The sequence below is a fragment of the Chenopodium album genome, chromosome 4 (genome assembly GCF_948465745.1).
Source record: "Chenopodium album chromosome 4, dcCheAlbu1.1, whole genome shotgun sequence".
Classification (NCBI taxonomy): domain Eukaryota; kingdom Viridiplantae; phylum Streptophyta; class Magnoliopsida; order Caryophyllales; family Amaranthaceae; genus Chenopodium; species Chenopodium album.
The window spans coordinates 69,410,661-69,482,749 of NC_137837.1; the positions used below are offsets into that span (position 1 = coordinate 69,410,661).

Consider the following 72,089-nt stretch of genomic DNA (forward strand, 5'->3'; position numbering starts at 1 on the left):
CCATGTGATTACATTCCCAAAATACCCCTCTCCCTCTTTGCTAAACCTTCCAAAATGTTTCTCATTTTTGGCTATGTAGTTTTCGTAGGTACTCGTATTGGCTGGTATAATCAAGGACGTTGACAATCTTGACATAAGGTTACACTAAGGGCCTGTTCTCTTCCGTTGAAATTCAGCTCAGTTCAGCTCAGTTCAGTTCAGTTCAGCTGAGTTCGGTCAATCGGAACAGGCCCTAATTGGTTATTTACGGTTTCTAATGTATTATTCTGACCATAATTTTATAAATATCATAATTATGCCTTGTTAAATAACTACTTCCTTCGTTATTCTTTTATTGTACCATAAGGATTTTTACACTATTTACTTAATCTTTTTTGACCATTTTTTGTGATTTATCTATTAAGAAAAATATAGTCATGTGAAATCTAGTTAGATTCGTCTTGAAATCTACTTTTCAAATACCAATTTTTCATAATTTTTACAAAAGTTTAATTAAAAATATTAATAGCCAAAGTAATGCATTGGCAAGCATAAAACCCCTTATGCTGCAATAAAAAAAAAAGAACAGAGAAAGTATAAAAATTTAAAACTAATTTTCATAATACATATCAAGATAATTTCAGGAATAATATTGTGATGTGTGAGAATTTATGGTCAAAATTTGAGAAATTGTGTAATTATTGAATAACAAATGAAGTATGTCTTTTGAAAAGTGTTAGATGTATTGATATTATTGTTGTTTCGACAATTTGTCACACATATTAGGTGACCCATGGATAGGGAATTTTGTACTTGCTACATGTGTATTGTTGTCTAATTATTTAATCAATTCTTATCTTCGCAATCTCTTATAATCTACACTACTTAATCGGAATTAATTCTGGCAAACATCAAAGAATGATTAACGTGATTATAGTTAATTTTATTATTGTTGGTTGAGTTACTAATAATATGACATCCAATAAATATAGCATTGACCTATAAAAAAATTACATTGAGAAAATATATATCCAATAAAAAAACATTATTGACCTGTAAAAAATTACATTTGAAAAAAAAAAATATATCCAATAACGCATCATTAACCTATAAAAATTACACATAATTTAGGATAGCAGACTAAAAAAGTTTGACAAGAATAATAGAATAGGAGAAAGACATTTACTTTATGACTTTTTTTTTTTTAAGGAAACTATGACATTATTTGTTAAGGTTGTTTTGTTTTGATTTTGATTTTGATTGTGAGTTGGCTATTATGAAGTTATACTCATAGGAGAATAATGTAATAATGCAAAAGAGTAAGATGGTGGAGTATACTATTCCTAACTTGAACCCTAATTCATTTTGGGTTAGTCCTTAGAGAAACCATTAGATTTAATGTGATTATTAATGAGAAGTTAGGCTATAATTAAATTAAGTACAACAGTAGAATTATTCACGAGTTTTTTTTTTTAAATAATTGTTCTTGGCTATATGTGAAGGTAACTAGATGATCTGGCCATGTTAATGCATGCATGCTTAGATAGGGCAGTGGGCAGTGGCCTAGCTAAAGACTGGATTAGCTCCTCAGTCAATGGTAACATTATTTGTGTTAATCATTTTTTAATTAAATTAGTCTAGTTTAAGGATTTTGATTTGTCCTGGTGCATATGATCGGCTACTTTGCTCACCTCATGCATTCCTGATAACAAGGGACCATTATATCAAATTGTGAGATATTGCTCAATGTTTATTGTATCAACTACAAATCATAGATTTAACATGGATCTTGATTTAAAAAATTGAGTAGACTAGATAGATAAACTTTACGATCTAATGGTTTTGTATTTATATTACTACCTACTCCATTATTTTTTTCAAGGAAAATAGAATGACCTTAACAAATTTCTCGATCATGTTGTGTGTTTATGAGAAAGACATTTGGAAAACAAGTAAGCAACTCATGCAATAAATAACCAGTTGGCTTAATAGGTAACCATATGGTAAACAAAGCAAATAAAAAATTGTAAAATTTGCTCAATGCTCATGTTTGATTTAATCTATTATTTGCAATTAGAAAGATAAAATTGGATTAAATAGATTTGAAAAATAGATAACAATGTAATAATTCTCCTTAATTTGACTTATATCTCTATTCTAAATTGCAACTTTACTACTATCACCTTTAGGGAGCTTTGTTTTAGAGATAAAAAATTGATAATTGACCACATTTGCAAATAAGTATTTTGTACTCATTTGCAAAATTGTACATGAAAAAAGTAAGGAAATAGGAAGAATAGGTTAAGAAATTTGGCTCATTTATAAATGATTAAAAATAATCCATATTACTTACAAAACATAGATAGATGAGCAAATTTTGTTTACTTAATTTATATTAATTTTCCTTAAAAGTATATTTAACGAATACAGAGTACAAGTTTTGTAGAATAATGTCTTTAAAAAAAGTTTTGTAGAATATTTGTACAAGCAAGTTTAGGTGATATTAATATGAGTTTATAATAGTTTTTCCTATATAATAGTGTGTTCTACTAATATAAACGATTTTATCTTATCTGAATTCATTTAGTTTTTTTTTTTTTTTTTTTTTTTTTTTTCTCGATTTGATTAGACTTAATTATGACTAATTTAATTGTTATTTTGAATTTGGATACCTTTCATTAGCCTTTATTAGAACCCCTTTTTTTTAATTTTTGAATATCAATTCAAGCTAGAAAAAAAAACCAAGAACAAGGGTAGGATGTCTAAATCATAGATAAGGAGAAATCACATCAAAACGGCAAAAACCAAACTTTAACCCCCATTGTGCGTTACACTAGAATGCTTTCTTTCTATGCAAAGACAAACTCCATTCTTTTCATCACCTCCCCCTCTTTTCTCTCTCCTCACAACCCCCTTCATCCTTTTGTACTCTTTCACTCTGTTAAACTTCTCCACTACTCCCCATTTTACACCTCCCACAACCCAACAACTCCCACCTCTCTCTTTCCCTTTCTCTCTGCCATTTCCCATCTTCTTCTTCTCCATTTTTCACCCTCTAATCTTTCCATGTAAAAATTAAATCTCCCAATTATTATCTCATTTTCACCTAATTACCAAACCCAAAAAACCCCTATAAAAAAACCCATAAATATCTTTTCAATCAATCAATATTAGAAATGGACATAGAAAGACCTCATAGAACAACTAGCACTCCAACTACAACAAGTGAGCTCTTCATTTGCTTCACTTCTCGCCTCTCTAAATCCTCTTCTATGCGCCTTTCTTCCAAATCTATCCTTAGTCCAGGCCGTGCTGCTACCTCCATTGATAAATCCTCGAATTCTCTTTCATTGCCATCCTCCCTCAGCCGCCGTCTCCGACACAACGGTAGTTTACGAGGTGGAGCTCAATCACCCGCCATGTTTCCTTCGACATCAAAGAAGAACAAGGGCTCTTCGGGTTTCGCCGATAACCCGGAACCCTCTTCGCCTAAAGTCACCTGTATTGGGCAGGTTAGAGTGAAGACGAAGAAGCAGGGGAAGAAGATGAAGATGAGGGCTTGCCGTAGCAAGCGATTAAGCGGTGGAGGAACAAATGGGAGCAGTGGCGAAGCTAGCTTTCGACGAATCGAACATTCGCATTCACATTCCATTGATGGTGTGCAGACACAACAGGGTCAGCAGGAATGTGGGTTGAATCATAGGAATCAGAGATGGGTTCATCTTCCGTTAACGATTTGTGAAGCTTTGAGAGCTTTTGGGTCGGAGTTTAGCTGCTTGTTTCCTTGCAAATCTTCTTGTTTTAGTAGTGGGGGTTTTTGTGGTGGGGGTGAGAAGGGTAAAACAGGGGAGGAGAGAGAAAATCCAAATCCGAATTCTTGCGCTGTTTTCCGGTGGTTGGTTTCGTTGCAAGACGGTGAAGGTGGGGAAAAGCGGAGAGATATTGAGTTAGTGGTGGGTGGGGAGGAGGAGGTGAGGGATAATAGTAGGGTGGTGATGATGGAAAGGGAATGTTCTAGAAGACGGTCGATTTTTGATGATATGGAATTTGATGATTTGTTTCCTAAGGATGATAATAATAATGTGGGGAATGATAATAATGAAAGTAATGAGATTAATGATAATGGTAGTAGTAATGGAGATGATGAAGAAGGTGGGAGAGTTAGTGTTTGTGTTCCTCCGAAGAATGCTTTGTTGTTGATGAGGTGTAGATCTGATCCTTTGAAAATGGCTTCGCTTTCGCGGAAGTTGTGGGAGGTTCCTCTTCCTCTTCAGGACGATGGCGATGATGATGTTGAGGCGAAACATAAAGGAGATGATATTGAAGCTGAAAGAGATGTTGGATTAGCGGAGAAAACAGAGGAAATTGGAGACGATAAAACAGAGGAAATTGGAAATGAGAAAATAGAGGAATTTAGAGAAGAAAATGCTGAGGTAATTGGGGATGAGACGGAAGTATTGGGAGAAGGTAGTGAGGAAATTGATAGGGTTTTGGAAAAATTGGATGAAATGTTGGGTTTTGCCGCCGAAGAATTGAAGGAAGCTGAGGAAAAAGAGCAAGAAACAGAGGAAAAACAGAGTGTGGAAAACAGAGGAATGGTAGATGAGGAGGAATTTGAGGATTCGGAAGATACCCAGTTGATTGAAGATGAAATTACTGCAAATGGGTGTGTAATTGAGACGAGTTTAGTTGAAGAGTTTGAAGATGTTGAAAATGAGCAAGATTTGGTAATAAGCTCAGTGGATAATGAGCAGGATTTGGTTGTTAATTCAGAGGAAAATGAGCGAAGTTTACTTGTTAATACTCTGAGTAATGAGCAAGAATTAAATAATTCTGAGAATGATGAGCAAGAATTGAAGGTGGAGAAAGAAGAAATAGCAGAATTAGAATTAGATAGCGACGATCTCTCTACAATTCATGATGAAGAAGAGAGACAAAAATGTGAAAGCAGTGAGATTTCAACATCATTTTCTTGTTCTTTGAATTCATCAGAAGAGTCAACAGCAGAGTCAAAAGACAGAGAAGATGAACAAGAACAAGAACAAGAAAAATACCCAGTTGAAATTGATGTTGAAGAACAAGAACAAGAATTAGTAGCAAGGAAGTCAATAGAAGGAGAAAATAAGAAGACTTTGCCAGATTGTTTGCTGTTAATGATGTGTGAACCTAAAGTATCAATGGAAGTCTCTAAAGAAACATGGGTATGTAGCACTGACTTCCTTCGGTGGCTACCAGAGCGCCACCATAAGAAGGTGGTCAATAAACCCGACAACTTGTCTGATTCGTCGATTCCGAAGAAAAACAAACCCGCGGCGGTGGCAGCAATGCCTCCGCCGCATGTCCAACAACGCTACGAACAAGCGGCTCAGCCGCCTATTCAGCCAGGAAGATCATCTATTTCTTTCCCAGCCGGGGGCGGCTCGGTGGCTAACTTGATCGAGCAGAAGCTTAACAAAGGCGGTAGTGGGTACGAGCCGTTTGTGTTAACAAGGTGCAAATCGGCTCCGTTGAGATCAGCGGCTAAGACGCTGCCACCGGAGATGGCTTGCAGTTTGTGGGGAAGAGAGAACGGGCGTAAGCTTGAGCCGCATCGTCCGGCTACGTTCGGCGTCGGCGCGGCTGGAGTCGGCTTCTGATGAAATCAACGGCTGAGATTGTGAGTCGCTGCCACGTGGCAATTGGTCTTTGTCCGTTGTGGGCCCTTTGGCAGAAAATTGTTGGCATGGCAGGTTTTTGTTTGTAAATTCATTAAATAATTTTTGGGATTTTCTAGGCTAGAATTTTCTATTAGTGGTTTTAATGGGTAATTAGGTTTTACTAGTACTAGTTGATTAATTATAGAATTGGAGTATTATTATAATGCAGTAAAAATATTTGGGAATGTTTAATTACCTTTATTTTATGTGCCATTTTGATATTTGGACCGTTGTATGTGGTAAAGAGTTGTAAAAGCTGAGTGTGTAGGGTATAATCACACGTGGTATTGGTTGGAATTTACTGACAATTTGGTAGATTTTTATGGGTTTTTTACATTAATTTAACTAGTACAGTTTTATAATGCATGGTTGAACGTTACCTTCAATTTCCAAGTCTATCTTCACAAGCACATTAACATTCACTTGGTATATATTGTCCTTGAAGTAATGTAGTTTTTGAGGAGTACAAAATGTGATTGTTTTAAGAGCTTAAGTTTGCTCAATCTAACGTTATCGCCTTGGGCGACCTCGCCCGTGATTAACTAGTAGTATAATACTTATACCTTAAACGGCTTAAATTTTAGTTGTTGGATAGAGGCATACGAATTAGAGTGCATATGGGATTGATGTACGGTCCGGATTATATGATTTGGTACAACGAACCAGGAAGAGGTATATGGATTTAGAATAATCAATCATATGAAATCATAATTAATAAAAACATGTGAGAATTTTCTCCTCTGTAAACGGGAAAGTTGAACTATAAGGCTAAGGGAAATTAATTTGATCCCCAAAGTAATACAACAAATAAGTATAGTAGTATATCCTGTTAACTCATGTGCCAACACTCCTGTAAGAGTACTGCAACTAGTAATACATGTTGAGTGGAAATACATCATTAGTTTTTAATCCAAATTTTAATAGTTGTCTCATTGTCTTTACATGTGACAATGTTCAAAAATGTGCTTTGACTCCTTATTTCATGCATAATACCTGGATCATTTTCATTAAAGTAACACATATATTCTTCTTAATGAAACAAGAGTTATCAATGACATTTATATGAATGTCTTATGTTATGTTATGGGCTTAGGCCCATACTTTGACAATTTTCACAAGTTTTACCAAAATAAATCTACCTAAGGGCCTGTTCTCATAGACGGAACTCTATTGAACTAGATTGAACTCAGCTGAACCAAACTGAATTGAACTGAAATGAATATTTTATAAGAGAAGAAAATTAGGAGCTGAACTGAAAATAAACGTATGAGAACAGACCCTAAATCCCACTCAATAATAATTTATTTTCCACTTGAATGATGAAAGTAAAAAAGTTTCTAACGGAGATACTCTAAAGTAACATGGCTAGCAACTGTTCGTCTACTCCATAATTGGATGCTACAACAATCGCTAATTTTACTGAATAAATTTACGCATATATATTCGTTCAATGATTTTAAAAAAATGCTTAATGTGCATGTACGGAATGAAAAATTTATTATAGCCTTTTTCTAACAACAAAATTACTCATTCTTCATGTGAACTAATAATAAAATGAAAAGATACTAAATAACCTATTTTCGGTGTAAATAATACATCATTGAGTAGTCACAAAAATTGCACCAAAATGTTGATGTCTTAGCTTCCTGAAAAGCAGGGGGTTGTTTCATGGGAAAAGAGGTGTCCTTTGCTCCCGAAAATAAATGCAATTTCAAGTGGACAAAATATATATATTTTCCATATTTTCCTACAAATATAAGTGAAAATTATAAGCTTTTTCTTTAACATTGCAAGACAGCCTTTTCTTTTCCAAATCTTTTCCCAGTTGCTTTTGCTTACATTACAAAAGATATTATTGCTTTCTTGTTATGTGGAGATACTACTTTATTTTGCACGGATAGAATAACACACTCCACGGTTTTTGTTTGTCTCGGTTTTCTTTAATTTTTATCTTTTCTCTTTGAGTTTGCACCTTATAACCATATAATGGTAACATGGTATTAAGAATATCTAAGAAATATCACTAGATTTACTACTAAGCCATTTGGGAGATACATTCGGGTGCACCTTGTATTTAAGGGTATTTGTTTGATCATTGAATGATGAACAATAATCATCGAAATGAGTAAACAATGCCCTTGAGTGCACCGTGCACCCGAGTGTATATAATAATTTCTAGGGTGGCTTAAGTGAGCTATATTAGATTCCGATTTAAAAAAAAAAGAACTATCACTAATAACTTGTAATCTGATGAAAATTTTCTGTTACTAACCCCACTAGATCAAAAGATTACAAGTTAGACCTATATCAACAATTAAATAGAAAACAATGAAGGAAGTAATATAATGTTGATTAAAAAGGCCTATTAAAGAAAAAAAGATGTGTTGTTTGTGAAAGAATGATTTCCATAAAATCATAAAATCATGTATGTCAACTTTGTGATTCAAGGAGTGGAGGGATGGTGAGTCTCTCCATCTCCTTTTGATGTAATTAGGTTCGATCCTCACACCACCTCTTTTGTAATAAGTAGAGGTGGCTTGTATATAACCGGTTAAAAAAAAAACAAAACAGAAGTATGTCAACTTCATGGTAGTGTCCTTCATCCGTTTAGAAACTTTGGCACATGGATGATGGATATGGTCTTGTCTTATATTTTCCTTAGATAGGTCATAGGTAGAACTACCATTACCTACTTTCTTAAACGTTTTAATTTGAATGTGATGTTTAACTGATTATTAATCGTTCTTTTTCCTATTTACTCTTACTTTATTTGAATGCTTTAGATTGATTTGTACGATAATCCATCTTTGATATCTTGTTCGTTATAGGTTGCGATTACAATAAAATTAGTCCTAAACATGGGCAACGGGCCGTGCCTGAAATTGGCACACCCCAGCCCACGGCACGGCACGGCCCACGTGCCTTGCGGGCCGTGCCGTGCCGGGCTGCGGGCCAAATCGTGCCACCCTTTTTAATTTTTTTTTAATAAATGAAAAAAAAAACGAATTAAACGATATATATTTTTTTAGTACTACTTAATATATGTGATTAATTGATGTTTATGTTAATGTTAATATAATTTGTTTACATTTTTTGAACAACTTTATTTTAATTTAGGTTATATACATTATTTATCTAATTAATAATTATGTTTAAGCTTATATAAACAAATAAAAACAATTTTATTAATTTAGCAAAAAACAACAATGCATATAATAAAAAAAAAAATACGAGTGCGATAATTCGAAAACACAAAAAATTGAAGAATAACTTATTTTATTATATGACGGTAGCAGGTACGAATGTACGATAATTTAATAATACAAAATAATTAATCGCTTCAATGCTTTCCCAAATTTATAATTTCCCGAACTTATAATTTCCCGAATTTATAATTTCCCGAATGTAAATATAACAATATTTTTTTTTTGGTAGTAGACTAATAAAAGTAATAATAGTAAAAATGTAAAATTTATAAGAGAGTAGGAATTTTTTTTTTCTTTTCACAAAAGAGAGCAAGATTGTAGGATTTGTAGGAATTCGAGAGTAAGAAAATTAGAGAATAAGAGAGAAAAGATGAGTTGATGAATTGTGAAAATTTTGGAAGAAAAAATGAGGTATTTATAGGGAATTTGGGTGGGAAACTAGCCGTTTATAGCTGTTGGAAAACGGCCAAAAACGGCTAGTTTCCAACGGTAATATTGGCACGGGCCGTGCCCGGCCGTGCCTCGTGCCGCGCCGACGCGGGTTGTGCTAGCGTGCCGGCCCACGTGCCGGCCACCGTGCTACGTGCCTTGCTGATTTCCAAAAAAGTGTTCACGACCGCCGTGCCGTGCCGGGCCCGTGCCGGCCCGTGCCCATGTTTAGTTAGTCCCTTTCTCAATGTCAATAGAGCCAAATCATGAAATCAACTACGATTTGGTTCGGCTAAATCTTGTAAGTTTTGGACTTTTGGGTATAGGTAGAATATTCTAGTTTCATAGTCCAACAATTTTTGGGCTTTTAGATTTTTTAAGGTCGACTTTTGAGTGAAGTCCAACATGACGATCCATGATCACTTTTGCATACAAATCTACTTGCATTTGCCTAATATTTGACATGCTCTCCTTGTATGTTTGGAATCAATAAGTATAGTGTATAAGACATATCATACTTGTTTATAATCTAGCACTCAATTTTAAGGTGCGTGCATTGTTTGCTATTCAAATAAATTTGGTACTCTATATATACATAATTCAAATACTAATTAATTTTATAATAGTCATATCATTAGTTTAGCACTCAATTTTAAGGTGCGTGTACTAGTTACTTTTCAAATAAATATGGTACTCTCTATATAAGTCAAACTATGTTATTAATTTTATGATAGTCATGTTATTAATTTGTCACTTAATTTTAAGATGCGTGCACTAATATCTTCTCAAATAAATTTGGTACCTTGTATGTTATTCAAATACTACACAACTTATAATACTCCGTTATTGTTACTATTAGTTAGTACTCCTTCAATACTCCATGTTTATACTCGTGCAATGCTCTAGGTTTATTTGTTCTTTTTATTTATACTTAGTATAAGTATTATGATTGTTGATCATAACCTGATATTAATAATAATTACTATACTAATAACATGAATTCATCTGAGACCATCATCATTCATGATATAAAAATTTATACCACCCTTCTCTCTCTACCACTTTCTCACTCCTCCACATCATCTATACCACAATACAATACACTTTCTCCAAAAATCAGCCCACCCATGGTATAAAAAAAGTTTACCAACACACTTTCTCTCTCCTATATGCATAAATTATACACTTAATTAAATTATAATTATATTTTGTTTTATGTTGAAAATAACTAATTACTATTTATAAAGTTAATTAAATAAAAATAAGCAATTTAGGTAGAAAAAAGTGAATTTCAAAAATATATAAAACTATATCAATATGGGTGTCTATGTGTATGTCTTGAAAAATTATGAACAATGGTAATTTTTTCATAATTTTTGACTTTATAATTTTTTCTTAAAATGCAATTGAAAAAATAAAATAAAAGATGTATGACGACTAGGCCACATGGCGTGACCTGGTTGGTTCATGTTTCACGTGGAACGAAGCAAAAGTTTACAATGGGATGGTATATACCATATGATGGTATAGTTTTATGCCACCAAGGTAGTAAAAATTTGCAACTTTTGGATGAATATTTACACGTGGTATAAAATTATACCACGAGTGTTGATGCTCTAGAGCGAACTTGAGACTAAGGGCCTGTTCTCATTGACTGAAATCAGCTGAACTGAACTGAATTCAACTGAACTGAACTGAACTGAACTAAACTGAACTGAATTGAACTGAACTGAACTGAAATGAAATGAATATTTTATAAGAGAAGGAAATTAGGAGCTGAGCTGAACTGAACTGAGCTGAACTTAATTGAACTGAACTGAACTGAGTTGAACTGAACTGAATTTCAACGTAAGAGAACAGGCCCTAACTTAATTCGAAGTTGAGTAAAAATTGAGGCTTGTTTAATATAAATTTAACCTAAATGCGAGGTTTGTCAAATTTACATTTTACTGAATTTGCAATCGTTTTAAAGTTATTACTCCGTAAAATTCATATAGTAGTTTTCTTATAAATCATACGGAGTAATATAAAATATTCACATAGTTACATGATCCAAATAGTATAAACCAAATATAAACAGTACATCTCCATTCCAAATCCAAACCCGCATGACCCGAGCTATTAGTACCGAGTCAAGCACATTTAAGCGAAACGAGGAATTCAGGTTCACCTAATATTGATTGACTTGAATGAACTATAAAAGACTTCATAATTGACCGGTCCATAGCTGGAACTTGAACCCTACGCCGGGCCGCCGACACACACACAAATATGCATATGCTAGAGATGCAGAGGCGGGGCTACAATGCTAACCCTGAAAGTGACCCGGTGTAATATTACTAATTGGGACCTAAAATCAATTTTTTGAGGAAAAGTATGTTACTAATTTAAATAACAAGGGCCCCTTCAGGGGCGGATCTATTAAGGTGCATAGTGAGTCACGTGACTCACCAGCACACACACAAAAAAAAAAAAAAAAAAAAAAAAAAATCTAAGAGACTGCTTATTACAGATAGGTGGTCTCTTTGTTGCTGCTATTGCCACCACGTCATTAGAGACCTGTTATCTAGATAACAGGTCTCTTTTTGTCAGAAGTAGAATAATTTTGTGCGATGCTTTCATATTTCATTAAAGAGACCTGTTATATTTAATAACCGGTCTCTTAAGTTATGTAACTTTTTTTTTTAAAATAATTCTAGTTTTTAAGTAAAAAATCATAAAGTTAGTTTAATATAATAGTTTTATAGTATGTATTTTTATATCCTATTTTTGAATTGAAATCATTTTGGTGAAATATAAAATTTTTTTATATAATTTTTGAATTGAAACAAGTGATCAATTATTGATGGTGACTCATAAGTTCGAAAATCCTGGATCCGCCACTGGGCCCCTTTGATAGTAGTTTCACTTAAGGGCCCTGTGCGGTCGATCATCCAGCACATGCTTAGAACTAACCTTGTAGAGATGTTGATTAGCACAATTTTTGGGTTAGTCAAGGGGCCTATGATGTCATAGGAGTTGGGCTACCAACTGACCAAATTGTTAAGCATACTTCGCAAACTCGATATTCATAAGTTCATTTGGAGTTTAAGGAATGAGTTTTTCCCCCTACTATAAAAAAGTTCATTTTTTTTATAAAACAAAAAGTTGAAAACTATTTTTTATTTTACCTTTTATAAAAAATTGGAGTAAAAGATTTCTCATATTGGAAGGAAATGTTTAGCAAGGACCAAATATAGCATGATCTAGAGAGACCTAGAACAACGAGTATACGGAATATTAGGTGGCTGAAAATTTTTATGGCTAGCTTATGGGCAGTTATTATGAATTAATATACACAAGACTTTATTAAGTTCCTAAAAACCGAAAGGTTGAGTATTTAAATTTGAACATATACCTACTTTACATGAATACAAAGAGAATTTTTTTTTTGCTTGTGGTACCTTTCTTAGGGTTGTTTAGAGTGCAGTCCAAACTACACCAAACCACAAACAAAACCATTTCTTATTTGTTTGAGGTCTGAAAATTATGGCTTGGTTTGGAGTTTTGACCAAAGCTCAGTTTACGTGCAAATTCTACAAATATGAAATCAAATTTCACCGCAAACCCAAGTTACATTTAGTTAATTTTTTCCATCATATTCCAGCTAACATGATTACATGAAGTATTAAGAAGGTTTTCATGTAGCTTGCATGAAACATGAAACACCCTATTAACTCAAATATTAGACAGAATGTCATCTTGGTTTAACACTCATTCATACTCATAGTTCGTTTTGAGTGCTAATGATCTTGCATCACTAGGATCAGGGATAGGAAATTAAAAAGACCCATAGCAATAATTTGGTAAAAAAGACCCCTAACGACAATTTGGTATTAAAATTTTATAATATAATTTGGTAAATTGGCATTTGGCGCTAATGCTCTTTTTTCTTTATTAATCTGGTCAATTGGGCTTAGAATAAGGGCCTGTTCTCTTACGTTGAAATTCAGTTCAGTTCAGCTCCTAATTTCCTTCTCTTATAAAATATTCATTTCAATTCAGTTCAGTTCAGTTCAGTTCAGCTCAGCTCAGTTCAGTTCAGTTCAGTCAATGAGAACAGACCCTCAATCATTAATTAACAATGCTTAGTGTTACATCATTTTATATAGCTACTCCACCAATTTAATTAGACAATTATTAATTTTTGTAGTAAAAGCAAAAGCAACCAAAGCCTTACTATAACACATTCCCAGCACATCCCCAGCATTTTAAACCTGGAATATCACAATTTCCAATTTCGGACTACTATCTCTTTTAATTTTTTTATAGGATCAAATTAAGCCTTCATTGGTACTTCTCTGCTGCTTATACTCTATTCAAATATATAAAAAGAGAGTTAAGAGGGATTTTTTTAAAGAAAGAACTCGAAATCAGAGCAAATGAAGTGGCAAAAGGAGAAACTAGATGTGATCTTGGTACCAGCAGGGCTATTCATGATGTTCGGTTACCATATCTTCTTGCTGTATAAATACCTCAGGAATTCGAGGTGTACCGTACTCGGCTTTCATAACCATTGCCAAAAAGCATGGGTCAAGAAGCTTATGCAGGTTACATAACAAAACTCTTCTTACATACTTTTCTTCAAGCATCTAATTTAGAATACAAAATCTTAAGCTTGTATAGGTACTAGGTAGTCTCAACTTTCGACGTATAAGAAGGATAAGATTGCGTATACCTGATGTGACCTTGCCTTTGGCATGATGCTCCTCCACTCGAGCACTAGAGTCAAGGGATGATTCTAAGCTACGAACTAAATTACTTAGCCATTTCATTTGATTCATTTTTAAGTACTTTAATTTGGTCCAATTCAACAAGCATGTAAGGCCACCACTCTTTTCACCCACCTCAACAATCATAATATTGTACCATTAACATCATATTAGAACATTATTGTTATATTTCTGTTTGTTAATTTTATTAAGTTTAACTTAATTATGCTATAATATGTACAATAATGAGGGTGATGACATTAATCTTTTCAGATTGATGCAATGAGTAGAGGTCCGGCGTTTACAGTAATGAACAGCACAATAGTAGCAGCAAATTTCATGGCATCCACTTCTTTAACCTTAAGCTCTTTGATTGGCGCATGGATTGGAAGCTCCTCAAGAAATGAAGCAGTCGGAAGACTAATTTATGGAGATACAAGACAGTCAATCACTTCAATAAAATACATCAGCATCCTCTTGTTTTTCTTACTTGCTTTTGCGTCTTTCATCCAATCTTCTAGGTGTTATGTGCACGCCAATCTCCTCTTGAGTATGCCTAAGGCCGTTGTCCCTGAAGACTTTGTTGTCGAGGACTTAATTCACGGTGCAAATTTCTGGCAGGTTGGCTTAAGGGCGATATACTTTGCTATAACAATGTTGATGTGGATATTCGGTCCAATTCCTATGTTTCTTTCATCAGCTGCAATGGTGGCAGTTTTGTATGTTCTTGATGTGAATACTAAACACTTACATGATTTTAACGAGTCGAGTGAGAAAGAAGAGGGAAAGGAAGCTGTAGTAGGGCGTTTCGAGAATCACGAAATGGCTAATGGTTGTTCTGAACTCCATGCTACTGCAATTAACACAGCAGTTCTGCCTTCTGTTGTTGCTTGCTTATAAATAAAATAAACTTTGTCCCATGTTACATTTCAATAATAGGCTATTTTAGAATAAAATAGCACATTCCAATTACTACTCAACCAATTTAATTAGCTCATTTTTTTTATTTGTATTGAAATCCAAAAAAGTCAAATCCTTGCATTACAAAAACAATTCCACCACATCCCCTGCATTTCTAATTTAAGAATATGATTCCATGAGTTCTTTCTATATGTTAAATTAAGATTCTTTGTATAAGTTTTTAAGCTGTCATATAGCTTATGATACTCTACAAGAATATTCTAAAAGAAAGACACAGGATTTCCCTAGAGAAACAGATCGAGGTCGTGGTCGAAAAGAAACAGAATGAAGTGGCATAAGGAAGAGCTAGATATAATCCTGGTACCAGGAGGAGTGTTGGTGATGTTTGTGTTGAAATATGCCTTGAATTTGGGTTTAGGAGCAGCGAGCTATAGCTCGAGAGGTAGCTCGGTAGTTTCGAAAGCATATGGAGTTGCGACGAAATTGGAGCTATAGCTCCTATGCGAGTGAGCTATAGCTCACGAAGACATATTGGTTCGACTAGGCCGAGCGATAGCTCGCTCGGTAGCTCGCGAAGGTCGAAGGTGAGATAGGGGCCGAGCGATAGCTCGCTCGACCATGAGCGATAGCTCGACTGGGGTCCGAGCGATAGCTCGCTCGATGGTGAGCGAGAGCTCTCCGTTTGTGCACGGTGGAACCCACACGATTTATTAGGGTTTTATGGGCCGTTTTTATGCACTTATCTATCTTATTTGGGGAAGCTATATATATTCCTAGTTAGGGTTTATTCATAGCTTAGTCTATTATTGATAATTGACATTATCAATCTGTAATCAGGAATTTCCTCAAGATCAATAAAGCTTTTCTCTCGCCTGCCCGTGGACGTAGCCAACACATTGTTGGTGAACCACGTAAATCTGTGTGTGCTATTTATTTGTTTTGCATTCATTAATTTGTTCTTTCTCACATCCGTTACAACAATTGGTATCAAGAGCTTAGGTTCGATTTGAGTGAGAGAGATGTCTGGTATGAATGTGAAAATTGATAAATTCACGGGGAGGAATAGTTTTAGTTTATGGCAGATCAAGATGCGGGCGTTGTTGAAATAACAAGGGTTATGGGCACCATTGGAAAAGAAGTCATCGGATGGCGCTAAGACACCATCGACAAAGAAGTCACCGGGTCCGGATACCGCTGAGATGGCCATTCTGGAGGAGAAGGCACATTCAACATTCATGTTGTGTCTTGCAGACGATATCATTACCGAGGTTGCGGAGGAGGAAACTGCATCAGGTCTGTGGTTGAAATTGGAGAGTTTGTACATGACAAAGTCTCTAACAAACAAGTTGCTATTGAAGCAACGTCTGTTCAGTCTGCGAATGAATGAAGGTACACCTCTTAGAGATCACCTAGATCAATTAAATACAATTTTGCTAGATTTGCGTAATATCACTAGTAGAAAAATACAAAAAGGCAACCCCCAAATGGCACCAGTTCAGGCCAAACCGGTGCCAAAAATCGGCCTAAAAATGGGCGGGTTTTTAGACAAAGAGAAATGGCACCGGTTCAGATCAAACCGTTGCCAAAAATACAAATGGCACCGGTTTGAACCGGTTCCATAAGATGTTAAAAAAAAAAACGGTTCAATTCACATAATAAACCCTAAAAAAAGTTCTCACTCCGCCTCTTTTTATTTCATTCCCTCTGATCTCCTTCTCTCTCCTCTCTCCCTTCTCCTCCTCTCCCTTCTCTCTCCTCTCATTTCCCTTATTGATCTTCATCTCCCATGCATATTCGATCTAGCTCATCTCTCTAAACCGATCTTCTTTCATCTCCTCTCCCTAACTTCTTCGATCTCCTCTCTTTCTTTGATCTACACCACCACAAATTCGACCACCGCCACAAAGCCCACCACCACAACATCACCATTGCCGCAAAGCCGCCGCCACCACCACAAAGGTCGACGACCGCCGCAAATCCCACCGACAATTTCTGGGTATAATTTATACGAGGTTAGGATTTAATTTGATTTTAATCGATTTTGTTGGATTTAATTTAGGGTTTAAAGTAATCAATTTTGGATTTAAATCAATTTTTCTGGGTTTATTTAATCGATTTTTGGATTTTAATTCGATTTTTGTGGGTATAATTATTCGAATTTAATGGGTTTTGTATTTTAATTCGATTTGTTCTCGTTTTTTCTGGGTTTAATTTTGGGTTGATTAATCAATTTTAATTACATGCATGTGTTTTTTTTTGGGTTTTTTTTAATTACATGCATGTGTTTTTTTTTTGGTATAATTTATACAAGGTTATGGTTTAATTTATAAGTTTAATTCGATTTCAATCGATTATGTTGGATTGAATTTAGGGTTTAGTAATCGTTTTGGATTCTAATCGATTTTTCTGGGTTTATTTAATCAATTTTTGGATTTTAATTCGATTTTTGTGGGTATAATTATCCGAATTTAATGGGTTTTGTATTTTAATTCTATTTGTTCTCGTTTTTCTGGGTTTAATTTTGGGTTGATTAATCAATTTTAATTACATGCATGTGTTTTTTGGGTATTTTTTTTTAATTACATGTATGTGTATTTTTTATTTTATTTTGAGTTTCTGGGTTGTTTTTTTTTTCGAGGATTTTGTATTTTTTTTCAATTTTATTTTTTATAATTTTGTGTTTTCTGGGTATAATTATCTGAATATAATCGTTTTTTTTTTTCAATTTTCAGTTCGTGAGTTATCTTCGTCGAAAATTGATAGCCGATACTTTGCTTCTGCAATTCAGCTACTGAGCTCGTTCGTCGAATCCATTTGGTTTTTTTTTTTTTTTTGGGCAAGTGTAAAACTACTAATTATAAATTTCAATTATATTATGTATTAATGTATTATGTAACATTTTGGTGATTATGAATTTCAATTATATTTGGTGTGTTATTACTGATTATGAATTAATGTTATAATTGGTGTTGTATTAGTTTTCTGCCAATTTTCAAGTGAACAAAGAACAAGAACAAAAACAAAACAAAAAAAAAAAAAAAAAAAAAAAATTTTGGGCAGTTTTGGCACCGGTTAACCGGTGCCAAAACCAATGAAATAAATATTTTGGTTCATTTTTGGCACCGGTTAACCGGTGCCTAATTGAATATATGGCACCGGTTTTGAACCGGTGCTAAAAAGGGGTATTTGGCACCCCCCACATAGGCAGCGGTTCAAACCGGTGCCTTAGACCGGGTTTGAACCGCTGCCAAAGCACTTTTTTCACCTAGTGTATTGATGTTAAGGTTGATGATGAGGATGCTGCTTTAATTCTGTTAGTTTCTTTACCTTTGTCGTATGAGAATTTTGTGCAATCTTCTATTGTTGGTAAAGATACTGTCTCCCTAGAAGAGGTTAGATCATCTCTTCATACTAGGGAATTACGCCATAAGGCATCTGGTAGTACAGGTACAGACAATCAAGCCTCTGGATTAATGGCCAGTGGTGGAAAAGGACATGGAAATTCCGGGAAGAAGAAGGCTAAGAAACCCGGAAATTCCAAAGGGGGTCCTAAGCAAACTGATGTCTGTAATTACTGTAAAGAGAAGGGGCATTGGAAGAGAGAATGTCCCAAGAAGAAACAGCAGGATAAATCTGTATCTGCTGCTTTAGCAGGATAGGATTCGAATTCTGAGTATGACATTGCTTTAGTTGCGGGTGAACATACATATCACAATGATGTGTGGGTTCTTGATTCTGGGGCATCGTATCATATATGTCCACGTAGGAAGTGGTTTACTACCTATGAGCAGGTAGATGGAGGAAATATTTCAATGGCTAATAGTGCAGTGTGCAAGGCAATTGGGATTGGCTCTATCAAGATCCGGACACATGATGGTACGCTTCACATATTGAACGATGTCAGATATGTTCCACAAATGACTAAGAATCTGATTTCACTGAGTGCACTAGACAATAAGGGTTTCAGTTTTAGGGGTAAAGGTGGAGTTCTGAATGTCTGCAAGGGTTCGGATGTGATTCTAAAGGGTTTCAAGCGTGGTACTTTGTATTTCCTACAGGGCTCCACTTTATCAGTTTCAGTTGCTGTTGTTTCATCTGAGGTTCAGAAGGATGATATGACCAAGTTATGGCACATAAGGCTTGGGCATATGAGTGAGAAAGGAATGCAAATCCTCTCCAAGGCTGATCTTCTAGGTGGCCATAAGGTCACAAACCTTGATTTCTGTGAGCATTGTGTCTTTGGGAAACTACATCGCAGTAAGTTCCCCAAAGGCATTCATAGAACTAAAGGTATTCTTGATTATATCCACTCCGATTGTTAGGGTCCTTCACGTGTTGAGTCATTGGGAGGTCACAGGTGTTTTGTATCATTCATTGATGATTTTTCAAGGATGACTTGGGTGATCATAATGAGGTTTAAAAGTGAAGCTTTCAAGAATTTCAAGCAGTGGAAGGCGTTAGTGGAGAATTAAACTGGGAAGAAGATCAAGAAGCTACGAACTAATAATGGTCTAGAATTTTGTTGGTCTGAGTTCGATGAGTTCTGCAAGAATGAGGGGATCGCTAGGCATCGTACCGTCAGAGATACACCACAGCAAAATGGTGTAGCAGAACGAATGAATCAGACACTTTTGGAGAGAGTTCGGTGCATGCTCTCTAATGCTGGATTGACCAGAAAGTTTTGGGCAGAAGCCGTTAGTACGACATGTTATTTGATCAACCGTGGACCGCACTCTGGAATTAACCTCAAAACACCCTATGAGGTGTGGTCTGGTAAGCCTGCAGATTACTAAAAAATGAGAGCTTTTGGTTGCAATGTTTAATACCATGTTAATGAGGGTAAATTAGAGCCAAGGGCCAAAAAGGGAGTATTTGTAGGGTATGGCGATGGGGTTAAAGGTTATAGGATTTGGTCTCCATCGGAAAGTAGAGTTATACTTAGTAGAAATGTAGTCTTTGATGAAAATTCTATGTTTAACTCTAATGTTCAGCCCATAGTTGTATCAGATAGTGGTAGTGTTGACAAACAGGTGGAGCAGCAAGTCACTCATGATGAGAGAGATCAGGTACAAGAAAAAGATGTTCAACACGAAAATACTGAAGCACCAGTATCATTAACGCCAAAATTGAACAAGCCTAGTCTAGCGCTGGAACGTTCTAAAAGGGCGAATTTTGGAAAACCTCCTGACAGATTTGGTTTTGAAGATATGGTGGTTTATGCACTACAGGTTGCCGAAGAGGTGGATGTATATGGGCCATCTACCTATAAGGAAGCAGTTACATGTACAGAATCTACCCATTGGCTTGCTGCAATGGGAGATGAGATGGAGTCACTTCATAAGAATAAGACTTGGGATCTTGTTCCTAGGCCTCCAGGGAGAAAAATTGTCACTTGTAAATGGATTTTCAAGAAAAAGGAGGGGATGACACCTGCGGAGGGGATCAAGTATAAGGCTCGAGTAGTTGCAAGAGGGTTCACACAAAGAGAGGGGATAGACTACAATGAGATCTTCTCACCTGTGGTCAGACACACTTCCATCAGGGTGCTACTAGCAATAGTTGCACATCAGGATTTAGAGCTTGAGCAACTAGATGTGAAAACAGCTTTTCTACATGGAGAGTTGGAAGAGGATATATACATGACCCAACCGGATGGTTTCCAAGTTCTAGAAAAAGAAGACCATGTTTGCAAGTTGAAGAAGTCCTTGTATGGGGCTAAAACAGTCTCTTAGGCAATGGTACAAGAGGTTTGATAGCTACATGATGGAGCTAGGCTACAACAGGAATCCGTATGATTGTTGTGTATACTTAGTTCTATATGTAGATGATATGTTGATAGCAGCGCAGAACAAGTCTGATATTCAGAAATTGAAGGGTTTTCTCAGTGCCGAGTTTGAAATGAAGGATTTGGGTGCGGCTCGAAAGATATTGGGCATGGAGATTTATAGGGATAGGGCTCAAAAGAAACTTTTCTTATCGCAGAAAGGCTACATTGAGAAGATATTGTCGAAGTTTGGCATGTCAACAGCGAAGCCTATAGATACTCCAAGCGCGGCTAATTGTCACTTGTCGGTTGCTTTTGCACCAAAGTCTGCTGAGGAGAAGGAGTACATGTCTCGTGTTCCCTATGCTAGTTCAATAGGGAGTTTGATGTATGCTATGGTTTGCACTAGGCCGGATCTTGCACAAGCAGTCAGTGTTGTTAGTAGGTTCATGATTGACCCTGGTAAGGAGCATTGGCAAGCAGTCAAGAGGATTTTTCGTTACCTAAGGGGTACATCTGATGTTGGTCTCATTTATGGTAATGATGTGGCATGTTTAGTTACAGGCTATTCGGATTCTGATTATGCTGGGGATGTTGATGGTAGAAGGTCTATGATTGGTTATGTGTTCACTCTTGGTGGTTCGGTTGTTAGTTGGAAAGCTACTTTGCAGCCTTCAGTGACTTTGTCTACTACTGAAGCAGAGTACATGGCCTTAACAGAAGCATCCAAAGAGGGAATCTGGTTAAAGGGACTAGTTAGTGATCTGGGTCTACATCATGATCAAGCTATAGTATATTGTGACAGTTTGAGTGCAATATGTTTGGCTAAGGATCAAGTGCATCATGAGAGAACTAAACACATTGATGTCAGGTATCATTTTCTACGAACTGAGACAAGAATTAAGGTGAAGAAGGTAGGTACTGCCGATAATCCTGCTGATATGTTCACCAAGCCGGTTTCGCGGAGTAAGTTTGAACACTGTTTGAACTTGCTCAATATTCGAGATTGTTAGGAGCCCTTAGGGGCTAATCTGGAGCTCTATGGGGCTAATCTGGAGCTCTACGGGGCTAATCTGGAGTCCTACGGGGCTAATCTGGTCTGGTTGTCTTTCGGGACAAGTCTGGTTACAGGGAGAGTCTGGGCATTGTGATCAATGCGTCTGGTTATCTGGTTTTGTGAGAGGATTCAAGTCAAGGTGGAGTTTGTTGAAATATGCCTTGAATTTGGGTTTAGGAGCAGCGAGCTATAGCTCGGTAGTTTCGAAAGCATATGGAGTTGCGACGAAATTGGAGCTATAGCTCCTATGCGAGTGAGCTATAGCTCACGAAGACATATTGGTTCGACTAGGCCGAGCGATAGCTCGCTCGGTAGCTCGCGAAGGTCGAAGGTGAGATAGGGGCCGAGCGATAGCTCGCTCGACCATGAGCGATAGCTCGACTGGGGTCCGAGCGATAGCTCGCTCGATGGTGAGCGAGAGCTCTCCGTTTGTGCACGGTGGAACCCACACGATTTATTAGGGTTTTATGGGCCGTTTTTATGCACTTATCTATCTTATTTGGGGAAGCTATATATATTCCTAGTTAGGGTTTATTCATAGCTTAGTCTATTATTGATAATTGACATTATCAATCTGTAATCAGGAATTTCCTCAAGATCAATAAAGCTTTTCTCTCGCCTGCCCGTGGACGTAGCCAACACATTGTTGGTGAACCACGTAAATCTGTGTGTGCTATTTATTTGTTTTGCATTCATTAATTTGTTCTTTCTCACATCCGTTACAACAGTTTGGGTACCATATATACTTATTATACAGGTATCTCAGAAGATCAGAGGATACTACTATTGGATTTGATAACCATTTTCAAAAAATATGGGCCAAGAAACTTATGCAGGTTGGTCAATCCACTCTTTTTGTACATTCATTTTAAGCTTCAACAAAATCAAAACTTTAGCTTCCATATGTTGAGTACTAGAGTTGTCTCAACTAAAATCTATGTCAACCCGACAAATTAGCTTTTGGGATAAGATTACGTAAATCTGATCCCTCCTCACCCCGTCTTTGGTGGGATTCTTCGCTTTATAGGCATAAATAGTGAATCTATCATACATTGCGGGGTTGATTGACCCTACTAACTTTTTCGAATTTTTGGAAATTCTATAAATGTGGAATTGTTAGTCAATTATGATTTTATCTCACTTAGCTTGAATCTTGTATGGGTTAGATTGATGCAATGAGTAGAGGTCCAGCATTCACAGCAATGAGCAACACGATAATATCAGTAAATTTTATGGCAACCACTTCTTTAACCTTAAGCTCATTGATTGGTGCATGGATCGGAAGCTCCTCAAGCAATGAATTAATCGGAAGAATAATCTACGGAGATACAGGATTATCAATCAATTCCATCAAATACATCAGCATCTTCATGTTTTTCTTGCTTGCTTTCGCGTCTTTCATACAATCTTCTAGGTGTTACGTGCAGGCTAACCTCCTCATGAGTATGCCAAAGGCTGAAATCCCTTTAGAATTCGTCGTTGAGGCCTTAGTTCATGGTGGCAATTTCTGGTAAGTGGGTTTAAGGTCGATTTACTTTGCTATAACAATGTTGATGTGGATGTTTGGTCCGATTCCTATGTTTCTTTCCTCAGTGGCAACGGTGGCAATTTTGTATGTTCTTGATGTTAATAAGAAACATTTGCATGATTTTAATGAATCATGTAACAAAGAAGGGGAGAGAAAGATAGCTGTTGATAGGCCTTTTGAGCAACAGGAAATGGCAAATAATAATTATGGACTTCAAGCAACTGCAATTACTACTGCAGTGTTGTCTGCTGCTGTTGCTTCTTGATCAAAGAAATTAAAAGAAAATACAGTATGATGTATTTTGTATATGCTGAACTATATACTCCTTATTTAGGACTATTTTACATATTTACATGGATTTAGGAACCCATAATATACACGAGTACTGTATGAGTGTATGCGTATAGATTTTTGAAAAAGCTAATACCAATAAGCTTTATAACTGCAGTACTCTATCCGTCTCTTAAAGATTGCCTCATCTCCTAACATTCTTTTTCTTTTTTCTTTCTCCACTATTATCCCAGCTGGTTGTTTTATATTTCTAAGAATCAATAAATTTTTAAAGATTGCCTATTACAAAGTAACTTAATACAATACCCCTAAAAAAGATTAATTTATTACACGTAGTATTATAGATCAATGTATCTTGTATTAGCTTGCTAATTTTAGTCTCTCTTCTACTATCCTATTGGCTAGCTGCAACAGCAAATCACCTACTGTTTAAGTGCATACTGAGTGCTAAAAATGTTTTATCTATATGATTAGTACGTATTACATTAATTAATCAACTTAACTACTCCACTTTAATTAGATTAATATTTTTTTATGTATTAAAAGCTAAAGCATGCAATCATAACCTAAGCTTTCATAATACTTTTCCCGCTATTTTTTCCTACCTATGTCGAAATGGACCGTATTCACTTTTTAAAAGCAAATTTTTAAAAAAAGACTTACTAAATTAAACCTTCATACAATCATACTGCTGTTAGTTAGGTACTGCTGCTGCTGCTGTTTGTACTAGAAATAAAGAGCACAAATTAGAGGGAATTCCCTGAGAAGATTGACATAGATCGAGACGAACAAGAGAGAAGAAATGAAGTGGCGAAAGGAGATGCTAGATGTGATATTGGTACCAGCAGGGCTGTTGTTGATGTTTGGATACCATATATTCCTTGTATACAGATACCTCAGAAATTCGAAGTGTACTGTTGTTGGCTTTCATAATCACTGTCAAAAAATATGGGTTAAGAAACTCATGCAGGTTAGTCTATAGATAAACTCTTCAAAATTGTTTTACTCTAAAAAAAAATTAGTAAAAATCTCAACAATGATTTTATGCCTAATCTCAGGTTGATGCAATGAGTAGAGGTCCAGCTTTTACAGTTATGAACAGCACGATAGTAGCATCGAATTTCATGGCATCCACCTCTTTAACTCTGAGTTCTTTGATTGGCGCATGGATCGGAAGCTCCTCAAGCAGTGAAATAATCAAGAGAATAATCTATGGAGATGCAGGAGTACCAATCACTTCCATCAAATACATCAGCATCCTCTTGTTTTTCTTGCTTGCTTTCGCGTCTTTTGTCCAATCTTCGAGGTGTTACGTGCAGGCTAATCTCTTCTTAAGTATGCCAAAGGCAGGGGTCCCTGAAGAATTCATCGTCGAGTCTTTGTATCATGGTGCGAATTTCTGGCAGGTGGGTTTAAGGGCGATTTATTTTGCTATAACAATGTTGATGTGGATATTTGGTCCGATTCCTATGTTTCTTTCCTCAGTTGCAATGGTGGCGGTTTTGTATGTTCTCGATGTTAATAAGAAGATCCTGGATGAGTTTAACGAGTCAAGCGAAAAAGAAGAGGAGAGAAACAAAACTGTGCCCAAGTGTTTTGAGCAGGAGGGAATAATGGTTGATTGTAGTTCTGAACTTCAAGCTACTGCTCTTACCACAGCGCTGATGTCTACTACTGTTGCATTCTAAATGAAATAATTGTTTCTTCCTTAGCTATGCTACACCATTTGTGATAGTTTGTAACTCCTTTTTATTAAGTCAATAATTATGATTATATTATGTGAGATTTTGTTATATTCTGAATTTTTTGCAAGGTCAAAAATTGTAAACTGAACCAGTTTTTTATACATACAAAATCTGCACCTGATAAAGCTGCTATTCTGTATATATATAGCGTGATCGACATAAAAGTATGTTATACTCTTGTAAACTAAAATTGTACTAATCTATGACAGGATGTATTAAGAAGTTTGATCAGAATCATTATTTTCCTGATTACTAGCACTTTCAGATGACAGATTGGGGGAACTGGAATCTTTTACGTCAGTAATATTCTCATTGCTACCTGCAGTGTCTCCAAAAAGAGAATCGAGAGTGAGCTTTCCTGAGTAAAGGAATAAGCCGAGAGCGTTGAAGCCAAAAACAAATGTTGCTAGGTAGCACAATCCATTGATAATAGTCCTACAAATAGCAGTAGAAAAGAGTCAAATTGATGCCTATTAAGAGTTCTGTAATAAATTTAATAAAAGTCAGGAATTGTACCTTATTGTAACAGTAATTTGACGAACCTGAAAAGCAGGGGAAAGAAAAGAGATTATGACAAACAAAACATAAAAATTTTAGCTGAGCAAGCACGAGTAAGAACTAAGTTTTAACTTACAAGAGTTTTGGAGAACATACATGTCGATATTCCAGCACTCAGATACTTCATTAGGAATGCAAATAGGCAGAACTATATGCCTTGTACACTAATCATGAGTTACATGAATGCATATTGATTTCTGAGCGTATATGCATCAAGTCAGCGACATGTGCTAACATAAAGACTGGAAAGTATGACACTAATAGATTTTTTTGACTTTGAAACTAATTTCCAGAAGAGCAAATACCAGTTTCATAAATAAGGGTGTTGAATATTATGATTAAGAAACCTCATGGGACTGTCTTCAAAGGATATGCCTGTTTCACTAACTATATGTCTATTTAGCTCCTTAAACATGAATTTCAATTATAACTTAAAACAACAGCCACAAAACATATCAGGCAGATTTTAAGTTCATTTTCGAAACACAAAAGGGACATAGATAATCATGTATCAATAAAGATTGATATAAAGGGACATGGTCACATGCAACAAGGTTGTACACAAAGGGGTTATATGATATTATGGTGGTTGCAATTAATGTCCGTACCAAGTTACAAACACACATAGAATCATTGTTTTTAAGGCATTTTCATTGCTAAAGGCAGATTACTTTAACCATTAATCACACAACTCAAAAAAAAAAAAAAAAAAAAAAAAAAACATGGATAGGTTACTTGTAGCCTTTCTATGTAGGTTGAGAACATAATTTTTTAGAACATGATCACAAATCTGTCTCTGAGTAAATCAAACTCCAATAAGGCAATAATTATTGCAGCAGCCATGTAATACAGCCATCTATGTGTGGCACTTATATCACTATTAGAGCTACAACAACGACAACGACAACAACAACAACAAAGCCTTAGTCGCAAAATGATTTGGGGTTGGCTAACATGAATCAACTACTGAGCTACGAGAAAGAAGAAACATGGAACTTTTTTCAAGCTTATATCTACTGTGTGTCATGCAGAAGGCAAGGTTAAACTAAAATTACGTTGCTCTAAGAGGGAGAAGCTAGTCCAATAGTGAAGCATGTACGGCTAAACAGGAAGGTATCACAAAGGAAGTTACTGGTAAAAAAAGCCAATTACTGGTTGATGATTGACCAAGTAGAGACAACCACCATAATATTAGAATCAGACCAACAACTCTTCTGGGAAGAAAATAGCAGTTCTTTTCAAACAGGAAGGGAAACCTGATGTTTGAAACATCAATAAGCTTTGTCAAGCAGTCAACTTCTGTTGAATCATGCAGTTTCAGGTAAAACGTCATGTGGAAGATTTGGCTCAGATGAGAGCGGAGCAAAAGTCAAGTTTATAACCTTTACTACCAGGGTTAAACACAAGCTCTTCCTCCTATGAAATCATTACAATATACTATGCAGCCTAATATCTAAAAATAAGATGAAATGACAAGTTGATGCATCTAAACAAAGTCTTTCTGTCTATGATGTTGACAATGTCACTAGCTGGTAGCTACTGCAAGTCACACTTGCAGTATGTGTTTACATACAGAGAGCTGCTTATCAGCATTCAATGACGGCAGGTTTATGCAAAATACTAATCTTTCTTTGGATTAGTTTCAAGCCTTATGCTTAAGATATCATAAAATCTAGGGCCATCCATCCCTTCTCTCTCAACAAAAGAGAAGAAAACAAAACGGAAACTACAGTAAAAGACATGAACAGCCACATACCAAAATTATCATCATCACTCCACTGAAAGAGTGGTCAGTATTATATTTCTCTTGAAATTGAATATGTTAGGGCTTGTTTGGCATCAGTTTTGGTTTTCAGTTTCCTGTTTTTTTGAAAACCATAAACCAAAAACAGGAAACAAGAAAAAGGTGTTTTCACTTTTCTGTTGTCAGTTTTCAAAATTATCATGATTTTAATAAGTTCAATACTTTAAAAAACAAAAAACCAAAAAACAGAAAACCACAGTAATGCCAAACGAACCCTTAGCTGTCAGCTTTTAGAAAGATATGATTTTGGAATTTTGGGTAAAAGACGTTCAAGGACCATTTACCAATACAAGGGAAAGAAAAAACTCTATATACATATATAACTTTCATGCATTATTTGGGTCATGAATACCATGGATGGAGGCTGAAGCAAACAAGCACCATCTGTTTTTAGAAGAAGGCTATGTTTAGTTCACATGATCTGATCTTTTCTAATATGATCATAGCCGATGTAAGATGATATCATCTTCACTAAGTTGAACTGAACATAGCCGAAGTACAGCTAGTCAGCCATGGAGGAAAGAGTAATACAAGTACCAACAAAGATGATTTTATTGAGAATGAATTCACAATGAGGCTCCATGGGCAAGAGGGAAATAATATGAAAACTGCTACCAATAGCAAGCAGTAGTGAGCATTACATGATTAGCCATTTCTCTATAAAAAAACCTCACAGTCACATATCATACATTGATATTATGAAATTACTTTTTATTTAACACTCTCCTAGAGCAGCATTAAATCTTATCTAAGCCTCAAACCACAGAACAAAGTGAGAAAGCATGGAATTTAATAATAATAATAAAAAAATCAGGACATGTACGTTCAGGAAAAAAAAAAAAAAAAAAAAAAGGAAAGGAGTGAAAGGACAAACCGAGTAATTATCAGGAATTGTTTGTCGATTAAGAGATGCCTCGATAGTAGTTGTAAATTTATACAGAATGGCTGCAATAACAGCTGCAGTGATCGCTCCTAAGAACGCCTGAACAGGGGATGGTGAAGATTTAGGTTCAATCGAGACCGATCCAATTGCTTTTAAGCTATCCAATGCTTCCTCTTTCAAACTCTTTGCACCAGAGGCTCTCATTCTCTAAGACCACAAAACATCTACAATACATTAATATCTCAAGAAGACAATAACTTTGCTCGAGTATTGAAATCACATGCCTCAATTGGTAAAATGATATAACCAAGAACATTGAAAATCTAAAAGATGCAAGGGCCAAGAGATCATTTTGCTAGGAACCTAAGTGACCAAGTATGAAATGTAATAAGCCCAACCAAAAGACCGTCTTTATCAACAGTTAACAGGAAGGCAGAATCCCAAAAACCAACTCCAAAAACTACCATCTCAAAATCACAATTCTGAACATTTATGCTTGCTAGCAATTCAACAACTATACCAACCTAAAGCAAAGATCTCTTACAGGCCTGAAAATGAAAATGCAATATATCTAGTGGTCAAAACATATTTTACTCCCTTGGTCGCACATTAATAAGCTACAATTCTATTTCTATATAACAGGTCACTCCATATTTACCTATTAAACAAATTTGCCTCATTTCTCAACAAATCTACAAACTATAAAGGCGAATTCTGGTACTTCAAACCGAGTCCTTAAGATGATCTCGTACCAATGGTGTCCTATTAAAGAGGTAAGGAGGAGCGAAAATAACTACTCATTATATGTATAATTAGCATAGTATTTTTGTGATTAAATCACCATATATTCATGAAAATGGGATCATTATTCTCAATTATCATGACATATTCATGATAAACAAACCAAAAGATATTCATTCAATAGCCATGAAAATACATTAAACAACTATGAATGTGCATTAAAAAAACATTGAAGATATGACCAACAACAATATAAATACAATAAACCATCAGCATTTGGCAAAAATTAATACTTATGCTACTTGATTTATCAAAGGAAGCTTTACATTGTTTATATATACGTGCACCAGGCAGGTAAGCCGTATCATTATCCACACAATAGGCAATATTGAAATAATGAAGTTCAATGAATTCCAAATTAAATCTACTAATAAACAAGTATAAAGCCAGTATCACAAATTTGAAAGAACCCCACAAAACCAAGAACAGCAATTTAATCAAACAACACACAATCAAACACAATTCTTCATAAAAACCATGAAATGGATAAGAAACAATATACCAATTCCTTAGCTCGTTTAGCTCTGCGACGAATAGAGCGAAAGAGAAAGACAGTAATAGCCCCAGTAAGAAGAACACTGGTGGAGACTTGAAGAGGGGTAGGGTCGTCATTTGTGGCAAATATCGACGGAGTATCCGGCGAAAGTTCGATGGGTCCTTCTTCCACGGCGGCGAAGAGCGGCCATGGTTGAGAATTGGGGCGGAGATTGGAGGAGAGAGAGTGGGTTAAAGTGGGTTTGTGGAGAAAAGTGAGTGGAGGAGATAGAAAGGGTTTAAGGAGAAGATGATGAGAAGGAGTGAGAGAATTTGGAGGAAGAAGAAGTATGGATTGCAACATTTGTGCAACTTCAATGGTGTTTTTGGGAGCTTACTATCACTGAGTTTAAAGGAAGAAGATGTATGATTTTGGGCATTTCTGTTTTTTTCCCGGCTAAATTCCTACATTGTGATCCGCTAAAATTGGTTTTGGATAGATATTCTTAAAGATGGCTGTGGCCGGGTGCGTCCTTTACTCTTGAACAGGGAAAAAGTAATTATACGTCTATATGAGATGAATATGACACGACATGACATAATATGTTACTAGTTACTTTATGTGTTGAGTAAATTTCACACAACTTGAGACACGTAAATTCAAGTTGGGCCTAGGCCAATCATTTGTATACGATATGACATAATACGTTATCAGTCATGTGTTGAGTAAGTTTAGCACGACTTAAAACCCGTAAATTCAAGTCATGCCTAGGGTAACCATTTGATAAACGACATGACATAATATGTTACTAGTCATGTGTTGAGTAAGTTTGACACAACTTGACACTCGTAAATTCAAATCGTGCCTAGGCCAACCGTTTGATTAACAACATGACATAATACATTACTAGTCATGTGTTGAGTAAGTTTGACACAACTTGACACCCATAAATTCACTTCGTGCCTAGGCCAACCATTTGATTAACGACATGGCATAATACGTTACTAGTCATGTGTTGAGTAAGTTTGACACAACTTGACACTTGTAAATTCAAGTCGTGTCTAGGCCAACCATTTGATTATCATGGTATAACTGTAGCTACGAGGTTGGATCATGGCCATGTGAGCTTGGTATAAGGTAAAATCAAAATGCATTTATAGGTATTTTAACATGATCATGATTCAAGATTTATAATGGCTACCCAACTATTGTAGTTTCTAATGTGTGCAAATTCTATTATAATACTGTAACATTCTTTCCGTTAAAAAAAATGTTACATTCTTTCACAAAAGATATACTCCGTATTAAAAAAAAAAAAAAAACCTAATCAAATACACTATTAGACACACCTTCAACTTTCTTTGAAATAATGATTTACTTTCTTTGAAATAATGATTTACAAACCGTTCCAATATAGTTTTTTTTTTTTTTTTTTTTTTTTTTTGACAAAGAGAACACAGAAAAAAATTAAAAAGAAGAAGATCTCTACGACGAGCCGCTCCAGCCAAGGAATGAGCTTCCGTAATAGCTGACTTAGGAACCTTTCTATTGAGACAAGTAGTAAAACCCGACAAGATGTTACGGATGTCCTGAACAGTCCAGCACACTGACATATCCACCGATTCTTTGCACAAAAGCAAAGTAGAAATAATAGAACAGTCAGTAAGGAGAAGAAGCTTAGTAAGACCCCGTGAACGAGCTTGTTGAAGACCAAACAAACAGGCTAGAAGTTCAGAATGGAGAGCCGACCCAGCCACACAAGCTTTAGCTCCACCACCCAATGGATGTTGTGACTCAGTGTTACAAAACAACCAACCAGTACCCGCCTCATGAGACTCCCTGTCCCAAGCTCCATCAAAGACCATAAGAGTATCACAGATATCCTCCAGCTTGCCACAAAGAGCAAATGTTGTAGGCTGAGAAGGAAACCCCGGAGGCTTGTCAATTTGTGTAAAGGTAAGGGTACGAGCATTCTGACTCCTGAGACACCAATCTGACGCCAATTCTAAAATGGAATTGGGAGAATAAACTGCCGAACGAAATCTAACACTATTTCTGGTTAACCAAATAGCCCAACACACCCCAAAGAAATAATCCAAAATGGACCAGTATTTCCCTGAACTAAGACCTGAAATAATACCCGTAAACTAATCTAGAAAAGGCAAATGATGACCAGGTGTAGGAAAAGGTCCCCAGTTAACAAAGAACCATAAACAACCAATAAAGAGCAGTCACGAAACAAATGATTCCTGTCTTCCACATGACTATGGCAGAAAATACAAGTCAAATTCACAGGAATACCTTTGCGAGAGAGAACCGCCATAGAAGGGAGAGCATCAAGAACAATCTTCCAAGCTAACATCTTCCATTTTGGAAGAATAGGTAAACCCCAAAGACGTTTCCACCAGGAAGGAGGAATAAAAGAGACAGGAGGGTTAACATGTTGAGATAAAATATGTAAATAAGCTGACTTTGTAGAGAACTTGCCATCCTGTGTGTATTTCCAATAAACAAAATCATCAACTGCCTTTAAAGGACGCTCCAGACTCAGAATAGACATAGCCACAAACTGAGGAAAAAGAGATCTAACCTTAGATGGATCCCAAGAAGTTGAGTTGGCAGATAAAAGCTCCGAAACATACATGGGTCTCGCCTGATAAGGAATCGAATCCTTAAAACTCACCTTAACGTTGGGCAACCAATTATCATCTAAGATGTTGACATTCTTTCCTGACCCAATCTTCCAAGTAACATCCTCTGAAAGAGCAAAGTTCCCTTGAAGAAGTCCACGGCTTCCCCACGAAGGACGGGAACTAGAAATATGTGACCTATGTTGAAGAAGCGCAGGGTATTTAGCTGTAAGAACACGAGAAGCTAAGAGTTGAGGATTATGTCTCAATCTCCAAGCTTGCTTAGCTAGCAGAGCAACATTAAAGGACTGAATGTGGCGGATTCCAAGACCCCCCAATCCTTTTGGGAGATAAACAACAGCAGCAGGAGCCAAGGCCAGCCCCTTAGACGTTTCCCCAGACTTCCACCAAAACCGTAATAAAAGAGAGTTGATTTTATCACAAATCGTAGAAGGTAATTTGAAAACCGAGAGAATATGGTTAAAAGAAGCAATAAAGATAGAGTTGATAACAACCAACTTAGCAGCAGCCGAAAGCCTGAGAGAAGAAAACACGGAAAGCCGCTGAACCAGCCTATCAATCACAAACTGAAACTCTTTGCATTTACTCCGTCCCATATCCACAGGTAGCCCTAAATAATTCCCAATGGAAGGGCGAGCCTTCATTTTAAGGCTATTCGAAAGGTAATCTCGATAATCATCCGGAGTGTTAAAACTAAATCTAACAAAAGATTTCTGAATATTAATCATTTGACCGGAGATCGAACAAAATTCATTGACCACCGAAATCACATTATCACAGACCTCAAGAGATACATGAAAGAAAAGCAGCGCATCATCAGCAAAGAAGAGATGCGAAATAGAAGGAGCCCGACGAGCAATACGAATACCCCTGAACAAGCCCCGTTGTTCATCACGGCGTAACATCAAAGACAGAACTTCCATACACAACACAAAAAGGTAAGGGGGTAGAGGATCCCCTTGCCTCAGCCCGCATTTAGGAATAAAAGGTGGCGAGGGAGAACCATTGACCAAGAGCTGATAGGAAATCGTGGTAACACATTGTTGCAAAATATGAACCCAGTAAGGAGGGAAACCAAATCTTCGAAGAACATCCCAGAGAAATTCCCAATCAACCCTATCATAAGACTTATTCATATCTAACTTTAAAGCAGCAGAATACTTTTTAGAACACGAATTAGACATGTAAGAAAGTAATTCATGGGCCAGCAAACCATTATCTGCCGTTAATCGACCCGGAACAAAAGCATTCTGAGTATCAGATATGAGAGAGGGTAATACCTTTCGAAGCCGATGAGTAAGGCATTTGGCAATGCATTTATATACCGCATTACATAAGCCTATCGGGCGAAATTGGGAAGCTAACTCAGGATGGTCCACCTTTGGGAGAAGCACCAGGAAGGTACGATTCCACTCTCGAAGTAGGTAACCATGAACAAAGAAAAACTGAACTGCTTCCGTGATCTAAGGACCAACTATTGCCCAGTGCTGCTTGAAGAAAGCTGAAGTAAAACCATCTGGACCCGGGGATTTATCACTCCCAATATGAAACATAGCCTCTTTAATTTCATTGGCAGAAAAATCCGTCATGAGAAATTGGAAATCAAGCTCTGAAAGAGTGGGAAGATCCAAATCATCCCAGTTATAGGAAGAAGCAGGAGAATTAAGCCCCCGACAATTATACAGTTCAGTAAAATGGTTTTCCAAGATAGAAGAAATCCCAGCTTGATCAGAAATCCATTCATCATGCTCATTTTTTCAAACACAAAATTTTGTTCCGTCGACGACAAGCCTGGACTGAACGAAATAAAAGACTAGAGTGAGACTCACCAAAAGCATCCCAGCGAACTTTGCACCGTTGCTTCTAGAAAAGAAAAGTTGTTTGGGCCCTGGAAATTTTCTCTTCCCGCAAAACAAGAAGGTCAGATCTTTCTTGAGCATTTTGAAGACGAAAAGAACCCAAAGCTACAGATTTCTCCAAATCTTGCCAGTCTATACCCCATTTGCGCTTATTTGAGCACACCACCGAAGCATATGACCTTTCACCTCTTCTAATTTTCTGGAGATAGAAAACATGAAAGAACCAGAATGATTCTTAAGCCAATCAAAACCTATAATATCCGTAATTTCCTTTATACCCAGACACCAGTTTTCAATTTTATAAGGCCGTCGACGAGTACAAGTAATCCCTGATTCTTTCAAAATAATAGCATCATGATCAGAGAATAAAATAGGCTGGTGGATAAGAGACGCATCGAAGTATGAGTCTAACCATGACTCAGTAGCATAAGCTTTGTCTAGCCTTTCATAAGTGGGATTCTGGAGTTGTCCATTGGTCCAAGTAAACTGGGGTCCCGAGAATGGAATATCTATAAGTGCATTCTGTAATTTCCATTCTATAAACTGGTGACGGCCAGGAATTTCTAAAGAACCCCCAATTTTGTCATCCATATATTCAACCTGATTAAAATCACCTATAAGAACTACATTCGAAATTGAATTTAAAATATTGGTGATTTTTTCCCAAACCAAGTAACTAACAGAAGTATGAGGCGAATCGTACACAAACAAGATGTATTTTATTGCTTGTCCATGACCTTCAACTTTACAAAATATTACATTAGGAGATATAGATACGGGAGTAACTACTAGCGGAGCAAACCAAAAAACCACTAACCCTCCACTAAGGCCTACCGCATCACAACCACAAAAGCCATCAAAACTAACCGAAGCTAATTTTTTTACAGCTACATCAACTGAAACTAAAGTTTCCATAAGAAACATCATATCTATACCAAAAGAGCGGACTAGAGAAACCACATACGGAATCTTCGGGGAGTCCGCCGTACCAAGACCCCTACAGTTCCAAGCACCAACATTCATGGCCCTGGAGGTGGCCCTCGAAGGTGAGCCACCGAACCTTGATCAGAGGAAGACGAGGCTGAGTCAGAAACCGATTCGCCTCTAGAACCCTTGCGACGCTTAATTTGCTTGAGACATGTGAAGCAACTCGGAGAAGTAATTGTTGGTGGAGTATCAGGCTCGGAAGGTGAAGCTGAACGTTTGGATGGGCACGAATTTTTAACCCACTTCCAAATTTTCTCCTTTCCTCTTGACATCTTAAGACGAAGAGGAATCTCCATTTTATCTGCTGCAATGGCAGAGTGGGGCGGAGATTCCACTGGAGCAACCAGGCTGGCAGGGGCAAATTGCGGCGACCAATCCATCGGAGTTGGTTCATCAGCCTCGGCAGATGAGGCAATAGAAATAACCGCCGGGGAATTGTTCACTGACGGAGTAGACTGAGAAAACTCGAAGCCCCCAGAAGAGGAATCCGGCTGGTAACCTGAATCTTCAGCCACATTCGTCGGAAAAGAAGAACCAAGCGACGGTGATGGTGAAGCCGAAAGTTGCTGCGACGAGGAAATAGGAATTGGGGAATTTTCAGCCAACCAGTTGCTGGGACCTGGCCCAAAAGGATCTGGGTATATCAGCCCAGTTGGGCCCAGAGGCGGAGGAGAGAAAACAGGAACCGGGTCCCGAGTTGAAGTACCCAAATCTTGAAATAAAACCCCTCTATAAGTGGGCTCAGATTGGGGACCAAGATTAGTCATGCCATGAACTGAAGCAGCTGCCCTATACGGGTCCATATCATTTAAAAGGTTGGACGGCCCAGTCTGGGTTGGATTATTACCTTGACCCGTATCCAAAACCTGGTGAAATAGATGACCATGAAAAATCTGGTGAGGAAGTAGAACAGGAACACGTGGAGGTAGGGACCCCTGTTGAGTGTCATTCCCATGATTATCAGCTGAAGCACGTGTAGGATATGATGTTCCCAGTTAACTATCTGTTGCCAGCCTCGCCGAAAATTAGATGCATGAGTTCCATGTGTAAATTCAGGAGGTGACGGTGGCGGTGCATCATCAACCTCAAGATCTTCTCGGATACACCGATTAGCACCCAAATCACGGCGCCAAACCTCATCCCTGCTATTTCGAAACCCAGTATACGGAGGACCGGGAAATAAACCCGGAATAGATGCGGATGGCAGCGGAGGAGGCCGAGAATTAACAGAACATGTTGAGAAGTTATCAATGACGTCACTTAGTGAATCCCAATCCGATGGGTGAGAGTCCGCCGGATACTCAAATGGATCATCTTCTTCATTATTACCAAACCAAAGCTCCGTAGTCCAATTATCCGAATTTGGAACAATTCCTCGAATTGAATTTGTGTATAGCAAAACATCCGTAGGACCAAATAGAACACGTGCGCCGTCTTCGTGTAAATTACAAAAACGACGCTCCAACTGATACTTACTGAATTCATATGATTTGGGACAGGTCTCACGACCATGTCCGACAAATCCATACTTTTTGCAAAAGCGGAATATTCCCTCGTATTTAAATCTAACCCATGTCACATGATTACCATAGGTTGGAAAGAAACAACCCGCAATTAAAGGTAATGACAAATCAACTAATATTTTAACTTTAGGCCTCGGAATAGGAAACTGACATGTATGATCTTCTTCCATGAGTAAGTCACCAACGTGACGAAGGACATATGATGCAACCTGGGGCACCGAATAACGAATTGGTAGACCCTGGACTTGAACCCACATCGGAGCTAAATTAAGATTCATATTTTCCGGAACTTCATGACCTTGGAGACGTTGCAACACCATAAGGCTACCTTTGAAATGAACCCAACCTCGTTGATCCAAGTCATCAGCGTCATATTCATTAGAACAACAAAAAATAAACTCCGTGCCGTAAGAGAAGACCCGTACCGGACCTCTAAGATGCCAAAACCTTGAAACCAGTCGTTGAACAAGAGCTACTGTGAATTTTCTAGCATCCCAAAATTTTCCTATCACAGTACACTTCCAGTCAACATCTCCATCACGAAAAGATAAAGGAGGAAGTTCATAGGTACCAATAACATGAGGATAGACAAACGTCCTTGGGAAAATTCTATCAGACATGATTTTTGCTAAATATTTTTAGATTTTTTTGTTTTTTTGTTTTTTTTTTTATTAGGAAACTAAGAAGGAAGAACAGGGGATAAGAGTAAACGCAGAGGAAAATAAGAGAGGATTTCTCTCACTAGGACTTTCTCTCACTAGAGAGTTTCGCAAGTATTTGATTAGTTAAATCTATTATTTGTTAATTGATTTTTTTTGTTCATATTTTATTACTTATGTTCGTAGATGCAGACAATTGAACAATAAAAAATGTTGATACAACTGGTGCTATTGCATAACATACATCATTGACATTTAGCTTCTCAAAAGTTTATTTCATTTTCAGAAATTTTGCTCGTCTTAAGAAGTTTATGTCATTTTTCAAAAGTTAACTCAATCAGTAAAGAAAAAACCTCAAATAAAGTTAGGTAGATACATTTAATGTACACGATGGGAAGACAAACCTCGAAAGATAAGTATTAATTAATAGACTTGATGTATATTGTAGTACTTGTAAATGGGAAGAGGCTCAAGCAATGGTAGCACTAGTAGAAAAAGTGCTATTTGTAACTGTAGGCGTCGCTTGAAGTGCGCCTACGTAAAAAGCATGTTGTGAATATGCTTGGAACTCATAGAAAGTGGGAATTGACATAATACGATTAGGGACAAATAAAGTAGGGAGCCGCCAACAAGTTTTTAAGGAACTTGTAAACCGTTAACGGATCATAAAAAGGCAACCACGATAAAGGGACAACGAAGGCAACAACGATTGACCCGTGAAGGTTACACCCCATTCATAATCCATGAGATTACTAACTCCATATGGTTCGGAACCACAAAAGGAGGATCGGGGATGATGGTACGAAGTGAGTCATGGAGTCACATTCGCCCGTATTGGCCTCTACTCGATTCTTATAGTGAAAAGTGATTCCTGCGATCTCAAAGGCATACAAACAAAATATTCAATTTGCTCCAAACTATTATTAAGCTAATTAAATTGGTTGAATATTAATGCAACACATAATTCTAAAATATTGTGATCACTTGATTAAACAACAAGATTAAAAAGGATCCTAAACCGGTTGTCCAAATTATCTTATTAGGCGTTATTTTCAATTACATATTCCCTTTAAACATGCAATATGGTGATCAAAATAAATATAATAAAATAAACATTAACATTGGAAGTAATTTAACAATAATAGCGTTATAAAATAACCTAATCATGATACTAGCAATATAAAATAAAATAAGAGTAATTAATTTAATTAATTACTTACATTCAGCACGTTCCTTTAAATTGCTACATCAAGAATAAACTGTTAGTAACTTCAATAAAAAAATTTAAAGTAAATGAAAATTAAATTAAATAAAAAGTAGAGTTAATTTGGTCCAAACCCTCAGTTATTTATACCTTTCACGCCTTGGTTTAAGGACGGAACCACGGGTTTAGTATAGACTCCTTGGAGTGCTTAGGGGAATTATTATGGAAGAATAAGGAGGATAGAAATTAGGTTAAAGAGGGAGAAGAGAATGATTTTTGGTGTAAGGTGAGAGAGAATGATTATCGGTGCCCCATACATCAGAAATGAGGGGGTATTTATAGAGAAAATGTGCTGAGGGAGCACACGGAACCCTAAAATGATAAAAACCCTAAAAAAGTATCCCGCGATACGGCAAAGTGTACCGTGACACGGGAAGTCCCACCGTCAGACGGCAAACTTTCCCGCGACACGGTACATTTTTAGTGTGACGCGGGAAATTTTCAGAAAACGGGAAAGAAAACGCGTTAAGGGTTTACGCGGAAAAGACACGGAATGTCCCGTGACACGACACAGGTACCATGACACGGTAGTATCCACCGTGACACGGTACAGTACACCATGTCACGGTATGGGAGACGCGGAAATTACACGGAAACAGCTCCGTGTCACGGGGAATCCCACCGTCAGACGGTGTAAATTCCCGTGACACGGTGGAAAATGCCGTGACGCGGGAGTTGTTTAGGTACGAAGAACGCAAATAGGACACGGAATAGCCCCGCGTCATAGCAAGGGCACCGTGTCACGGGGATTCCCACCGTCAGACGGTGCAATTTCCCGTGACACGGTGGAATTGCATTGTGCGCGGTGATTCCAGGTTTTTACCCGTTTTTAAAACCATCATAACTTTTGATCCGTCACTCGGAATGAGGCATATAATATATTATTGGAAAGCTTCTCAAGTCTACTTTCCAAACCAATTATAATCAAGTCAAAATAATATGTAGATTTTAAGTATATGTCTGTTTTAGTGGAAGGGTGTCGGTTTTAGGCCGAGTTTGGTGTTTTGCTCATATCTTTTTCGTTATAGCTCATAATTGGGCTTATGATATATGGTTGGAAAGCTTATTTAAAGGCCTATCCAAAAAAATAATAATTGGATCAAAATTTTATATCCATAAAATCAGTTTCTCTCAGTGGACACAAAAAGTGGAAAATAGGTTATGGTTTAGGGAAATGAGCTAGAAATTGGATTGGTTCATGAAATATATTGGATAGAACATGGATTTAAGCACTCCAAAGATTAAATACTTAACTCGACCAATAATGGCGGTGAAAGGTGTTCATCAACGGGTTTTGTTTTGGGGAGACATTTTTAGGTGTCTATAGTAACTCGCGAAATTGACTTTTTGTAACTGGCATTGTTGGTTGCGAATGCTACCGTTACAACTAGTGAAAATTATTCGTAACCGGCTAATGTTAGTTACAAATAATGTATTATTCGTAACTGGCATAACTCAAAGCCAGTTACAAAAAGTCTATTTTCCAAGTAAGAAATCACACTATTTGTAACTGGCATTAAGTTATGTCGGTTACAATAAGGGTATTATTCGTAACTGGCATAACCCAACGCCAGTTACAAAAAGTCTATTTTCCAAATAAGGAATCACACTATTTGTTACTACATTAAGTTACGTCGGTTACAATAAGGGTATTATTAGTAACTGGCAAATCATAACGCCGATTACGAATATATTTTTTATTTTTTTTAAAAAAAATACTATTAGTAACTAGCACTAGATTACGCCAGTTACTAAATAAATAATTTTTTTTTTAAATTTTTGATTCGAATACAAAAATGGTAGTATATCCTACCAAAGACCCATCGTACAAAGGGTTATAACCTGTTACAATTCAACCAACAAAACACGTACTACAAATACTTCCATATAACTTAAATTCACCTACAACATACAATACAAACACTCTAAATAGTTCCACACAACTCGAATTATTCATCCACAACCATACAATACAAAAAAATTAATTATACTTTAATTTCCAAAAAACAATTAAAACTTGAATAAAAAAAGCATTGATTTATAATTTAGAAATGTAATAACAATAACCAATAGGCTAAATAAAATTAAAGTAGATAAATAAAAATGTGTTATATTATTTTATTAAGCTAAATGCGATTAATCATAACATCGATTAACAAGATAACTAGTCTTTCAACAAAAAATTAAGCCGAAAAAACTTAGCCCCTTATTCTCGAATCTCATCCAATTCTACATCGTAGTAGGCTGCAAGTCTTGCCAAATACTCCTGAAAAAAAAATGCGTGTATATATATTATACTTTATAAAAATAAAACATCAACCAAAACTTGTAATATATCTCATCAGTAACCTCTTTCCAATTACCCTTGCAATCGCTATGGAAAGATACTATCTCATACATATATCTCATCACATATTAAGCACATTCGGTACCACCACAGTGTTGAGCATACTAATTCAAATGAACACAGTACAATTATTTAATATGTTAAATAATACATTCATTACTAATACAACGAAATAACAAAAATTATACGCTTACCTCCATTCTTATGTGTAGTAATTGTGGCTTACTCATTTTGAAAGCATTTCTTTTGAGGTGTGACCTATATACATTGTAAGGTCTAAAAAAAAATCATAAAAAGCATTAGATTAAACGAAAGAGAAATAACTTTTAATCACATGCATATGAGTACGCAGTACTAGGTATGTTGTGTACTAACATCTTCATTATTTTGGACAACTCTGAGTTTCGAGCGTTTGAAGGTGATTGAATAACATAATCAAATTCATACACAAGACTCATACGCAAATCAATCACATATAATACCCAATGATTCCTACATTTCAATAAACTTGTTTGTATTATTCACATGATTAAAATAATAAAATTATGAAAAAGTAAGGATTTCAAGGATCAGTAGTACATACGCTTCCATATATGGAGCCAAAATGAATTTGCATTGTGCATCCTTTTTCCTTAATTCAGCAAGAAAAGCATTTTTCAACTACATTTGGACTTCAAGGAAATCTTTCTTGATTTCAGTTGCAGAAATTTTTTGGGGCACAAGAATTTGATTTTAGTCTTCTGAAATAATGAGATATGCTCTTCAATTAAGTACCTGCATTTTACAGAAAAAATAAATAATTAATATAATAATAAATGGATCTAATAAAATTTATTTCATAGTGAAACAAATTCAAATAACTTAAATGTATGTTAGTATTTACAATATGTAGACATGGATTAATGAAATATTAGCCCATGCTCCTCGTAGTAATTAAGAGACATCATCACTAGTAACATAAATGTGTGTGTCATCCTCTTGATAAAACAATGGAGCCTTCATTGTAATTGTCGTAGTATCATAATCTCCACTTCCTTAAGTCACGCAATAATACAACATAGAACACTGTTCACCAAGACTCTCAACAATATTATTTTCCGGAATAGTTATGTCTTTGCCTTTAATAGTTGAATTCTCTGAGTTAATAGGTCCGCAACTATCAACTTTCTCTTTGGTTTGCACCAATTCATTATCCATATTTTTTGCCAAAGTCATAACCTTCAAGAAAAGATAAATATTAATATAATTCAGTTACAAATATCTTAGATCACTATGTAGCATATCAATGAATTACCTCATCAGTAAAGAAGACTAAATCTGCCGGCCACCCCAAAAAATAACCTTTCGCCTAACCCAACTTAGTGATACCGTCATCAGTCTCTTCTGGGAGATTTAGGTGAGAATAATCACTGTAAACATGGTCAACACTAACTCTATAGATGTCACGGTTCATTTTCTTTTTATGAATCACTCCACTAGGACAAGGTTCTACCGTTCCATCGGCCACAATCACTGAGTTCCCACAGAACTCATCAACTAAAGCAAGACGACATTTAGTTGGGACCTACATAATTGATCATGTTGTAAGAAACATGAAAGCCGGGAAATCACTTACAGTGCAAAAAATTATGGCACGCAAAGTAAAATTTGTACTTGTATGGGCATCGAACGTTGGAACACCTTTATCCCATAAAAGTCTCAAATCCTCCAAGAGAGGCTCCAAGTAGACATCTATGTCATTACCGGGTTGTTTGGGACCCGATATTAGAAGCGACAACATGATGCACTTACGTTTCATACATAGCCAAGGAGGTAAGTTATAAATCGAAAAGGCACCATCCATGTGCTGTGTTGAGAGCTAAGGGTACCGTAAGGATTCATCCCGTCGATACTTAATGCAAGTCTTAGGTAACTAGCCTCTTTACCAAACTCAGGAAATGTATCATCAATATGTTTTCATTGCTTCGAATCAGCGGGGTGCCTAATGTACCCATCTATCTTCCCCTCTTGTGCATGCCACACCAAGTTTTTTGCATCCTTCTTGATAGAAAAAAGTTGTTTAAACCTCGGTATTATAGGCAGATACCATAACACCTTAGCTGGTGGTCACTTCTTGTGATTGAGGTTTGAACCCTCGCGCTTGTAGCGATCAACACCTCACTTTGGACAAGCATCAAGGTTTTCATACTCATTTCGAAAAAGTACACAATCATTAGGACATGCATCGATCTTCGTGTACTCTAGACCTAAGGGACACAATAACTTCTTTGCATAGTAGGTATACTTAGGAATGTCATTCCCTTCAGGAAGCATGTTTGATAAAGCTTCTAACAACGAATTGAAACTTGTATCGGTCCAACCGTTCTTCGCTTTCAAGTTAAATAACGTTAAAACCCCTGAAAGCTTAGAGTACTTTGCACATCCAGGATATAAAGGTGTCTCGGCGGCCTTTGACACATTTTCAAACATACGAGATTCTTTGTTCACATGATCACCCAAATCATCCATCATCTCAGGAATGCGATCCTCCTCGAAATTTTCATCGGTATCCCTTTCATTATTATCACATTGTTCTCTATTCTCCATATCAGCGTCATTGATTGATGACCTACTAGTTGTAGGAATTATTTTCTCACCATGCCAATACCAAATGGTATAATTTTCCATGAACCCACGGCGAAATAAATGGTTTTCTACCACACTAATTTCCTTCCACTTCTTCACATTGTTGCAATCACGACAAGGGTAAAAGATTGTTTCCCCTTTAGTAGTCCTCTGGTGTTCTATAGCAGTTCTACAAGATTCCTCAATCCCGTTTAAGAACTCGGGTTGAGTTCGATTTTCAACATACATCCAATCACGATTCATTTCTAACTACAAATTATAGAAAAAGCAACTACAAACTATTAGAACAAGTACATTAGAAACAAACAAAGACAATTACAATAGAACAACAACCAGAGATTATCAATCAACTCCCACAAGATAAAATACCTCAAAAAACAGTCAAACTCACAAGTATGATAAAAATGCAAGCACATACACTTCATATATGCCTACCACGCTACCACTAATTCATTTTCTCTCTAGAATGATAGTTCGGTAAAATTAATACAACCAATTGGAATAACTGAATAAAATTGGTGTCTTTACTCATTTTCAGCTTTGAATTTCAACTCTGATTTCAGTTATAATTTTCAGTCCTGAATTTCAGCTTTGATTTCAGTTCTGATTTTTAGTTCTGAACTTCAGATATGAAATTCAGCTTTGAAATCAGTTTTGAATTTCAGCACTAAAATCAGTTCTGAATTTCAGCTCTGAATTTCACCTCTGAAATCAGTTCTGAATTTCAGCTTTGATTTTCAGTTCTAAATTTCATCTCTCATTCCCTCTCCCCTTTATTAACCTTTTTGGGCTTTACTTAATCAAATACTATGGTATTGATGTTAAAGTTTGATAGTCTGAAACAGTGGCGGCGAAAGCAATATATCCTACTTTGCTGATAAATGTCAACACTTCTAGCTCTCGAAATCAGTTCTGATAAATGTCTGAGTTATGTCTCACTAAACTCTACCATATGCTCATTATCTTATTGGATATTTTATGTCCCACTATACTATACAAAGTAGTGTTTCAGATTTTGATTGCAGGCTTGGCCTTTATATTCTGTCAAGAACGAACAACAAAGCAAAAGGATGTAATTCAACCACTTGATACACACATTAGCATGACTATTAGACTGAGATAAGTAACAAGCAACTACAATTACAACATAACAACAATTACAACAGCCTGATGTACTCAGCTAGATATGGGAGCCACTCATGATTTTGTCACTGAGGATGACATGAATAAACATGGAATAAAAGTAGTGCATGGTGGTGGTCACATGAAAAAAGTTAATTCCGATGCTAGAATAATTCACGATGTCGCAAAAATTGTGTAAGCCAAGATTGGCGACTAGAGTGGAAGCATCAACTTCACAGAGGCAACCATGGATGACTTCGAGATGGTGCCAGGGATGGATTTCCTTCATGCAAGTATATCAGTTTGCCAATTTCATTTCCTCACTTGGGATCTTAGCTCGTGGTAAGTTCTCAGCCATAAATCTTAAGGACGTGCCCAAGCCATGTGGTAAAGAAAGAAAAGAACAGAAGGGACCTCTTCTCTCTACTATGCAACTTCAAGGGAATGAAGAGAAGTAAGCCAACATTCCTTGTTACGTTTTCAATGAAAGAAGATAATATTGCGCCGAGGGGGGGGGGGGTTATATCTCTCTACCTTTAGAAGAGTGGCTCAAAAAGTTCACAGATTTTCTCTCGGAAGAACTTTCAAAAGCACTCCCACCTATAAGAGGCATAAATCATATATAGTATAGTAATCGAGCGTTACCTCATGTTGGCATGGGAGTTAGACCTCTTACACGGAGCCCCTTCGAATAGTCCCTCTAGAACTTACAAAAATGCATAGATGGTTGGATGAATGGTTAGAATCTGAGTTTATTCGACCTTCTAGAGCTCTTTACAATTCATCAGTTCTTTTCGAGACGAAGTGAGATGAGAGTTTAAGACTATGCATTGAGTTCGATCATTAAATAAGTTTCATCAACACTTCATATATATCACATAAAGAAAAACGTAAAAATTTCCCTTATACATAATATATATAAGGCCATTGTCAACACTAAGATTAGAAATTATACAAAACTCTCTGCCTTCTCTCTAAACTCTCTGTTGCGACCCCCAACCCCATAAAACCCTAGGAACTCGCCGAATTGATGTTCAGTTTTCCTTGCTTTCACTCCATACTCACACCACCTAGCTTCTTCTCCAAGGATTTTAATCAGGATTGCTTTTTGTTCATGAAGAATTGCTTTAAATTCAACAGAATTAGTTCAATCGAGTTTTAAAGATGCGTATCTTCGGATTAGGGTTCTTGTAATTTTTCCTTTTCCTTTTCTAATTTAATTGGAGTTCCGGCGTGGCTGCGGCGCAGCCGAACTCCGGCAAGTCTCCTCCTATTCTTCTCTTACTTCCCTTCTCTTCTTTTTCTTTCCCTTTCTCTTCTTTTAGGCGTCTTCATCCTCACAAATTAAAATCTGAGCCGACGCCATCGCCTCTTCTCTTAAAAATCAATTAATCTCAGTTTAGAAGGTGTTTTATGAGTTTTTTCCCGGCTAAGGAGATTTTGAGAGGCCCTGTATTGCCCACCTCGGAGTGGAAAGTTTACGTTCAAAGGATTTCGCTGGCAAAACAAGAGGTTTAAGGACTAGTCCTAACACCGCCGTCAAAGGTCATTGGTAATTTTGACTGTGACAGAAATGGTAAAGTTAGGGTTAGGGTTTCATGGGTCCTTGCGTTGGTATTGAAAGTTATGTAATTTTGTTTTTAGTATTGAAAGTTGTAAAGGCTTAAATGTTAAAAGCCATGTAGTGGTAAGTTTTAGTTTTTATTTCGTAGTTTGTAAACTATGATTTTATAAATATAATTTTCTATTGTCAAAAAAAGAAAAAAAAAGGCCATTGTCGAAGCTATGTATTTGCAAATATGATATTTGCAAATGTGATATGAGCAACTTCAATGGTTGTAGCTAGAGACTTGCTTGCAATATTAAATAATCCCTAGCTACTAGCTTAACCTTTGGAGCTAGAAAATGCAATTAGCTTGGCCAAAATGCAACTAGCTTGGCCAGTCAAGCTAATTTGATTTGAAAAAAACTTGCTAAAAAACAAATTAGAATAAATAAAATGAAATTTATCAACCTAAATTAAGGAGTTGTGGTCCATTTAAATAGTAAGCTATTAGCTAGCCATTGGAGCTAAAATGATAATTAGCTTAAAAGCTTATGTGGCATACTGGCATGACAAGCTAATTTGACAATTAGCTTGCCATTATAGTTGCTCTAAATTAATTTGATACCAACGTACCATTAGAGGTGTCAATTCAGATAACCGGATGGAGTTTGGGTCGGGTTTATTTGGGTCAGGTCTGTTCGGGTCGGATACGTTCGGGTCAAAATCATTCTTTTAATTTAGATTGGGTCGGGTCAAATTTAGGTCAGATCAAATTTGGGCCCTGGTCTATCGAGTCCGGGTCGGATATGGGTTGGGTCAACTCTAGATCGGTTCATGTTAGGTTCGAATAAATACGGATCAAGTTCAAAATGGGTTTAACCGGTTAATTTCGGGTCGGATGATTTTGGGTCAGGTTGATTTCGGTTCGGTCAAGTTTGGTTTGATTAATATAAGGTTGATCCGTTGATTCATTAATTGGTCAATTTCAATTCAATTCCTTTCTTGTTTGGCTGGATTTTAATCGAGTTGACCCAATTCATATCCAAATAAGGTTAGTTTTAAACTAGAGTTATTATTGAGTTTTAACCTTATTATTGGGTAAATATCATGTCATTCATGTATCATATTTTTTATCAAGTTGAAGGAAGAGGTTTTAATGTTTAAGTATTACAAATTATTTGTACTAAATTTTTGATGAGACAAATATAAAGCTTAGAAAGTGATTTTTATTTATATATAATTGGTATATACATGTGATGAGTGTCATTTATGGCGCTCATAGGGTAGTCTTTTAGGATGATTTCATCCCTTTTTCATGCTTTCTATCTTATTTTTGGTCCTTTTTCCTTTAGTTCCTCTCTTTCCTTCTTTCTTTGTGTTTTTCGTGTTTTCCTTTTATTTGGCCCTTTTTCCCTTTTATTCCTTCCCTTTGTTTACTCTTGTAGGTACCTAGGAGTTGTCTTTTCAAAGGGATCAAGATGATATATTGACTAAGCAAGGAGGAAGCAATCTGCTCAGAGAGGGCTTGCAGAGGGCTTATAGAGGGCTTGGAGAGGCCTTAGAGAGGGCATCAACTCTTGCCAGGTTGCCGCGGGCGCGGGTCTTGAAGGCCGCGGGCGCGGGCTCGATTGCACCAAATTAGCCAAAATGGACCAGGAACTCTCCGAGGTCTGGCTGCGGGCTCCCCGCGTGCGCGGGTAAATTGGAGAGAGCGCTCCAGATTAGAGAGACCACGACCCTCTAATTACTCTTTCGGAGCAGGGGATTCGCCGCGCCCTTACCGCGGCGCGATGGCTTTTGCCGTGGGTGTTGCCCAAACAGCTCGCGGAGTTTGTTATGGGTTCCGTACCCATTTCCCCGCAGGCGCGGGATTTCTTAGAGAGGGCGCGGGAATCCTGTTTTCCTTCTTTGCCTATAAATACACTTGTAATTCCTTCTTGAAAACCAACTTTTAGATAATTTTCATTAGCTTAGTTTTAGAGAGAGAAGATTGAGAGAAGTTCTTGGTTTTGGATTTGTATTTCAAAATTGGTTCAATTGTGCTTGGATTTCTTCATCTTCAATCATTAATATAAGTGAGAATCTCTTCTTTTAGTTCATCTCTTTACTTGTTTGTCTTAGATTCATGTTTGATTTCCTTGGATTTGAATTTGATATTGTAGTTGATATTGTTTTCTCTTGATTTTGATTTAGAAGGATGATCAATGCAATTTCTAGTGATTTGTTCTTGAGTTACACTATGATTAGTGAGTAGATTAGTTGCTAGGGAGAAGGGGAAGCATGCTTGATTGATAATTTGTGCTAGTTGATGATCATTGATTGATTGAATTGTTGCAATTAAATTGGTTGACATAGTTTTGCATGTGATTAATTAGATTAGGAGTGATCAACCTATAAGATTAATCTAGATTGCATTGCAATTCTTAATGACATGAACCATCAATTTGAGAATTGCTTTAATTGATTGAGTTTGATTGTGAATTTCCTTGATTAGCCATTTATAGTGACCCCTAGCTTGGCCTCTAGGAGATAGCTCTTGAACTCTTTTGATTGCTACTATTTTTTGTCCTTTGCAATGCTTGAATCAATTGAATGAACCATCAATTAGCATGATTATTGAACTTGCATGTGGAACCTACATCCCTAGTGTTTAGTTTCTTGAATTACTTAATTAATCTAGCTTTGTTATCATAGTACTGTAGGCGTCGCTCAAAGTGCGCCTACGTTAAAGCATGTTGTGAATATGCTTGGCACTCTTAGGAAGTGGGAATTGACGTATACGATTAGGAATAAATAAAGTAGGGAGACACCAACAAGTTTTTAAGGAACTTGTAAACCGTTCACTGATCATTTAAGGCAACCACGAATAAGGGACAACGAAGGCAACAACGATTGACCCATGAAGGTTACACCCCATTCATAATCCATGAGATTACTAACTCCATATGGTTCGGAACTACGAAAGGAGGATTGGGGATGATGGTACGAAGTGAGTCATGGAGTCACATTCGCCCGTATTGGCCTCTACTCGATTTTTATAGTGAAAAGTGATTCTTGCGATCTCAAAGGCATACAAACAAAGATTGAATTTGCTCCAAACTATTATTATGCTAAATTGGTTTAATATTAATGCAACACATAATTCTAAAATATTGTGATCACTTGATTAAATAACAGGATTAAAAAGGAACCTAAATCGGTTGTCCAAATTATCTTATTAGGCGTGATTTTCAATTACATATTCCCTTTAAACATGCAATATAGTGATCATAATAATAAATAATAGAACAAAAATTAATATTGGAAGTAATTTAACAATAATAGCGTTAGTCAAATCAAATATAAAATAACCTAATCATGATGCTAGCAATAAGAATAAAAATAAGAGTAATTAAGTGATTAATTACTCACTTTCCGCGCTTCCTTGAATTGCTACATCATGAATAAACTGTTAGTAACTTCAATAAAAATATAAATCAAATTGAAATAATTAAATTAAATTAAATAAAAAGTAGAGTTAATTTGGTCCAAACCCTCAGTTATTTGTACCTTTCACACCTTGGTTTAAGTATAGAACTTTGGGTGTTGTATGGACTCCTTGGAGTACTTAGGGAAGTATTATGAGAGAATACGATGGCTAGTGTTTAGGCTAAAGAGGGAGAAAAGAATTATTTGATAATCAAGATTTCTGATAATTGAAAAAGGGGTGATATGAACTCTATTTATAGGAAAAAAGAGGGTCGAAGAATAAAAAAAAGATCGAGTTCGAATCGGATTAAAACTCTTGCGATAGACAACAGTTTTTGCGGTTTTTGTTTTTATCATATCTTTTGATCCAGAAATTGGAATAATATGAATAAGATATCGTTAAAAAGCTCTTGAAGTCTAATTTCTAACCCAATTAGAATCAGATTAAAATATTTTGTAGAATAAAAGATATGGCCGAAATAGTGAGACGGTGTCAGTTTTGGATAGAGTTTGACATTTTATTCATATCTTTTCTGTTATAGCTCGGAATTGATATTATAATATACCATTGGAAAAATAATTTCAAGGGCTATCCAACCATAAAATTTTGGATAAAAACTATGAGGCACGAAAATAATATCTGTCTATCTTTGAACGTCTTTCAATTCGGATAAAAATAGGATTTTAAAAAAAAGGAGTTTTATTCAATTTCAAACTCTTTAATCTTATCTTTTCAAAAATGAATAATTAAGATCTTTTAGAAACTTATAGAAGCTTCTAATTAATCCTAATTGGTTTAGGAATTGGATCAAATAATTTGGACCCTCCACATGATCATTGGGTCGTAGGTAAGGTGGGCTTAGGTTCGGTTTGGGCTAGTTTAATATTTTTGCCATAACCTAATCGTTATAGCTCGGATTTGGGCTTATAATATATCGTTGGAAAGATCTTTTAAAGCCCAATCCAAATATTTAATCATTAGACCCAGATTATGGACCAAAATAAACATAAATAAATGTTTTTATAAAAAGGACACGAAATGAATTATTTTGGGTTTAAAGGCACGAAAAGAGGAAAATAAGTTATGGTTTGGGGCATTGGGCTAGGAATTGGGTTGGTTTATGAAATGAAAATATGGATTTAAGCACTCCAAGATTAAATAATCAACCCGACCAATAATGGCGGTGAAAGGTTGTTCATCATCGGGTTTGGTTTTGGGGAGACATTTTTAGGTGTCTACAGAAGCCCCCACTTTGACTGAGTTTATAGAAACGTCAGTTTCAAAAACGATAGTCAAAGTAGTCGATAGGGACGGAGAATGATTTAAGACGTTCTGCGATCTTAAATCACTCTGTATACACCGATACCTGCAATAAATGTTAATTCCACAGATAAAAGAGTAAAGGGATAGAACGCTTATCTGACAACAGTGTATCAGTGACAAATGAGTTTGGTATTTTCCTATGCTTGAAGGAGTCAACCGGATGACGTTTGTTGAAATGCTTTCCATGCTTGAGGAAAGCCGACAGATGAGTTTGGTAGCTTTCTAAGCCCGAATGAAGAAACCTACCGTATGACACTTTCCATGCTTGAGGAAAGTCGACATATGATTTTGGCGTTTTTCTATGCTTGAAGAAATCCACCGATAATGCTTTCCATGCTTGAGGAAAGCCGACAAAGGAATTTGGCGGTTTTCTATGCTTGAAGAAATCCACCGATCATGCTTTCCATGCTTGAGGAAAGCCGACAAAGGAATTTGGCGGTTTTCTATGCTTGAAGAAATCCACCGGATAATACTTTCCATGCTTGAGGAAAGTCGACAGATGATGAGATGTCAAGTCTCTGTGTATCGAGAACCTTGCGTCATGAAATGATGGTGGTTCGATTGTCCCCGAACGTGGGCTGTAGTTGGTTCGCTTGTCCCCGAACGTGGGCTGTAGTTTGTTCGCTTGTCCCCGAACGTGGGCTGTAAATAGTCTGCTTGTCCCCGGACGTGGGCTGTAGATGGTCCGCTTGTCCCCGGACATTGGCTGTAGATGGTCCGCTTGTCCTCGGACGTGGGCTGTAGATGGTCCGCTTGTCCCCGGACGTGGGTTGTAGTTGGTTTGCTTGTCCCTGAACGTGGGCTGTAGATGAGACCTGCAAAAATAAATTTGCCAATGGACTCGTATATATCGTGATTGACTTAACCACTGACTTGACCAAGTTTGACTTGATGTGACATGACATGTGTATGACTTGTGAGTGTGTGCAGACACAAGCAAACGAAGATGCAAAAGCAAAAATTTTCCGTTGACAGGGTAAAGTCGTATCCCCAAATCAAAAGTAATACCTAAATCCTCTAACTAATGTAGATAGGGAAGTAGGGTCGATCTCCACAGGGAAAAAAGTCTTTCTATTCCTAATTAACTAAAATAATCTAGATTATGAAGTAACCAATATTTATATTTAAATATGAAATTAAACTACTAAGATTTAGAAAAGGGAGAAAACAATATATAAAAGGATCTAGGGCATAGGTTCACCAATAAATAATATTCCAGGGTAAAATATAATAATCATTCATCAAAGCATACATCAATCAGATTATAAAGGGCTTTCGCTACGTTTATAATCACACAATTAATTTACCGGTATTAAATCTCATCTTTCGAATCTCGACTTAACCATTTATAAACTAACCTGCCTATTAAAACTAGACCTAAACATTAATTCTCATCTGTCGAATCTCGAATTAACATTGTCAAACTCATGTATAAAAGATCAGGCCTAATCTAGTCACAGAGCATTAATTCAATCAATAGGAAATTAATCTAGCATTGATAATCAACAACAATAAATTACCCCTTCATTTTATTTATGGATCCCCATAAACCCTAGAAATAAAACTACTCACACATAGTAGAAATTAAACTAATCAAAGCAATAAAGCAAGACATGATAAAAAGAATAAAGTAAATAACTGAGATTAAGAGAAGAGAAATTGTTACCAAAAATAAATCTGGAATTAAGAGTAGAATTAAGAACAAAGGTTTAAGAGAAAGAAATCTAAGAGAACAATTAAGAGAGTAAAGAAAGAGTAAAAAAAAAAAGGAGAGGGAAGAGATCCTAAAATCGTATTACGGAGGAGTATTTATACTCTGTACAAAAATCCTAAACTAAAACAAATTAAAACAACGTTAAGCGTCAACTAATAAATACACGCGCCCGATCAAGTGAGAGAAAAACACTTTCACATTCATACAATCCTATGCACAAAGGTCGGAAGGTCTTTAAAGCTTGTAATGTAAGGCTAGGGTGAAGGGTAGAAATCATTTGGGAACAAGTGAGAGAAAAACTATGCTTAAGGGAGCCAAATCCTAACAAAACCCATGATCAAAATAAATAATGATCAACATCTCCTACATAACCAACTCTAACATCAACCAAATATACTCCAATCATAATAAACAATCCCAACTCTTACATATCACTCATAAGATATAATAATGAAGAAGTGGAGTGAATAAACAAACTTTATTTCCAAACTTGAATTTTTTTCATTGAAGCTCAAAATTATTTTCCTTTGATCAGCCTCCAACTAGAACATTTGAACACTTTTTTTTCCTTTTGAAGTTCACTTAATTTTTCACATTTTTTTTTTCTTGAACTTCTCTTTTTTTTTTTCATAATATCATGCTTAATTTTTCAAGAAAATATAACTCTCAAACTCATCAAAAATAAACATGAATAACAACAAAACAACTTCTCAAAGTCCCACCCAAGTTGTGCAAATAATAAGCACACTACAAACTCCCTCACCTCACTCACTAATAGCTCCCCCAAGCCAAGCGTGGGACTAGTAACCAATGGGGAAAAATAGGCTTGTAATGTGGCTAATAAACAACAAAAAGTCAAGGCAACAACATGGGTAGTAAGAAGGGAACAAATGTATCTACAATATCTGGAGGCTACTTAAAAGAACAAATGCCTTCGTCCTCCACAATGTGCGTAATAATGAATCATATAAATATTACTAATAGTTGCAAACCAATACTCAAATTCATTGACATACCAGGAACTATGGAACTATCACACATTCCTAACCAAATCAACTAGTCAAGCACTATATTCACAAGTGGTTGGACAAAATTGACGCATGTCAAGGTTTCAAGGCAATCAAACATCAAATCATGATCAACTAATCCACAGTTGGTCAGCTGGTGGGGTCCGTCTACTACAAAACGGCCTTTTTCACCGCTATTCGAGTGATAAGGCCACCTAAACGGATAGGGGTCTTGGAAGTGGTGCTGGCCGTGGAATGCCTACTCAATTGGTGAACTATAAACCTACCTATGTTCAATTTCCCGTACCCGTACACATAGTGTCCTATGACAGCTAGTTCGTTAGATTGAGCATTATGGGGCTCGACCCTACCTAAAAAACACAAACCCGCAAATCTTTGCCAGATTTTTGGGACAGGGTGGTGAATAGGTTTGGTACTAGCATGTTGGGGGTCGGGGGTAGGCAAACCAGTCAAAGCATAATATAAGTCACCCATTTTATAGTCCGCATGCCATTGGTGAGATAATTCAGAATTTAATTCAAAAATTTTACAAAATTCTACAAAAGTTAAACTAATATTTCTATTGTTTAACCTGAAAAATAAATTTGGCCCATTTCTACTACTAACAACATGGAAAGTGGACAGGAATTCACAAGTAAGTTCTTGGTAAGTAGGATAGTGCATATCAACAAATTTTCTCATGCCAATGTCATTCAAAAATCGTTTTACAAAATCATACAAACCAAATGATTTTAGGGTAGGGCGGTGTAACCACCGAGAAGGAATTACCTCACGACCGATTAAGTGCTCTAGCCGTTCCTTTTGCTCCCGGCTCGCAATCCGGATCGTCGGCCAGTACGGAAGTTGCAAGTCTGGGTCGTATTCCTCCCTCGAATTAGAGCTCCTACCGAAAATGGACCTAGCCCTCTTTGAAGCCATGTTTAAGAAATGGGTTTGAAAATTTATTGAATTAAATCTGAAAAATTTTTATATGAAAGTGTAGAGGATGAAGAGAGGATCACAAATATGTAAAGAGTTTTGAATTTGGGTAAGAAATGGAGGAGAAATCTTAGAGAGAAGGTAGAGAGAATTTGAGTTTTAGAGAGAGAAAGTAATGGAGGAAAGAAGAAATGGAGGAAGAAAGAAGAAAAGAAAGAAGAAGAAGGGGTCGGACCCGCTCGCGCCCGGTCAGGCGGTGGGTCGCCCGGTCGGGCGGTGGGTCGCCCGGTCGGGCGATCTATTTTTAATTTATTGATGAGTTCTCGCGCCCGGTCGGGCGGTGGGTCGCCCGATTTTCTCCTGGTCTCGCGCCTGGTCGGGCGCCCTTCGCCCGATCGGGCGATCTGTAGGTCCAAAAAGTTCGCCCTTCTCGCGCCCGGCCGGGCGAGGCTTGCCTGATCGGGCGGACAAATTAGTCCTTATACGACGAATTTCGCGCCCGATCGGGCGCCACTCGCCCCGGTCGGGCGAAATTACTTATTTTCAGATCCTTGCTTTCGCGCCCGATCGGGCGAGCTTCGCCCGGTCGGGCCCGAGACTAAATCGGCAAAATATTATTTTTCCTCTTTTCTCCAAAATTTGGTTAACTCTCTTCCTTCAAACCTGTACAAATACTCATAAAACTCATTAAATTCCCTCATCTCTCCTCTCATAAGAAAAAAAAGGAAAGAAAAACTAGTCTAAAAAGCATTAAAAATACGGGTTGCCTTCCGCAAAGCGCTGGTTTATCTAGGTCCCGCACGACCTTCTTACAAAGTACAATATCTAGGACCCTTGGCCTAACGCTTGATCGGGTGGTTTCTCACCCGGTCTAGCAGTGTTCAGGCTGCGATGCGGCTTCCTGACATACTCTGTGGGACGCCAAATCACCTTATCTGGTGGATCCTCCTTGACGTGGAATGGTGGATCTTCAATGCTACGCACTAAAGATCCTTCTTTGATCGAGGATTGCTTCAAATTTTCCTTGCATGCAACACTTGCAACTCGATTCGCACAACTTGCTCGATCGGTTCCAGCTGTTCATCCTCGAAACAAAGACCAATATTGTAGAGTGCTCTTTCTATTGCATCGACTTCCTTTTGCCATTTGTCTATCTCATCTGAAAAAGATGCAACACAAGATACTGCCTCCAAGGGATCTTTTTCAAGAGCTTGGGGCTTGTTAGAATAATTTACAACCACATTAACACTGAAACATTTCCCCTCAGTCATGGAGCTTTTAGGGGCATTATTCAGATTAAAAACAACTTTATCATCCCACACTGATAATGTTAACTTACCACTTCTTACATCTATGACTGCTCCTGTAGTGTTAAGGAATGGTCTACCCAAAATAATTGGGGTTTGCATATCCTCAGCCATATCAAGAACAACAAAATCTACAGGTATATAAAATTTAGCTACTCTAACGGGGACATCCTCTAAAACACCTAGGGGGTATTTGAAAGAACAGTCGGCCATTTGCAGAGTTATATTGGTAGCTTTTAACTTACCCATATTCACCTTAGAACACACAGATAATGGCATGACGCTAACAATAGCACCCAAATAACATAATGCATTATCAATCAAGAGATTTCCAATATGACAAGGGATAGAAAAACTACCCGGATCTTTTAATTTAGGTGGAGACTTATTTTGAAGTACGACACTACACTCTGCAGTGAAAGCTACCGTCTCTACCTCACTAATAGACCTTTTTCTCATCAATATTTCTTTCATAAACTTTGCATACGAGGGGATTTGTGTGATCAATTCAGTAAAGGGAACTGTTACCTTCAAATCTTTTACCACCTCCAGAAACTTACCAAACTACTTATCCAAGTTTGTCTTCAATTGACGATTGGGGAATGGAAGTTTGATAATTGGCTTTGGAGCATTATTACTCTAAGCTTGTCCGGAGTAGCCACCTTCTCTGGAGTTGTACCCTGCAATGTAGAATTAGATATGTTAGTATTATCCTTTAGCCCTGCAGGGCTATCAAGTACATTGTTTGGTTTAACGGAATTAAGATTAGCATTATTTAACAAAACAGGTTCATCAACTCCGGGCATAGAGGGCCCTTCATAGTTTGAACCACTCCTTAGAGTAATTGCAAATGCTTGATCCGTAGGCTTAGTCGGCTGTGCCGGCAGAGATCCCTGTTGGCGGGATTGTAGAGTAGCGAAGAGTTGCGTAATTGATTATTTACAATTTTATTATGCGCTATAATTTGATCAATTTTCACATCTCTGCTCTCCATGTGCTTTTGCATATTAACCAACATTGCTCTAATTTCCACCAGGGTAGGGTCAGAAGATGAGGAGGTTTGTTGTGGTTGGTTCTTCTGGCTAGCATTGGGATGATAATATTTCTGCTGCTGTTGCTGTGGCGCCTGTGGTTCTTGTGGTGGTGGATTTTGAACATTAGTGCTCCGGTAGGAAAGGTACGGATGATTTCGATACCCAGGATTGTAAGTGTTGGAGTATGGGTTATTCTGCCTATAAGCTTGGAAGGCATTAACTTGCTCCACGGAACTCCTGCAATCCTGCTCCCAATGACCTACAATACCACAATTTTCATAGAAAGCTTCATTAGAATTATTATTAATCGCGGAAACATTAGCTACATTAGCAGTGCTCAGATTATCTAATTTTTGGCAAATAGAGGTTAGTTGAGCTTGCAAAAAGGATACAGAGTCGACACTATGCTTCCCCTTGTTAGCAAATCCACTAGGGTTCCCATATTGGGAATTGTGTATCGCCATGTCTTCAATAACCTGACCTGCATCTTCAACATCAAGATTCATAAATCTCCCACTAGCTACAGAGTCTAAAATTATTCAAGAAGAATTTCCAAGGCCATTATAAAAGGCTTGGATTAACTGCCATTGTGCTAAATTATGGTGAGGGCAATCTCTTTGTAAATCTTTGAACCTCTCCCAAGCCTCATATAAAGATTCATCGGCTTCTTGGGCAAAGTTTTGGATCGCACTCCGTAGTACGGCTGTTCTCTCTGCAGGATAATACTTGTTATAGAAATTCAAAACAAGAGTTTCCCAGTCAGTTATACCAAGTGTAGCTCTATTTAAGCCATTAAACCACAATTTAGCTTTTCCAGTTAAAGAGAAGGGAAAGAGAATCTCCCTGATTTGGTCTTGAGTGACCCCGACTTGCCTGATGGTGTTGCAATATTAACAATAGTCGGCAATGTGAAGATTCGGGTCTTCACCCTTGGCTCCACTGAATTGCTTCCTCTCTATCATTGTTATAAATTGAGGTTTAATTTTAAATTGAACCCCATCAAGAGCCGGAGTAGGGGTGAGATGTGGAAAATCCGTAAGCTTTGGTTGTGAATAATCACTAAGCTTCTTTGGAGCCGTCATCTCTGATTCTGCGTCTGATGATGTCTCTGAATCGCTAGAACCAGTTGGAGGACCGCGATGATTATTGTTATTATCACCAGAATCCGCCGGAATTTGCTTGTAGAAATTTTTCTGTCTATGGAAGGAACGTTCGATCTCAGGATCGAATGAGATGCCTGATCTGGAACACCTGGGCATAAACAAAAACTAGAAGCAAATATGAGATTTGTCTCAGAGAACTAACGCTCTCTGAGACAAAAGGGAAATAATCTAGACTACAAAAACAATCAGAAATAAAAATAAAACCGTTTCCCCGGCAACGACACCAAATTTTGACAGGGTAAAGTCGTATCCCCATATCAAAAGTAATACCTAAATCCTCTAACTAATGTAGATAGGTAAGTAGGGTCGATCTCCACAGGGAAACAAGTCTTTCTATTCCTAATTAACTAAAATAATCTAGATTATGAACTAACCAATATTTATATTTAAATATGAAATTAAACTACTAAGATTTAGAAAAGGGAGAAAACAATATATAAAAGGATATAGGGCATAGGTTCACCAATAAATAATATTCCAGGGTAAAATATAATAATCATTCATCAAAGCATATATCAATCAGATTATAAAGGGCTTTCGCTACGTATTATAATCACACAATTAATTTACCAGTATTAAATCTCATCTTTCGAATCTCGACTTAACCATTTATAAATTAACCTGCCTATTGAAACTAGACCTAAACATTAATTCTCATATGTCAAATCTCGAATTAACATTGTCAAACTCATGCATAAAAGATCAGGCCTAATATAGTCACAAAGCATTAATTCAATCAATAGGAAATTAATCTAGCATTGATAATCAACAACAATAAATTACCCCTTCATAATATTTATGGATCCCCATAAACCCTAGAAATAAAACTACTCACACATAGTAGAAATTAAACTAATCAAAGCAATAAAGCAAGACATGATAAAAAGAATAAAGTAAATAACTGAGATTAAGAGAAGAGAAATCGTTACCAACAATAAATCTGGAATTAAGAGTAGAATTAAGAACAAAGGTTTAAGAGAAAGAAATCTAAGAGAACAATTAAGAGAGTAAAGAAAGAGTAAAAAAAAAAAGAGAGGGAAGAGATCCTAAAATCGTATTACGGAGGAGTATTTATACTCCGTACAAAAATCCTAAACCAAAACAAATTAAAACAACGTTAAGCGTCAACTAATAAATACACGCGCCCGATCGGGCACGCCTTTCTTTGCTCCCTAATACTAAACTGGCGCTCGGCCGGGCGAGTCACCGGGCACCAGCCTAAGCTTCTCCCGCCCGGCCGGGTGCGCCTCCGGGCACCAGCCTCTTTGGCCGGGCGGCTCATTTGGGCCACTATTTGGACTACGATTGGGCTCCAATTCTTCGGGCCAACTGGGTTTCCTCTTCAGGTCTTGAATACTCGGTCCAAATGCCCCGGTATCACCTATACCGAGCCATTAATCACCGGTTCGATGGCTCTAACCGGCCCTGGGCTATAGAATCTGGTCGTGCTTTTCCAATGTTCGTGATTGCTCCAAAATATCTCGGGAAAATACCCCAAAAGCATAAATCCCTGCAAAAGTCAACCAAATCCACGAAAAAACTAGAAAACACCAATTAGTAATAAAATAGACACATCATCCGTCAATTTTTGTCATGAGTGGAGGGTACCGACTTTCTCTCGAAAAAGAAAGATGTGAAAACTGAACTTTTATTTTTGAACTTCCCTCGGTGAGAAAATTTTGAAAAAGTTTTTTTTTTAAAACTTCCCCAAAAGAAAAGACGCAAAAATGGAAAGAAGTTTTGAACTTCCTCGTTGAGCAAGACAAAATGAATCGCATGGATTGAATTGCTTTTCTTGAAAGTAATGTATGCATGATGCATGTCCTTAGGCCAGGAGGCTAAGGACAATTACATCATGTGACACGATGAATGAACTTAGGTCATGGACCTAAGCATCATATATGGTGTAAAGAAATGATCTTAAACGTCACTTAGGTCTGGAAGCTAAGCACGTATATAGATGAAGTGATCGATGAGTATCGCATAATGAATGTCACATAGGTCACGGAGCTAAGCACAATATGCGATGTATGAAACAATGAACATTGCTTAGGTCTAGAAGCTAGGCAAGTATACAATGTCTCTTCTAATGAATGTTGTCTTTAAATATGATGAAACATGCACAGTGTTGAAACAAGATTTTATGATAAAGGGCTCTTAAAGAGAAGGATTGATTGATATGGATATGGATGTGTGAGTGAAGTGTGTGAATGTGATACTAAGGCTGGCTGCAAGGGTTATGGCGATGGAAAGAGATGTGAGAAGAGTTAAAGATGATGACTCTTTAGGCAAGGTAGGCTAAATGATGTGGGTTCAAGCCCCCAAGTCTAGATCTAAATGGGTAGGGGTAAGCATTGGATATTCTTTGACTCGATCATGCATGGATATGAATATGAATGTGGATATGAATGTGGCCGCACCTCGATGTGAGGTTGCCTACGTATCCGTTAGGAATCAGGCCGAACGTAGCTCTAACCGAACTTTGCACAAGTGTATGTACACCTCAAAGAGTTATTTCAAGGGTTGTAATGTGGTTAAGCTGATGGTTTAAGGAAGAAAGGGGTAAAAGGCTCAAGACCCGAGAGAATCCCTAAGACGTGTAATTGTGAATTGGACTTTGCAAGTTTTATTTTCAACATTTTTTTGTTTTGAATTTCTTTTTTTGTTTTTTTATTCTTTTGAATCAATGTAGGCAATCTCAGATCATGCGGTCCATCACTCACTTAGCATTCATGTTTCTCAGGCACGGTACCAAGCACTCGATGAGAGACGCAATTTGAGACGTGTTCATATCAAAGACATTGGAACACTTGCCTTTAGACATTGTTTTATAGTTGCTTTGCTGCTTTTTTTTTTAATAATGACATGATCGAATGCAAAGGAAAGAAATGCTCGTTGATGGAACATGGCATATAGACATAAGCATAAGAAGAAAATATGCTAGACTTATTAGGGGAAAAGGGATGAAACGAAAGAAGAAAAAAAAAATGAAATCTTGTATGGGAACTTGTCTTGTGCTTCGTCTTCATGGTTGCCTATGAATTACTTGTTACCGCCAAGAGGAACACGAAGTTTTTTATTGCTGATGCTTTGATTGGAAGAAAAGAAGGAAGGAATGACGTTCCCCTTATTCTTCCAACTCTTAACTAGTGATTCTTGAACTCGAGTACTATGTAACAAAATGAGCTCACTTAATGCATTGACTCAATACTCGGATTGGAAAGGAAGAGTGTATGAAAGAATTTTGAAAACCAATGGGGAATACTCCACTCATTCCTATTACGACGAAAAACGACGCATGCATGGTCCTAATATACGATCATAAACAATATAGTGCATTACTCGAAGACAAAGTGTGTGAAACGACTCAACATGTGTGATTAGGTGAGTTTATTAAGACTCGTGGTATGATCGCATGGCTAGACATGAGGACGTTGTGAAAAACAAAGGACCCAATGACCAAATAGCATGGAAGACTAAAAGACAAACTAACTTGATTAATTTTGTCCAATTTTAATGTTTATGATATTTACTAGGTGAAAACGGTCCATTGGAAATCATTAGTCATAAATAAGATCAACCACAATCAAAGACAAAGAACACATGTTAAGGTTAGCACTAGGAAGAGGACTAGAATTCTAGAAGAGTTAGGACTCAAGGGTATTAAAAAATAAATAAATAAAAATCTATAATCCTATGTTATATGAGTTGACACGGATTAAAGGACTTGGCTAAGACTAGCTTGACACGAAAAGATATAAAAAAAAATTAAAAAAAAAGAAAGTTGACGCTAAAAAGACACCTAAACTGGACAGGCTGTAGTATATCGGTTATAACCTTTTATCTGTGACTTTGATTGGGACGAAACGAACTCCAAATGAAAGATAAAACTCGGGGCTACAGATCCATAGTTGGCACGACACATAACTCTATCTAGAACTCTGGATATGACCAAAACAAGTTGACTCTTGTGCAGTATATGGGAATAAAAATCCGGGTGACTAAAAAATTTAAAAAAAAAATCTATGGCTCGACTCTAATAATAAAAAAAATAAAAAAAGGGGTTTGATAAGAGAAAAAAAAAATAAAAAATTCAATAAAAAAATGCACATATAAGCATATTGTCACGCATGATGCAATGAAGTTCGCAACCTAAAGTCAAGTTCTATGTTCGACTATGGTCAAGCTTTTGGGTGTCAAAGGGTACCATGGTTAAGAGTTTGGACGCGTTTGCAAGGCAGCCTCCCTTGAGGGTGTATGCCAACGGGCGGCTCCGCGAGTTCGTGATGAAATCGAACTCGACTCCATGGTTTGGGTGGATTTAAAAATTCGGATGAACCTTTATTGCCATGAGCGTTTTCAGGTTGATAGAGCATAAATCCCCCGGGCTAGCCACATACGTAAAACACGTACTATTGTGGCAAAATAGGTAACCTAAAGGGCATATGCATATGTGACAATGCCAATTAAATCGCAGGAATACAATTCAAGAATCTTTTAAGTCTCATCCACTCATCTTAATTAAATACCAATCACTCAAATCAATAAATAACCAAGAATCCTCCCCAGTGGAGTCGCCAAATTGTAGGCGTCGCTCGAAGTGCACCTACGTTAAAGCATGTGGTGAATATGCTTGGCACTCTTAGGAAGTGGGAATTGACGTATACGATTAGGGACAAATAAAGTAGGGAGCCACCAACAAGTTTTTAAGGAACTTGTAAACCGTTCACGGATCATTTAAGGCAACCACGAATAAGGGACAACGAAGGCAACAACGATTGACCCGTGAAGGTTACACCCCATTCATAATCCATGAGATTACTAACTCCATATGGTTCGGAACCACGAAAGGAGGATCGGGGATGATGGTACGAAGTGAGTCATGGAGTCACATTCGCCCGTATTGGCCTCTACTCGATTCTTATAGTGAAAAGTGATTCCTGCGATCTCAAAGGCATACAAACAAAGATTCAATTTGCTCCAAACTATTATTATGCTAAATTGGTTTAATATTAATGCAACACATAATTCTAAAATAATGTGATCACTTGATTAAATAACAAGATTAAAAAGGAACCTAAACCGGTTGTCCAAATTATCTTATTAGGTGTGATTTTCAATTACATATTCCCTTTAAACATGCAATATAGTGATCATAATAATAAATAATAGAACAAACATTAATATTGGAAGCAATTTAACAATAATAGCGTTAGATAAATCAAATATAAAATAACCTAATCATGATGCTAGCAATAAGAATAAAAATAAGAGTAATTAAGTGGACCCTCCACATTATCATTGGGTCGTAGGTAAGGTGGGCTTAGGTTCGGTTTAGGCTAGTTTAATATTTTGGCCATAACTTAATCGTTATAACTCGGATTTGGGCTTATAATATATTGTTGGAAAGATATTTTAAAGACCCATCCAAATATTCAATCATTAGACCCAGATTATGGACCAAAATAAACTGAAATAAACGTTTTTATAAAAAGGACACGAAATGAATGATTTTAATGGACACGAAATGAATTATTTTGGGTTTAAAGACACGAAAAGAGGAAAATAAGTTATGGTTTGGGGAAATTGGCTAGGAATTGGGTTGGTTTATGAAATGGAAATATGGATTTAAGCACTTCAATATTAAATACTCAACCCGACCAATAATGGCGGTGAAAGGTTGATCATCATCGGGTTTGGTTTTGGGGAGGCATTTTTAGGTGTCTACAAGTACCAACCATTTTCTCACTACAATCTTCGAAGTAGCTTGACTTAAGCTATAGTTAACACCGACTCACTCCTTTGGGTTCGACCCTATACTTGCCTTATACTTGTATTAGGTTTGTTTAGGTTGTTATAAATTAAGTTTGATTTAGGGATAGACAATTGGCGACACGTTTATTCCTTTATCAAAATGGCGCCGTTGCCGGAGAGTGATATTGTTGCTTAGCTTTAGTTTTTGAGTCTATTTCACTTTAATTGAAAAAAAATACAAAAAGATTTTGTTTCTTAAGGCTACATTTGTAGCCGTGTTACTAATATTTTCATTGAGTTTTGCATGCATAGAGCTCGTGATCGATCCATTGTGCCTTTTGTCGAAAGGACTCTCTCAAGGAGAAGAATTGCTAGTAAATCCTTAGAGTTTAGTTCCTCAAGCGAAGAAGGATTTGAAGAAGAACTAAGCATGGGAGAACAACCAAGAGTTGCTTTGAAAGAATTGGGAATTCCCGGTGCGTACAAATTTGAGAGTGGAATTGCTCCACCTACAACACCGACGAATGATTTTGAAATTAGGTCGGCTATGACCGCTTTGATAGAGAGGAGACAATATAGCGGAGCTAAGAATGAGAGTCCTTTGAACCATCTCAAGGAGTTCGAAAAGTATTGCAATACTATCAAAGTAAACGAAGTTTCTCAAGAGTTCATCCGACTAAAGTTGTTTCCCTTTTCTCTCATAGGCCGAGCCTTGGAGTGGTTGGATAAGGAGGTAAAGCCAAACTCCCTAAGAGCACGGGACGAAGTCACCAAGGAATTCTTTTCCCGGTTCTATCCACAAAAGAAAACGGCGGAGGCTAGAGCTTTAATTCAAGGGTTCAAGCAAAGACCTAATGAAAGCCTTTACGAAGCATGGGAGAGGTATAAAGAGTATCAAAGGGAGTGTCCCCACCACGGAATTCCAACCTATCAAGTCATTCAAATTTTCTATGGTGGTCTAAGTCCTCAAGGTAAATCATGCCTTGATGGGGGAGCCGGAGGTCCCATAATGAATAGGACGGAAGAAGAAGTGGTGGACATTATTGAGGATGTGGTGAAGTACTATAGAGATTGGCAAGATGGTGAGAGGGATTCAACTAGAAAGAGTGGCTCTTCGGTGTACTCTATAGGCCATCTAAATGCGATCAACAACCTATCCTCACAAATAACAAACTTGGGAAAAGAAATGACCGCAATTAAGGCCAAATTGGAAAGCTCTTCTTCTTTTCAAGCTTCGAATCTTCCCTCCCAATTTAAGGGGAGAGGTACTCTTTCTAAATCTCAACCCCCTCCCTACTCAAATAATATGCCTAGTGGTTGCTTTTTTTGTGATGCATGTGGATCTTATGATCATGACTCTTGTAACTGCCCTCATGCTTCTCCGGAATGTGGTGATGATTTTGATAATAATGAGAGCGAGCATGTGAACTATGTGTCAAATAATAATGTGCAAAGGTTTGATAATCAAAGAGGTCAATGGAATAGGAATTACCAAAACCAAGGTAATTTTGACAACTATAACCAAGGAGGTGGTTATAGGAACCAAGGTTCTTGTGGTAATTATAACAATCAAGGTTATGGTAGTCAAAATCAAAACCAAAATTATGGTAATCAAAACAAAAGTTATGGAAATCATAACCAAGGTAGTGGAAACCATAATCAAGGTTATGGTCAAAATCAAAATAGGGGTCATTGGAACAATCAAGGTAGGGGCAATTTTTAAAATAATTCTCAAAGGGGTCCCCCACCCGGATTTGTTCCAAAGACTCAAGGTGAAAATTCCTATTCACAACCTTCTTCTTCTTCTAGGACTAATTTGGAGGAAATAATTGAAAATCAAACCAAGTTGTTAAATGCATACATGACCGTTAGTGATAAGAAATTCAATGAGATGATGACCCATAACAAAATGCTCGAAAACCAAATTTCTCAACTTGCTAATGCTTTGAAAGACCAAGCAAGCCCTTCTTCTTTACCTTCCCAAGAAACCCATGAATGCTATTGTTACAAGGAGTGGTAAGGTTCTTGAGGAGAGATTGCCTGAAAGAGTTAAGATAAGGAGGTCCCCAAGGAAGTTTTGGTTGAGAATGAGAGAGATAGAGCATCTTTAGATGAGGTTGTGGTTGAGACACCTAGAGAGGTGAGAGTAGAGAAAGAGATTGTGAAACCCAAGCTCCCTTATCCCCAAAAATTCATGAGACACAAATTGGATGAGCAATTTGGGAGATTTATTGATATGCTCAAACAACTTCACCTTTCTCTACCTTTCACCAATGTGATCAACCAAATGCCTAACTATACCAAATTCCTCAAAGACATTTTGAGTGGGAAAAGGAATTGTGATGTTGTGGAGACTATCAACTTGACTGAGAATTGTAGTGCGATCATCATGAAAAAAATGCCACCAAAGTTGAAAGACCCCAGAAACTTCTCCATCCCTTGTGCTATTAACAAGATGCAAATTGATAATGCTCAATGTGACTTAGGAGCTAGTGTAATCCTAATTCCATATCCGGTTTATCAAAGACTTGATTTAGGGGAACTCTTACCTTCCAACATTACCTTGCAACTAGCTGATAGGTCAATCAAGTTTCCAAAAGGTAAAGTGGAAGATGTTCCATTGAGGGTTGGGAAGTTTGTGTTCCCGGTGGATTTTGTTGTACTAGAAATGGATGAAGATGCTACCATTCCTATCATTCTAGGTAGACCCTTTCTTACTACCTCGGGTGTTATGATAGATGTCAAGACTGCAAAGATTTTGCTTAAGGTAGGAGATGAGGTCATAAAATTCGATTTGAATGAAAGCATGAAATATCCAAGTTCTTTTCTAGAAAATTGCATGATGATTGACTCTCTTGATCATGTTGTGTCTTCCATGCAAGAGCACTTGCTCACCTCTAACGATGCTCTTGAGAATGTTTTGTTGAACAAAGATAAGTGTAGGGAATATTTCAAGCATTACCCCTAGCTTGAACCCCACTATGATCATACACTAAAGTACGGTGGCGTCCAAAGGGAAAGAAGATAGAGCAAAAGAGTCGCCAACAAGTTTTAGGAACTTGTAAACCGTTCACGAGGTGAAGGTTACACCTCTTAACGATCCAGGAGATTGTTAACTCCAATAGGTCTGGAACCATGACTGGTAGTTCAGGGATGAAGGTACAAATCCAACCTAAAAGAGATTGAACCTGCCCTACTAATAGGCCTATACTTTATTCTGCTCGTATTCATGTGCGCTTTCTGACTAACATGCAATCAATAGGATTAACCCTAAACATGTTTAATGTATGTTGGTTGAAAATTAATGCATAAATAAACTATTATATTATTGGCGATCACTTGAATTATAATCATATTAACCCTAAACAAGATTATTAATTATCTTACTAAGCATGATTACAAGTACAAATTCCCTTTAAACATGCATAAAAGGTGTGATCAAGCAATAACAAATATATACATCAAGCAACATATTAATAATCATAACAATTATTATAACAATTATAAAAATAATCATAATAATAATTATAATCAATAATCATCATCATCATGTTAAAGCATAATAGCAAGATCCTAGGCATGATACTAACAAGATTAATAACAAACCTTAGCATGTCACTAAACATATAAAAATCAAATATATAGCCCTAACATGATACTAACTGTAGACACTCATTTGTGTCTCCCCGAAACCAAACCCAGTGATGAGTACCTTTCACGTCGAATCATAATTGAATGAAGTGAAAGTGTGGAAAGTCTAGCGTTGCGGATAGTTTTAATTTCTTTTCTCTTCTCTCTGTTTTTGAAAACTTATTTTAAGAAAACAGCCAATCCGGTTTGGTTGGTCCATGATATGGTTCCAATGGTAGTGTAATTGGATGGGGCTTGACAAGACCTTTCCAACGATATATTATAAGCCCAGTTCCGATGAATATTGAGGAAGTTATGGCCAATTTACTAAACTGGGCCCGGTTTGAACCTTATATGCGGTCCAATGATCTAGAGGAGGGCCTAATATGATTTGTCATTCCTAATGCAATTAGGAATGATTTTAGTCTTCTAGATTCTTCTAGAAGGTTCTTTTCATTCCTAATTCAAATAGCATTGATAAATTGACTTTTGTTGACTTTTCAGAGTTTTAATTAAAATCAAATAGCATTTTCGAGGAAAATATACGATTTTATCCTCCAGTACGGCAAACTTATTTGATTTTCGAAAACGCGTTAAAAATATACTTGGCGCCTAACTCCAGGCATTGGCGCCTGGAACCAGGCCTGGCGCTAGTGTTGGTGCCTGGCGCTAGTTAGCCAGGGTTTGCGCAAGCTCTGTTTTTTGTGCGTCAGACTCTGTTTTGTTTATTTTATCTTTTTGGCTGATTTTCTCCATAAATAACGTATTAAAAACTCCATTTTCATTCACCTATTATCACGAATTCTCATCAACAATCAATTTTAATTAATATTCACCTACAATCAGTTTTTAATTCTCTCATTCTCATCATTCACCATCTTTCTTTTTCTTTCTCTTTTTCTAAACTAATCTTTTGCATACAGAAACACCTAGCCATATTCGAAGTTGCCTTCGCCCTAGATGTGAAAGGTTTAATTTCTGAGGGTTTGGTCCCAAATCTCTCTTTCAATTATTTAATTTAATTGTTTTGTTTATTATTTTCCTTGAAGTTACTAACGTGTGTATTTTGTTATTAGAAAGAGGTACGAGGCATCAAAGTAAGTGCTTTAATTGGTTTTAATTGATATTATGATGTAGAAATCATGTTTATATTGTTATTATGATATTCCTATTATCATGTCTAGGGTATTTTTAATATTAAATATGATTGCTACGATGCTTCCTATTTTCTTCCTAATATTTATGATTGTTAGTAACATGTTAGGGTTAAAGCTTTGATTTTTATTGCTTAGTGACATGCTAGGGTTTGTTATTAATCTTGTTAGTATCATGCCTAGGATCTTGCTATTTCTATTATGCTTTAACATGATTTATGATTATTTTATAATTGTTTTGATTATGATCATAATTTTGTTATTGCTATAATTATTATGATTAATATGATCATTATTATTATTATGATTATTATAATTATTATTCATGATATTGATTATTTATTGTGTTGTTTGATATTTATTTGTTATTGTTTGATCACACCTTTTATTGCATGTTTAAAGGGAATTGATACTTGTAATCACGCTTAATAAGATATTTAATAATCTTGTTAGGGTTAATTTTTATTATAATTTCAAGTGATCGCCAATAATAGTTTGTTTGTGCATTAATATTCAACCAACATAGATAAACAGGTTTAGGGGTAATCCTATTGATTGCATGTTAATTAAAAAGCGCACATGAATACGATCAAAATAAAGTAGAGCCTATTATTAGGGCGGGTTCAATCTCTTTTAGGTTGGATTTGTACCTTCATCCCCGAACCCTTATTTGGTTCTAGACCTTATGGTGTTGACGATCTCTTGGATCGTTAAGGGGTGTAACCTTCACCTCGTGAACGGTTTACAAGTTCCTAAAACTTGTTGGCGACTCTTTTGCTCTATCTTTTTTCTTTTTGGACGCCACCGTACTTTAGTGTATGATCACAGTGGGGTTCAAGCTTGGGGTTTAATGATTGAAATATTCCCTACAGTTTTTGGCGACTCCGCTGGGGAGGATTTCTAATTTAATTCCTGAATTTGTTTCGGCAATGATTTAGAATGAGTGGATAAGACTCGAAACGTTCTAAGTATTTCATGTGTGTATTTTTTATTAACATTATTGTCATATGCATAAAAAAAGATCTCATTGGAAAGACCATCCGTAATGAGTTAAAAACATAGGATTTTACACGTAGGAAATTTGAGAAATATCTTTCACAACTAGGACCTAAATAATACCGTGTGAAACAGGAAAATTTTATCGAGCACAGAAAGCTGCTGAGACATGTGGGAAGTAGCGCCAGGGCCAGAGCTTGGCGCCAGCATTTTAGCCGTAGCGCCAGACGCCAGTATTGGCGCCAGGCGCTACAGTTAAAAGCTGGCGCCAGTCTCTGATTGCTGGCGCCAACCTCCCCCAATACCGAGCCAAAAATATGCGTTCTAATTTCGACCGGTTTTTCGTATTATTTGCTCGATCCTACTTCCTGATTGAATTTTTTCTCACTTTTCTGAAACCCATATGTGTTCTACATATGGACATAACCCTCTGGGAATTCATGCTCCATCTACCCGATTGAACGCTTCGTGCAACAAAGGGTACATCCGAGATTGTTGAATTCACCAAACCATGGAAGCGAGTTTTTTCTAAAGCTCGCGGTGTCTCATCCACTCGCGCCAACCCTTCACAGTTAGGCTTCCGCGCGATGCATCCGGACAATTAACCATGGACCCTCTATTGACTAATGTTGGGGTTTGGTGAGTCCAACTCACCGCGGAAACAAACCCAAAAACAAGACCGCACTCGCAATAAATAAAACCATAAACATAACTAAATTAATCACAAGATTAAGATAAGCTAATTACCTTTGACGCGTGCTTCGCTCCAAAATGAGCTCTTACTTGAAAGCTTCAAGTCCCGCTCACACGGAGACCTCCAACGAAGTCCACCCGTACCAACAAAACCGACTAGGTCCAATGTCTTGGGGTTAGCAAGACCCGACCAATAAAACCCGAGTAATTATATTAAGTTCAAAGGTTTTCACTAAGTGTGATGCCTTATTCAACTCTTACTCAAGCATCATTCCCAATGCCCATACTTGGGTATTTATAGGAAATGATGGGAGTATCATTTACTCTCCCATCAATGTGGGATAGTATGATTTTTCCATTTTATTTTAAAGCTAAAATAAAATTAATAATCAAGCTAGTAATAAATCAACAAGTGGCAAGCTCATGTGAGTGGTTAGGTGAGGACCACTTGGAGAAGGGGGGGACCAAACTTGCTCCCCACTCCCTCTCCCATAACCGGCCACCTCACTCCACACACACTCAAGGACCACTAGCCCCATGGCACCCACCCTTGGGCACCAAGGCAGCCAAGGTGGGCTGCCATGTGCTGCTGTCCATGGCAGCCACGCCCAGCAAGCCCAGCAGGCCCAGCACTCGCATGCGGGCTGTCAGGCGCTGCTGGCCAGCAAGCCCAGCATGCTTGTGAGGGCTGCTGCTGGCCTTGTAACTTGGCCAGCGCTGCTAGGCAGCTAGCAATGGCCTAGCCATGCTGCTGCTAGCTGTGGCGAGCTGGCGCGCCTAGCGTGCTAGCTGTTGCAGCTTGTTGCGGCATGGCTTGCTAGCCATTGCGCGCACAAGGCTACGCCCAGCATGCTAGCACGCACTAGGCAGCGCCTAGCCTTGCGATGCTAGCATGGGTGCGCTAGCACGCACCAGCCAGCCTAGGCTCGGCTTGGTGCGCATGCTAGCCACCATGCTAGGCCATACGCCCTTAGCACTCGGTTTGCTTGGGCATTCCGATGCTAGGGTTATTTTAGTCTTTTGTTGATTTATTAGTATTTCTCGTCTCGTCTTTCACTATTTTTCGATTCGACTTCCAACGCTCAGTTTCGACGCTCTATGCTCGAATTTCCAACGTCTAAATAAATATTACTCGGTCGACTCATTAATTCTTCCGAATTAATTCGTCGGTTCAGTTTGTTGAATGCTTGGGTGTGGCCCGAAGGGTTCAGTCAAGATTAAGATGTAATATTAATTATTCATTAATATTACTGATCGGAAGCGGCCTCCACCCAGGCATTCCGATCACTTGACCTCATTGAATATATTAGCTTTCTAATAATTCTGAACCCACTAACGGAATAGTACACTTGTTCGAAGGACACCATTCCTTTCAATCTCCCACTTGTCCTTCCGGACAAGTGCGCATTTTGTGTACAACCTTTTTCCTATGTCG

The 72,089-nt window shown here is 37.1% G+C and overlaps 5 protein-coding genes and 2 non-coding genes across 7 annotated transcripts; 4 read left to right on the forward strand and 3 right to left on the reverse strand.

The window, feature by feature from the left end:
* Positions 1–2,844: 2,844 nt before the first annotated feature.
* On the forward strand, positions 2,845–5,888 carry LOC145629247 (uncharacterized). Its single transcript, XM_081681792.1, has one exon. It carries the CDS (start codon positions 3,156–3,158, stop codon positions 5,613–5,615), a length of 2,460 nt encoding a protein of 819 aa, XP_081537918.1. The 5' UTR covers positions 2,845–3,155; the 3' UTR covers positions 5,616–5,888.
* Positions 5,889–13,514: 7,626 nt separating this feature from the next.
* LOC145627160 (uncharacterized) lies at positions 13,515–14,966 on the forward strand. Its single transcript, XM_081679559.1, has 2 exons — positions 13,515–13,899; positions 14,335–14,966. The coding sequence occupies exons 1-2, from the start codon at positions 13,732–13,734 to the stop codon at positions 14,959–14,961; spliced, it is 795 nt and encodes a 264-aa protein (XP_081535685.1). The 5' UTR covers positions 13,515–13,731; the 3' UTR covers positions 14,962–14,966.
* Positions 14,967–24,417: 9,451 nt separating this feature from the next.
* Positions 24,418–25,353, forward strand: LOC145627161 (uncharacterized). Its single transcript, XM_081679560.1, has 2 exons — positions 24,418–24,592; positions 24,681–25,353. Exons 1-2 carry the CDS (start codon positions 24,425–24,427, stop codon positions 25,308–25,310), a joined length of 798 nt encoding a protein of 265 aa, XP_081535686.1. The 5' UTR covers positions 24,418–24,424; the 3' UTR covers positions 25,311–25,353.
* A 126-nt stretch (positions 25,354–25,479) lies between these two features.
* On the reverse strand, positions 25,480–30,370 carry LOC145629249 (uncharacterized). Its single transcript, XM_081681793.1, has 4 exons — positions 29,916–30,370; positions 28,604–28,819; positions 25,884–25,909; positions 25,480–25,802 (listed from the first exon to the last, which is right to left on the reverse strand). The coding sequence occupies exons 1-4, from the start codon at positions 30,249–30,251 to the stop codon at positions 25,583–25,585; spliced, it is 798 nt and encodes a 265-aa protein (XP_081537919.1). The 5' UTR covers positions 30,252–30,370; the 3' UTR covers positions 25,480–25,582.
* Positions 30,368–35,421, reverse strand: LOC145628073 (uncharacterized). The gene is made up of 5 exons (XM_081680398.1): positions 34,578–35,421; positions 34,015–34,262; positions 32,190–33,789; positions 31,430–32,016; positions 30,368–30,427 (listed from the first exon to the last, which is right to left on the reverse strand). Exons 1-5 carry the CDS (start codon positions 35,419–35,421, stop codon positions 30,368–30,370), a joined length of 3,339 nt encoding a protein of 1,112 aa, XP_081536524.1.
* Positions 35,422–57,858: 22,437 nt separating this feature from the next.
* LOC145629579 (small nucleolar RNA R71) lies at positions 57,859–57,965 on the forward strand. Its single transcript, XR_014111744.1, has one exon. It is a non-coding gene; the product is annotated as a small nucleolar RNA R71 (small nucleolar RNA).
* Positions 57,966–64,996: 7,031 nt separating this feature from the next.
* On the reverse strand, positions 64,997–65,102 carry LOC145629807 (small nucleolar RNA R71). Its single transcript, XR_014111946.1, has one exon. It is a non-coding gene; the product is annotated as a small nucleolar RNA R71 (small nucleolar RNA).
* Between the last annotated feature and the right edge of the window lie 6,987 nt (positions 65,103–72,089).

Coding starts and splice junctions, on each gene's coding strand:
- LOC145629247 (XM_081681792.1), top strand. CDS start 3,156: ATGGACATAGAAAGACCTCATAGAACAACTAGCACTCCAACTACAACA.
- LOC145627160 (XM_081679559.1), top strand. CDS start 13,732: ATGAAGTGGCAAAAGGAGAAACTAGATGTGATCTTGGTACCAGCAGGG. Junction 13,900..14,334: donor GGGTCAAGAAGCTTATGCAG/GTTACATAACAA, acceptor TAATCTTTTCAG/ATTGATGCAATGAGTAGAGG.
- LOC145627161 (XM_081679560.1), top strand. CDS start 24,425: ATGAAGTGGCGAAAGGAGATGCTAGATGTGATATTGGTACCAGCAGGG. Junction 24,593..24,680: donor GGGTTAAGAAACTCATGCAG/GTTAGTCTATAG, acceptor GCCTAATCTCAG/GTTGATGCAATGAGTAGAGG.
- LOC145629249 (XM_081681793.1), bottom strand. CDS start 30,251: ATGTTGCAATCCATACTTCTTCTTCCTCCAAATTCTCTCACTCCTTCT. Junction 28,820..29,915: donor CTAAACGAGCTAAGGAATTG/GTATATTGTTTC, acceptor TTGTGGTCTTAG/AGAATGAGAGCCTCTGGTGC. Junction 25,910..28,603: donor CAATTCCTGATAATTACTCG/GTTTGTCCTTTC, acceptor CCTGCTTTTCAG/GTTCGTCAAATTACTGTTAC.
- LOC145628073 (XM_081680398.1), bottom strand. CDS start 35,421: ATGAATGTTGGTGCTTGGAACTGTAGGGGTCTTGGTACGGCGGACTCC. Junction 34,263..34,577: donor AAAATTAGAAGAGGTGAAAG/GTCATATGCTTC, acceptor TTTCTGATCAAG/CTGGGATTTCTTCTATCTTG. Junction 33,790..34,014: donor TCAAGCAGCACTGGGCAATA/GTTGGTCCTTAG, acceptor TCTGATACTCAG/AATGCTTTTGTTCCGGGTCG.